This window comes from Anomalospiza imberbis, chromosome 1, assembly GCF_031753505.1.
Source record: "Anomalospiza imberbis isolate Cuckoo-Finch-1a 21T00152 chromosome 1, ASM3175350v1, whole genome shotgun sequence".
Taxonomy (NCBI): domain Eukaryota; kingdom Metazoa; phylum Chordata; class Aves; order Passeriformes; family Viduidae; genus Anomalospiza; species Anomalospiza imberbis.
The window spans coordinates 92803521-92875609 of record NC_089681.1 but is presented as its reverse complement, the minus strand read 5'-3'; the positions used below and the strand labels follow the sequence as shown (position 1 = coordinate 92875609).

General features: G+C 40.2%; 1 long non-coding RNA gene across 1 annotated transcript; it reads left to right on the top strand.

The window, feature by feature from the left end:
* The first annotated feature begins 19434 nt into the window (after positions 1-19434).
* Positions 19435-62125, top strand: LOC137479646 (uncharacterized). The gene is made up of 3 exons (XR_011002415.1): positions 19435-19735; positions 19957-20144; positions 61587-62125. It is a non-coding gene; the product is annotated as an uncharacterized lncRNA (long non-coding RNA).
* Positions 62126-72089: the final 9964 nt, after the last annotated feature.

The following is a 72089-nucleotide window of genomic DNA, read 5'->3' as shown; positions in this document are numbered from 1 at the left end:
ACAAGATACACTTTTTAAAAAGCTTATATTTACTAACCTGTGCCTGGATCTGGTGCAAGTGGTGAGACAGTTGGTGCATTGATTAATAAAGTCACTGTTAAACCTAATATAACAAACATTTGCTCAATATTGTCTGATTCAGTAATCCTTTGTAATGGCACAGAGCAAGTCAATATTTCACAAGTAATGGCATTACTATACAACGGATTCATGGCGTACAGACACCCAGTAAACTCCCAGCAAAATCAATCGCTCTGTTGTATTTTGTCAGAGTGAATAAACCAAACCCTGTGAAAAGAAAATTAAAGGAGTTAAACCAGGGTTTAAGCTGCAATGCTAAGATACTGATATCCTCCATTTAAACAATGCAAAATCTCTGAGCCTGCTCTCCCTTGTGCTGGTACCAACAACAATGATCAGGTAAGTGGCCAGGAGATACTTTTTTTTGTTAGCTGAGTCTCTTTGTGGGGAAACCGAAGCTGCCCTAGCTTCAGAATAAAAGATTGAGGAAATTGGATTCTAATTGCATTTTGGAAGTAGATATAGGATCCTGAAAATGATATCAGTGAGGCAAATTAATTCTTACTGTAATTACATTGACGTCAATGCATTTAGTCCAGGGATAAATTTGGCCCAGTGACTTCAAGTATTATTTGCACACAGGAGTCTAAACAACAACAAATCCAGAAAGATACCATGTTTGTTGGAGATTTTCCTGTTGAAATGGCCAAAGAAAAAAAAAAAATAAAGAAGGACCAAAACCTTCCAGTATTTGTATTTGATGTGAAAGTATAGTTACATGGTTTTATTTGCTGAACTATTAAATTACACAGTGTTTATATTTTGTTTCCTTAATACAAATTTCTTAAAATACTCTGCAAAAGGGCACTTTTCCTCTCTTTAGGGAGATTCTCTGAGTTTTGCCTAACAAAATCAGTGATGAAATTGGAAGCAGGAGACAACTATCTGTCTGTGAGAACAGGCTCCCACACTGCTGTCTGCATTAATCCCTTTGATGACTAACTAGGGAGTTGAAAACAACAGCTGATACAGGACACAGCAGCTATGCTTGTATCATGCATCATGATCCATAAGATCAGGACTCACCAAGCCAACATCACCAATCTCTGGAGCAAGCCAGTGGTGAAAATCTGGCCCTACCCTCCCCTTTAGAGCAGACCCCTGTGCATTGGTCTTGTTGTCCAGCTGCTTTCACGTTTCCCCACTCCCTTATCAACAATGTCCTGAGGCCTTTCTTGGGTGGACAAAGGACAAAGTGTCACAAAGTCTTTCCTTGTTCCTGCCTGCAAAGGTAGCAGGTATTTGCAAGGCAATGCAGATGCATGGAGCCAGCTCAGGGCTACATGCAAGATTTAAGCTTTCCAAGAAGGTCAGTTAAAGTGCAACAGAGAATGTTTTACATTTCCAGGTTTAACTTTGTCAAACCTGAATGCTTTGGTACAGTTTACAGGAGCGATCTGTATATTTTATCAGGCTCTTGGTAAAACTATAAGAAAAAAGACCTTGTTCCAATGGGGCAAATCTTTGGCTTCTTGATGCAACTTAATTTATTACCCATATATGATTGCTATGATAATACAAGCCTGCTGTGTAAACAGCATGTCACCTCTCCATGTAGACACTGATTTATATGTCTCATCACCCACTGAAGATAAAGCAGGGAACAGTCCAGCCAAAAAAGATAGCCAGCTTACTTCTTAGCCAGTAAAGCACATCTTTTGTTTGGTTGATCTGCTGTTTGGCTCAAAAAAAAAAAAAAAAAAGAAGAGATGTGCTAATAAAAAGGATTATCACATAAATTTCTTCAACTTGGTATAACTAAATGCAGTGCTGGAGCCAGCAGTTCCTAAATTAAATTCACCCTTCTGTTATGGAGTCAGTAGATTAGTGACTAGACCTTCAACTTTCCAAAATCTAAGTTAAATGATTGTATTCATACAAAAGAAGGTTTGGAAAGTCTTGCTTTTCACTTGCTAATTTATCCTGGTGAAGTAGAAGGAGTTTGGTCTGGTTTCTTTCCAGCAATATATGTGTCCTAATGTGTTAACCATTTATTAGGGAGGATAATTTTTATATAAAAGCTGGAAGGCAGATGGTTAAAGTGAAAACCCCACAGGCTGTCCATTCTAATATATAAACAATGGGATCTTTATGTTTTGCCTGTTCAACATTTCTTGAAAATTGTTCTTCAGCAAACTGCAGCACCTGCAGTAACCAGAGGCAGCTCTCTTTCAGTCACTCCTCTCTATAGCCAAGGTTCATAAGGTTCTGAGTGCCCAGTTTCCATAGCCCTTGCTTGCTTTATGTGCCTGCTGCTCTCAGAGGAATTAACAGGTGTTTGATAGGTGCTCTGACATGACGAGGTCTATGTCCCATGTTTGATAGCAAGACAATGAAAATAAGCATGTGCTTCAGACTTACTGAAAAGTAAATATCAGCTGAGCCTTCGAGAGCAAAGGGCTTTTAGGTGCTGAATTCTTTCTGAGATATAGCCCATCACAAGCTTGCAACTGGCTCATAATTTATAGACCCATTTTAAAATACATGGGAAGAAACTATGTAATAAACTTGCAGTCATAGAAGAAGGTAAAGGGGTAAAATGTGCATTGATCAGACTGAGCACATTAACACACAGTTAACAGTCCTGTTTCTGTTTAACTGGAATGGCAAAATGCTGCAAAGGAGGCAGTAAAACACAGAGCACCCATGTAAGTACCAAGTTCCAGAGGCTACCTGTGTTAGCTCTCTCCTGCTTGAGTATACTGAAAGCAATATGTTTGTTGAAACACTGCTTCTACTGCTACCATAGTGCACCCAAATCTTTTGCATTCCTGTAAGCTAGCTAATCAGCTTTTTGCAGACTAGGAAAAAAAAGAAAAGGAGAAAAAAAGCAAAGAAAAGCAAAGAAAAGCAAAGAAAAGCAAAGAAAAGCAAAGCAAAGGAAAGAAAAGAAAAGAAAAGAAAAGAAAAGAAAAGAAAAGAAAAGAAAAGAAAAGAAAAGAAAAGAAAAGAAAAAGAAAAAAGAAAAGAAAAGAAAAGAAAAGGAGGAAAAAAAAAGGAGGAATTCTTCCAGACAGTCCTATTGAGCCTAATTCTCTGAGTGTCATATGTCTATCACATATACTGTGTCCCTTGGAATAATAATAATTGAGCCAGGCAGCTGAGTCTTGCTGTGGGTATCTACAGGGAGGGGGGATGGGGGCCATGATAAAAGACTCATCAGTTTCAGCTTAGTTCAGTAGACATCTGTGCAGCAGGAGACCTCGTGATGATCCTGGCAGCAGCTCTTTTCATTTGGGTTAGGCTTTTTGTGCTTAATGCTTTTTGTACTGAGTCCCTGTACCAGCCTGTCTCAGCACTTTCAGAGCCAGAGCTTTTTCTCTTCATAAGCTCTAGGTTTTTTTACAGGCCACTGAGTCTGACTGGAGCTGTATCCAGAATTACAAAAAGCAGCAACCACCTGTCACCAGGACATGGTGCACAGTGAAGGGGGAGAGCAGTGGGCTGGGGGTGGGGAGATGGAGTGAGCCAGCTGATTGCAGGGGATTTCTGAGAAGCAGGACTCTTTGGTTATCCATTTGCAAACACAGGAAATTATGACAGTGGTTGGAAGCTTTGGAGACTGGGGGAAGGGGAAATAGAGAAGCCAGAAAGAAAAGGATTGGGGGCTAAAAGAGACCTTGTCCAGAAAAGACTGATAAATTCATCTTTTCAGATTCCTTGATCACTGGTAAGATTTGTTCTACATGTGATCCCCTCTTAGCTTGACAGAATCTTTATGCAGTCCACGGGTTTTTATTTGCATAATTTGGCAATAAATGGGCAACTTTTTCTTTTGACTCTTTGAAGACTGTGTTGCCTACTCCAGTAGTAGGGTGAGTATCAGTGAGGAAGAAAATACTCAATTGCATATGTCTCCTAATTCAGTCCATTAATTGCACTTCAGATTTTATGGTGATGCAGATTCAGTAGCCTTCTCACACAGAGGAATTAGCATTACTTTCTGACTTGTGGGGCCTCTGTTCTCACTTTTTCCTCTTGGAAGGCATTTACAATGGCTGGTCAGTTTATCTGAAATGCTCCTTTGAATGGTGCAACCCGTCTTATTAAACCAGAGCATACTAAATATATCATGCCATTTCTGTGGAGAATAATTTTATTTTCTAGCAAATAACAAAAGTGCATGGAAATTTACTTTGATAGCTTATTTTAAAGTAAAAACTGCATCCATGAAGATGCAGTTGAAGATATCAAGTCCTTATTGGGCAGAATAACATTCTATTCTATGAAGTATGGAGATCATTATGGTCCCACACTTACAGAAGTGTGTAATAACAACAGTCAGATAAAATTCTAATGTCTTTTGCCTGAAAAAAATTCCACTGGTAACAATAAAGCAGATTTTCATTGAACTGAAATGTATCCATCTGAACTACACTACCTGTTTTTCCCCTTGTATCTAATACAGAAAGTGTCATTCCAGAGATTAAACCTGAGATCAGTTATCTTAGAACAGGACTAATTTCCCTCTGAAGAAGATGATGGCTCTGCTTGGGTATTCTGTGCTCTCTAACACTGAACTCTAGTTAGGCACTTGACTTTTAGGTTACTGAAGTTAAATGAGGTGAATCCCAACCCAAAACACATGCTTTTGTCCCAGGATTGTTTTAAAAAATGCATGGCAGAACATTAGGCTGACATTTACTCTGTGTGTCATCATTTTCTGGATCTTCATCCTGTGTGTTTTGTAAATCTTTCTGATGTATTTCTTTCAAGTGCTGGAACAATGAGGCTTGCCCTGAAGTTACTGATCAGGGGGCACGGCTGTCACAAGAACCAAAGGAGAAGGGAGAAGTCTCACCCAGAGCAACTGGGTTACTTGTCAAAGGTATGTGTCCTTACAGCCCTGGACCTGCTCTCACTCCTGACATGTTCAGTGGGATGACTGGGACCCTTTTGACCTTAAAATGGAGGTGTGAACAAGAATGTAAAACAGTGTGCTGAGATTAATTTATTCCTCTCAAACTCAATAATCTTTTGAGTGATACAAATGAAAGGACATTCCCTGCTTAGCAAAAGCTTTTCCTGTGCTCTGATTGTTCTACTTTAGTTTTCATTGTTTCATTACCCAACTCCATACAAGACTTTAAGAGTGTGGAACAGAATAAGATACAGAAATATACTCAAAGTAGGAATGTAGTGAATCTCCCATATCAGGATAGCAGCATTTCTCTTAGTTACTCATAGGGACATAGATTCACAGTAATGAAGAATTGGGGTCAGTCCAAATTTATTCCTTCTCGTGAAGGAAAATACAAAATATGTATAATTACTATAAAACATTACGTTGCTTTCATGAAGATACAGAAGGTATAATCTGTTTATAACACAAGGAGTTATTTGTATCTTCATTGGGGACTTTATCATGCAAATGACTAATTCTTACCTTCACTGATGTCAGGCAACTGATGTAATTGTCATAAGGCTTGAATATAGCTTTTCTTTGGTGTGGTACTTAAGTATTAATGTCAAAAAATAGAAGAGGTAATGTAATATGTAGTGACTTGATTAATTTCAATTCCTGTTTTTACTTTTGGGTTTTTCAAAGATTCCAGAGAAATGGAATTGTAAATATATGCTGAGAAAATTGGAAAATAATAGCTGTGTCTCTAGTAACATGAGGCTCTTTTTATGTCAATGACCTTTCACTGCATACATTGTTACAGTTTCTGATTTACGACCAGTGTAACTGTGTCATACAACATAACGACATGCATGTGTTCCATAGTTCAACTACAGTTTTTTGATGGTTTTGGTAACTAATAAGCCCAAGAACCCAGGAAGGACTTGGAACTTAGTTTATTCCCTGTAGGAAAAAAAAATAATATTGCAAAAAGTATCAGAAGGAGAACAGTATTATTAAGAAGATTGTGGGGGCACGAACACACTATTTATGACTTACTTATCCACTGAGAACAACTTTTTTTTGAGAGGTGACCTCGTCCAAACCAACAATCTTCTTCCAAAAAAATTGCTTAATGCTGTGAAATATATCTCAGTATAGCACTTTCAGGTCTGTTAATGTTGCACGTTTGGCTTTAACTTCCAAGTTAGAGGGCACTGATGAGCTCACTCCCTTCCTTCCCTGCTATTTTCTATGTAAGTTGTACTAGGTCACACACTAAGTCAGAAGTTTGCCCTTGGTTTCCATCAAAATACATGGCAAGCATTACTCAAAATTTACTAAATTCATAAGTAAAGTCCCAGTTTTTACTTTATTTTAATCTTTGAAGAATCTCTCGCTGTGCCTTTGATTGCTAAAAATACTGAAATCATTCAAACTATCCCTAAAGCAAGAAGATGTTTCATTACTCATAAATCTTTGTTGATTTAAACAAGAGGAAAAGGGAGATGTAAGTGCATCAGGGTTAGCTGGTATTAGAAACTCCTATTTGTTGCTGGCACCTGCCCATGGCCAACTTACAGAGACACTGGAGGAAAGAAGATTCCTCCCTCTTTCTTAAGAAAGGCTTAAGGTATTCTTTAAATTGCTCACTTCTATTTAAAATGTAACTGGAATAATTTGAATAGCTAAAATTCCCTAAACTGTCCTGAATTGGAAGGGACCCACAAAAAAGCCCTCCTAGTCCTGCACCAGACCACCCCACAAATCACACCATGTGCCTGAAAGCATTATCCAAAGGATTCTTGAACTCTGGAAGGCTGGTGCTGTGAGCACTTTACCTTGACTCAAATTCACGGAATGACAGCAATTCAGTTTGGATTATTTACTGATATTTTTTCTCTTTCTTCTCAGAAATTATGGGAAAAAATTGGCATGATGGTCATGTAAAACTTCATGTTCTGAATTAACTTGGTGTGAAGTATTAAAACCAAATTTTGAGGTTCTACTCATTTCTCTGATAATTGTCTTTACAAACATATCTTAGATCAAGATATTTTTTCCAAGAATGGATGAAACTTACAACTTCTCAGGGAATTGGAAAATACTTGCCTTGAATATTAATATTTGGAATTCTTGTCCTCTTTCCATTAGATCTGTCTGCAACAAATAGAATTTCTGAAGCTTTTTTAGGGGGAAATAAACTGTATTGTTGCAGATATAGTAACAAATAAATTCAGAGTTTCAAAAATCCTGTTTTTCATTTGACAATAAAAATGGCACTATTTGAAGATGAAGATTTGTATATCTCCAAGATACATACCAACACTGTTGCAAAAGTAAATTGAGCTATCCTTCTGCTACAACAACTAAACTGTGGTTAAAAATGAGATTTCTGACTTGAGCATGTCACCACTCTCTTTCAGCACACACCCAGCAAAAGCCTAATGGCTTCAACAGCTCCCTTAATGTTAAGCTGAATTCATCTGGGTGGTGCTGAGCCTTTGTAGAAGACAGCATGTGACTATGATGAGCTTGCTGAGAGGAAGTTCTAGGGCTCAGGAGAAGCCAGGAACTGGTATGTCAAGCTGTTAATCCGAAAATTCTGGGCAACGATAGAAGATGATGCTAAAGACATTATGGGAGAAGCATAAAGGGGTAAAACTGGCTTTAAAAAATATCAAAGGAAGAGATTATAAACTATCTTAGATACTCTCCATCATTCTTCAATGCTTTGGTTGTTTCCTTGCAGGACACTATACCAAATTTTTATACTGCATCAGGCAGAGGTTTAGAGAATTCTTCAATATTGGCTGAAATGTGGCAGATGACAGCAAAGATCTGTCAGATGACTATACAGCACATGCAAATCACACCACAATAATTCAGCCACATTCTTGGTTCAGGAAATAACTGAATGTATATTCTGGGTCAGGGCAGTTTATGAATGGGACACAGTGTGTTCTCTGCATGTTTATACAGGACATACATTTCAGCAGCATCTGTTTCTTTCTGCTGCTTCTCTGAATCATAAAAAAGCAAAAATGTAGTGAGGGAAATTGTGTGCTTTGTTTTTAATTGGTTGGGGATGGAGGTTGTTTGGTGGTGTTTTTTTTGGTGGTTTTTTTTTTTTTTCTTGGTTAGTTGGTTGATTTTGGGTTTGTTTTGTTTTTTTTCCTATTGATATGTTACACATACACTTAGAAGATTGTTCTTTGCCGAAGACTTGAGTCTAGCCCAGACAAGATGGGGTTTGAAATAGATTAAGTTATGGCCTGTAGAAGTCGAGGTCTTGACTGACATAGTGAATTCTGAATTCTCAGCATGTCTCCAAAGCTGCTCCCATTTAAAAAATAGATACTACGTATCCTAAGAGCTCTTGTAAAGTAACATTTATGAACATGTAATTAAATGTATAATCAAAGAGCACTTAACAAATACAGGTAAGGATAGTTTCAGGTACTTCTTTCTGTTTCCTTTTTGCATCAGCTTAGAACCATCATCTCCCTTCTCCCCTTCCCTGGGGAAGCAAATTGTTGTAAGATGGCTGTACAGCTGCAGGATAGGCTCTGCTCTTAAGCTGTGGGAACACGGGTGTGCTGGATCCATGCTCAAGACACTGATCCACTTGTGGTCTCTCAGTAACTCCAGACTGGTCTGCCCAGCTAGATGCTCGCCTATCCTCTGTCATACCATATTTGTCCTGCTCCTTAACTCTTCTGTTTCGCCTTTTGCTGTGGAGCATGAATCCTAACAAGGGGGAAAAAATCCAAGAATTTATAACAAAACATGGGGTAAAAAGATCATCTTCACTGAAGTTAATAATCAGCAGGGTCCAAATTACCTCTTACTAGCATTTATTTTACAAAGTAGGCAGGGTATAATTTCATGGTAGATTCAGATTTGGAGAGGGACTATTAGCAGCTTCCTGAAGAGCTCTGCCTGAAGTACATGGCTGCTTACTTCTTTTCCAAATTGCACCGCTCTCTTTCCCCCTCTCGTGCTTACCCCTCCTGCCCCGTTCTCTTTCTTGATCTCTTTGAATAATGCAATCACTTTGAATAGCCTAGACAGGCCTGAAAATTAGGCAGCCTGTTTGTGGAGCAGGGGGCCAGCTGAATAGGCGCAGGAGGCTGGCTCCCCGGGAAAACAAGGCGCTGGGAACTAGGCCAACTGTGAAGAGCATGTGCTGGGAGGGACAGAATAGGCAAGCAGCCGTCCAGCCCATATGTCAGGCTGTGCCACAAAGACTTCTGTGCACATCTACCATGACAAACAGGATTACCGTAGACAATTAATCTGGCACGCTTTATCAAAATCAAGGGCTGACCCGCAACCTCTCCCCCCAGCATGCAGCAGATGCCACGCTCCAATTCAATGGAGCTCAAGTGTTCCCTTTTTCGCTGCTGAAAGGCATCCAAAGCCTGAATAAGGTTGGCGTGGACTAATTGCAAACACTGTCTGATGGTGACAGTCCTAATCAAATGAGATGAGCTCACCTTTTCTGTAAACTTCTAATGGGAAGGCTGGTGGCAACTCCCCATCAGCTGCTGTCAGAAATGTGTGGGGATGAAGGGTTTTCCCCCTCCTTTCTCCCCCTTCCTTCTCACTGCCTGATGGAGGAAGAGGACAGCCACACACATCCTTTCCTCTTGAGCATTTTGGGTGCTGCATCACAAGAGGGATGGAGAAGGGAAAGCATTGGAGCCACCTCTGTGCAGTAGCGTCTCTGCTCTGCAGATGCCACAGAGCGGCCAAAAGGCAGTGTGCTGACACTTACTGCCATGTTAGAAACCAGGCTCAACATCCAGGCTGAGCCCTCAGCTGATGTATGTGGAGCTGTATACATCCCCCTCAGTATCTGACCCTGCCTGTGGGATGTTCCCATTGGCTCTGTAGTACAGAGTATAAACTTACACTCATTAGGACCAGTCATTTCTTTTCATGTCCCTCCTTGTTTTATTTTATTTACATTTCAACATACAGGAGTTTCAGAAAAGCCTGCCCAGCTGACCTTAATAGAAAATAAAAAGTGAAGTTCAATAAGAAAGGGGGGGAAAGCAGTGAAAAACTAATAGTATTTTATCTTACTGCTTTTGTATTTACCTTACTGCTGTTCAAATAAGCAGCCCAGATTCTTGCTGCTCACCCTCGTATGCATAGGCATCTGTACTACAGAAATGCCTCATGGGCAGTCTTCTCCTCACAAAAACTGTCCTCTTAGTCTCACTCAGATTAGAGCCAAGTGCCTGTGTTTCTATATTGGCATCCTCTTGCTTGTTAGTGTGGATGGAGTGAAGGTTTGCATAGGCATGGATGAATGGTTCTTTCAAGTATTCTTTTCCCCAAGTATTCAAATGAAAGTTCTATTTGTTCAAGTAAAAATTTGGTAGAACCTCTTCAGTTTTATTAAGTTACAACCCACTCATAAATAATTAAAAAAAGGTAGTAGCAAGTTTTACAACACAGAACACATGTTTCAGGATAGTCTTTCATTTTCTAAAATTTGCACAAATGAAAATGCTAAAATGTTTGATTTAGGAAATACTGTAAAGGCATCTTATAATATTTTAATGCAACATTTTTTCATGCTGAAAAAGAAAAATATCTCTTTTCTTCCCATATGCACCTAAAACAAAAATTAGGCTTAAAATATTCTTTGCAACAATTTTTCTTTCATATGGACAGCATTTTGACCTGAATGGTAACTGTTATAATGCATTTCTTATCTGTTTTCTGTCAGAAAGTTGACATCTAGATGTTACTTCCCAACCTAGATTCATGGCTATCCCCGGCATAACACCTGATGATTCAGTGTTTTGAATGATTTTAACTTTTATCTTAAAGTAAGGGCAGTAAGGGACTGACACATTCCATGAGCAGAAAAGGCACTGAGGAGCAAGAGATTGTTGATTACCTTGACTTCTGAAAAGAGGCTGTTAGGGTTGGGAGCAAGGTGGTTCCCATTTTGGCTCTGACCATGAGATCATGTCCCTCTGCACACAAACCTGTGATGGTGGCTCCAGGTTCATACATATCCAGCAACGGCAGATGTCAGTGCTGAGTGGTGGTCACTGTGTGTCTAGTTTCTAGAAGCAATGGTAACTTTGATTTACATTTTTCCTAAGTATGAATTCTCAGCACAGTGTGTCCTCATTTAAAAAAAAACCCAAAACACCAGAGCTGAAATAACTATGTGGGCTGACACCTGCAGAAGCCATGGCTGTGGGAAGGAACCTCTCACTGGAGCAGCGCTTTCCCACCTCTAGCCGCAATATGCAAGGCATTCTTATCAGCAGTGCATTGCTAATGATGCCCCTCAAATCTGCCAATGTTTCTTCTTGCGTTGTGAGAATGGGATGTTTAAATGATAGTTGCAGATGGAGGAGCAGCTGATTTTGGTATTACAATGTTTACACTCTAGCAACATGTTCCAGGATTTGAGAAATGCAGCACCCAAAAAGGCTCCAAATGGGAAATAAGAAAAGAGAGCTAATATTGCTCAAGGCACTGAGCAAAGGCCGGCTGCAGATCACACAGCAGTTCATTGTTTTGGTACTCTGAAGTCCCATAGAACAACATCTTCCAGAAATCAAAGACCCGGTTGTGTTTTTATTTGGAGTGCTAAAGTTGATTTCTAAGAAATCTCTGGTAATGAAGTAATATATGGAGCTAGGAGAGAGCTAAACTGAAGGTAATTGCTGCTGTGCAATAAAGGTGAAGGAGTGAACTAAAATTACTAATTAAAAAAAAAAAAAAAAGGAATGAAAAAGCCCAACCACCCCAGAAAATTCACTACAGGCTAAAGTAGCAGCAGGTGAATGAAGTCACTAGGTATTGATCTGAACTACAGGTGAAGAGAACATATTTGTGTCTCCACATTGTGAAGAAAGGAACTGCCTGAAGGATGGGAACTCCTTTGTGGGGTCTTGCTGATGGGTGATGGGCAAAAAAAGCATCCCTGAGGCAGTCAGAGGCTGGCTGGCATCTGAGCTCAAAATGATCACAAAGCCCTGGTGATACCTCTCTTTCTGACTCACTCAGACTGATCACTGGTAAGGTAGAAAATAATTTATAACATGGCTAGATTAAAAAAGAGAAAGACTGTGATCATTTTGACTGTAGTTAATTAAAATATTTCTCTAAAACCCAGGGGTATTTCTTGCACAATTTTTGCACTAGTTTTGGAGCAACTCTGTAGGTCACAGCACCACATATTGCTGCCAGAAGTGGGAATTTCTCCCAGACATCAGCAGAAGGAGGAACTCACTCTTAAAAGAAAGACTCATGTCAAATTGTATTTTTTTTTAAATATGTCATCTGGTTTGCAGTGGAATATCCACCATTTTTCTAAAAAACACAGTTTGTACAATTGAAGTGTAATTCAGAAATTACTTAGTATTGACAAAGAAAGGGTCTCTCCTTCTCCACTAACCCCAAGGAATTGACATAGACTGCAGAGAGCAGTAGAAATCTTGACCTACTTTATCATGCCTATTCATTGCTGTCAAGATGTTTCTTATATCTGTGAAACAGTAATCACTGACTTTTAGTTTGAACACATAATTACACAGTGATTTGGATCAGGATGCAGAAGTTCCTACATTTTCTAGTTCTCATACGATGATAAGATCAAATTTTTTGAAGTTCAAGTAAATATGCCTCACTTATTTTCTTTCATCTTTTTCTCTGAAGGCACTCAAACAGGTGCCTTCATTTCAGGTGACACAATGTCTCTTAGAATGCATCAGAGAGTTTTTCTTCCTCTCTAATTCTCTGTAGCTGCTGTCAGGTCTCCTGCTTAGTTCTTGCTGAAAGCTTTCCTCCAGGCTAGAATATGGAGTCTAATTCAGGTAATTCACATGTAGAAAAATAATTCTATGTTGCACTGCCATTAAATGTGGAGTTTTGGTCACTGTGGTGTACTTTTACACTTGGCCAAAGAAATAGAGCAAATACATGAAGTTTCGTTGTCTTGTTTTGCTCATGATTCTGTTAATACCTCACTACTCAGGAAAATGAACCACAAGTGGCTTGAAGAAAGGATCCGTTTTATCCAGTAGAGTAGTGAAATGAATTATAGCATCACTGAGTAATATTTATGGTAGAAGAAAGAAAGTGTTCAATGGCTGGAGGAGTGAATTGTTCATGTATGAATGCATAAAGACACCCTGGCAGAGTTTGGCACTGTGAGCTTTGTTTAACTCACATTAAATATTTTTTTCTCCACCAGAAACACTTTCCAACATGAAATGAAGCTGAACTTTCTTGTCTTAAATATCAAAGTGATTGGCATCTATCATAATAAGTAGCTCAGGCCAGTAATCTGCCACTCCTTTTGATTTATGGGCCCCTAAATATAGAGGTGTAGATCCTGCCTAAGTAACTTAAGCCAAATGACATGGCACTTGCCCTCCTCTTTGGGTTTGACAAACCTCTTAGCAGCAGCTTAAGGAACACTACAAGCCCACATTCCAGTTTCTGGTTTAGCCCCTTGTCCCCAGCACACAGCTTTCAGGCACCATGCTGCTTGTGGCACCTCTTGACTTTATCCTTGGCCATGTTACACCAACCAGAGAGGGCACACTATGGTGTTGCTCCCATTATGTTACTTACTTTGGTGTTTTCTGGGTTTGGGGATGTTTTACCTTGAAGCCACTAATTGCTGATAGTTTCTGGCTAAGGTACTTTTGAGTGCTCAGTAGGAAACAATGTATTTCTTTGATTCAGCTGGAGTTTCAGAAAACAAAAATAAGATGATGATTTCAGCTTAACAGAAAAAAAAAACTTTCTGAAGTTTTAACAGTCTTTGAAAACTAAGATTAGCAAATAAATGTGGATTGGCAAATCAAAGCCTTAGGTTTAGAAAATGCCCAAAATATTCTGATTACTATAACAATTATTTTAATTATGAAGCCAGAATAATTTGATGAAATTTACAAGAGTTTGCAAAACAGCCTAGTTGACTCAAATCCTTATCTCCTAAATAACACATTTCAGCTAGAAAAGTTTACTTAGTTGCAAGTACTTGATGACATATATAAGCAGAAGGATCTTTTTCTTAATTTTCAGATTTGAGAATGGTCTTAGGACAGTTGTGGCATTGCAACCAGAGGTGATTTATGGTCTACAGAAATAGAGTGGTGGAAAATATATTCTAGTCTCCTAAGCATAAAGCTGCAAACAAGGAGTAAGTGAGAATGATGCTTTGTTGAGATGGGGCTCTGAATTGTATCACTGCAGCAGTCATGCAACTATTGATTTTGTATCTTCTAAAGAGGTTCAGAGAGCAGGACACAGGCCTTTCAGAGAGGCAGATGGGAAACTCAGATCTATTCCTCACTGGTTCAGTTTTGAAGCCACTGCCTTGAAGATCCCACACAAGCTATCTCTGAGAAGATACAACCATAGGTGGATTTTTGAAGACATAAGATCTTGACCACAAATGACAAAAACTAAATGTGATCTACACCTATGTTAATTATCAGCCCAATGATATGTGTGTGCTCTGAAATGCATTTTGGAGCAAGTACAGAATGGATCTAAAATTCACAGAAAAAGTAATTCCACATTTCTGTAGTTGGAACAAAACAGGTTTTCCTTTTATTTCTTTTTATCTCCTATCTTTTTAATCTTTAAATTGTTATAACACCAAGTGAACATTGAGATAAACTGCTGTTCAGATAATTAACTGTCAAAAATATTGAGCATACTTTAGTTGGATGGCAGCAGTAATGGTCTTTTCAAGTGCCACTGCACAAAAGCTGAGCCCATCAAGATTTTTTGGCAGGCACTGCGTTTAACTTGTCATGTTATATATTGCAGCAATGCAGTTGAAGATCAGTATAAATCAACTTACGAGTCTGGAGGAAATGGGGAAATGTGCTTCTGCAGCCCACTGGCAGCTCAAGTGTCTATCAGAAGGTGGCAGCATCTCAACATCGTTCAGTCCAGTAGGGGGAAAAAAAACCCCAAAAAAACCCCACCAAAAAAAAAAAAACAACAACAACAACAACAAAAAAAAAAAAAAAAAACGAACAAAAAACCCCCCTCAATCTACATGTCCAGAAAGCTGAAAGCTCTTTACATTCAGACAGGATGTACACACTGCTGCCTTAAATGTATGCGTTTAATGAATTTATGTGGTTATGGACAGGCAGGAAGGTGAAGTTTTGATAACTCTTCAGTCTTCTTAATGTAAAAGTGGGAAACAGGCTAAGTAGGTGCTAGAAGGAAGGGAAGTGAAAAATAAATGAGAAAATATGGCTGCCCAAAGGGTCAGAAACAGCTCACCCCCAACTAGAGGGGAATATTGTGGTAGCTGTGTTAGAAATATTGAGCAACAAAATATGTAGTCCCTAATAAATTTTTGGGATTTCATCTCCTACCAGTGTGACAGAGAATAACTTCCTTTTTTCACAGCTATCACACCCTGTATTTTCAGATGTCATGATGTCATCACAGGCGTTGTGGCATTTATTGTTTTTTTTTTTTTTTAAACCCAGCCTTTGAAACTGGGCAACTGGATAGGATTCCCAGTTTTCACGTAACCACCACTATAAACAAAAATAGCATGATTTGAACCCTTGTGGTTACTGGGAAAGTCAAAAAACATGTGCAAAATGCTCTCATGATGTTCAAAAACCAGAAGGCAGAGTGGAAAAAATAACAGAATTTAAAGTAGAAAAAATAAAAATAACATTTCATAAGGTTAACAAAAAGTCATACATCAGAATTCACTGATTGACAATAGAGTGTTGCTGATGGGAAGCCTGGACCCAGCACATAAAGCCAGGCATGTCAGTGTGTACTCTGATAGGGGTGGAATCAAGTGCCTGGCTTAGTGTGTAGCACATGAGCACAAAATGGTGTTGTTCACTTCAGTGAGATTATTTGCTGATTTACAGCTCAAATCATTGCTGAACTGAGCTCTTAACTTGTTTAAGGATTAATCCAGTGCTCAGTGCAGTTTGATGGTAAAAATCTCAAAATGGGGTCATCAGTGTCCTTGTACAATGTTTTGGATTTCTTTAAACGTGGAACTGCCTCAGTTAGCACTTCATCTACCCTGTAAGGGTATGGAGTACAATAATAAATATTGTACTAATGGTCACCGCAAGGACTCCACATGTTGCCAGAAATTACTACCCTAATACTCAGAGAACCATGGCATGTTATTTTCAATCTATTTGTGGTGGGTTGATCCTGGCTGAACAGCAGGTGCCCACCACCACCACATTGTCACTCCCCTCTCCACTGGGCAAGGGAGAGAAATTAAAATTAAAATCTTGTGGGTCGAAATAAGGTCAGGGGGAGATCACTCACCAATTACTGATAATTACTGTCATAGGCGAAGGATAATTGACCGGGGGAAAATTAATTTAATTTATTACCAATCAAATCAGAGTAGGATTAAGGTAACTAAAACCAAATCTAAAAAGGCTTTTCCTGCACCCCTTCCTTCTTCCCAAGCACAGCTTCACTCCCAAATTTTCTTCCTCCTCTGGCAGCCGGTTCATCACATCGTCTGTGCTGCTCACTCTCTCTCAGGGCAGGACTCCTCACATTCCTCCATTGCTCCAGCATGGGGTCCCTCCCACAGGAATCAGTCCTTCCCAAACTTCTCCAACAGGCTGCAGTTCTTCATGAACTGCTCCAGTGTGGGTTCCTTCTACAGGGTGTAGTCTCTCTGGAACAGGATGCTCCAGTGTGAGTTCCACACAGAGTCGCAAGGGGAACTTCCAGTGGCTTCTCACAGAAGCCCCCCCTGTAGCACCCCTCCTGCTACCAAAATCTTGCTACAAAAACCCAGTTACTTTACTCCAATGAGCTTGTCTATGAAATCAAGTAAAAAGTGACAAAACATCTCTGTGCAGTTTAATGTGGAGCAATTTTAATTTCCAGGTTTTACATATGAAAGAGAAATGCTAATTTTGAAGATACCTCCCATTGTATTCACCTTGGATGCACAGCTGCAGTGCAATTGAAGCAGTGGGTAGATTACCAGGTGGTGACCAATTATGAGCAGGGGACTTCATCTTCAGAGAGGATATGAAACCTTGCAGAAATTGAGATTTTGAGGGCTTAGCACAGATAACTCTGGGCCCAGGCACAGTCATACTGTCAAAAATGGCATCAGAGATTGAGCCCCAGAAAGACTGAATGTCTTTCTGGACATGCCAGTGAGCTGATAGCAAAAATGAGGATAGGATTGTGGCACCTTCCATTCTCAGATGCAGGGAGAATTTTGTCATACCACAATTTCACATCTCATACTGAACACTCAGCTACTGTACTCGGTAGACTTGGCCAAATACACACAGGTCAGGAAGAGAGCTGGCAAGCAGAGTATACTGATTTAATTTTGTTTGGCTTTTGATGTGCCTTCCTGGTGTTCCTATTTGCTGTGCTGTGGGTTAAATACTTAAACAGGAAATCAGCTCAGAGGACTGGCTGACTATTTCAACCTTGTGGAAACATTTGTCCTAGCCTGCTTCCCAGAACAATTCAAAGAATGCCTTGTTTCTGATACACACAGCCAAAGTAAAAAATCTGTGGAGAATAATTTATGGACAGAATGATTCAGTGGGGTGACAGCACTCATTCAAAGACCATGGAGTAAAGATCAGTACAGATAGCTCCACACCTAAAGGCAGGAAGTTCTGCCTAATTTTATTTTGTGCTGTAGACAGTCCTCTGAGTGAGTATTGTGCCTGAATGGTTATATGAATCTATTAGCTAATCATCCATTAGAGTGATGCTCTCAAGCTAAATCTAGCCAAAACTTGACATAAATGATCTAGAATGACAATTATAAAAAACACTTTACAAAAGAATGATCTTTAACAGAAGAAAAAGCAAATTTAGACTAAATTGATTAAAATTAAAAACAGGCTATCAAGGAGGGATATTTTTCTTCTTGTTGTTGCAATAAAATTATTGCAATGCCATAGTTCCTTCAGGCTTACAAATGCCATGTTTCCTATTTTTGCCAAGGTTTTTAATTATTTCTGCTGTTACTCCATGCATAAGGAATAAAACTTTATGCATGACTTCTAATGCCATTCTTAAGATCTTTATTAAAATGCATTCCAGCATAGCAGATGCATTTTAATTGCCACTTCTTTCAGCTGTGCAGCACTGTTTAAATTGCTTTAAATTAAACTCCTTCCCACTAATGGTAAGATCTGTTAGTCCTCTAAAAGGCAATGCATGAAAAATATCAGGATTTGTGAATCAGATGGAAAAAAAATCAGAACTCAACAAAGGCAAAAGTATTTCATCAGGCCTTGAAGAGGTGGTTTATTTCATGCCCCCATATTTTAAAAGTCAAATAATTTTGGTTAAAATTTCTAGTGATTTCAGGATAGACATTTATCTGAGAAAGGACTCTGTGATCCCTTCAGGATTTTGTCTTACATGAAAATAATTGCCTCAATGAGTGCTAGACATTTCCCTCCAAATTTAACTATCAGGAACCGGACCTGCACCGAGTTAAATCTGCATTTTTGTTGCTTGCAGGTGTCAATTGCTGTAGCTGTACATGTGCTAAATCATGGCACTGAGGACAAGCGTTTGGTGGGGCAACCCTCATTTCAAACATCATGGTCCTCTGTATGTTTTCTGAAAGGCTTGCAAAATTTCTGTCAGGTGTCTATGGCTGATGCCAAGGAAAGACCCTGTAGGAAAAAAGGCCTCTGGTGATTTGTCCTCATGGGTCTAGAGTGAATTTGTATATTTTGTTTTTTTGTTTATTTTTCAAATACTTGATGCTTTCCCCAGGAGCTCTGAGGACTTCACTTATTATCCTAGCTTTTGCACTTCCCTTGGCAGCCAATTTGAGTTTCATAATCCAGATCATTTTAAATGAGGTGTGACTTGGGTAGACTTTCCTGACAGAATACACAAAGAGCCATTTCTCTGTCACTGGAGGAAAGAACAAAAACATCACCCTCCTCTTTGAGCATAGGCCTTTTAGCTCTCATGTACTCTGTTGACACAAGAGAAGCAAATTGTTGCATTTTACTTGCTCTATGAGTTGATTTATTTAGCTCTAAGTCAAAAGCAAATATTTAAAAGTTACAGGCCTATTTTGAAAAATGGAACTCCTCAGACTTGCACAGAAAGCTGGGGTGTGAAGATCATAGTTTTATGGCCTGGAAGAGGTAAAAGCACAGGCAGTGCACATTAGTGCGAGCAGAACCATCCCATCTGCTAATCAGACTCATACTCAGGGAATGGATAATGCTGCAGCAAGCACAAACATTTTTGACAATTTTAGTACATATTTTTGAAAATCTGATTCTAAGGTCTGACAAATATTGCAAAGGTCATTGCTAGTCAGTGGCAGGGGGAATAAAAAAGAAATGTTCATCAAGAGGTACAGGGAAGAAAGACTCTCAAAGGAGTGCTTCTCAAGCCTGTGTGGGTTTTGTTTGGTTTTAAATGCATGCATTATGTGCCTATGGATCTATCACAGGATATGCGCTCTTGGATCCCCAGTGACTGTTAGAGTGCCTGTGCAAGAGCACCAGTACATGATCCTACTTAATGAGCGCCATAAAACTCACAGAATTTAGTTTAGGGCCATGAAGGCTGAACTCAGCATCACCAAAGGCCGTGGCAGAATGTTCTGGATGGTGTGGAAGAGAAGGATTTGAATGTGAATGCTGAACAGTTGCATTATCTATGTCCTTTAGTGGTGCACTGAAATGATAGCAAGCCTAGGTCTCCTCCAGGGTGCCCTGGTGGGCAGCTTTGAGGGAGCTGGCTTTGCACAACCTTCCTCAGCTTCTGTCATAGCTGCTGCAGGTGAGGGGTTGTTTTATTTCACTTCATTTGGGGTTTAAAAAGAGGGCTTCCATACACTCTGAAATGTAGCCAGAAATGACAGCAAGGTGTGTCTTTCCTCAAGAGCTTGGCAAGCCCTCAAAAGGGGCTGTGGTGCCAAGAGCACCATGCTGTTTGCTGACAGCTGTGCCCCTGGGCTGCAGGAAAGATTGCTTGAAGGCTCATCTTCAATATCATTGCAGGTTGTAACTTTGACAAAGTCCTTCATTTTGAATCAATGTATACAACAATGACCTTCATTATCCTTCATCTCTGGATAGAAATGTGACTAACATCTACCAGGACAACTTATCTCCAAAAAGCTATTCTTGTTCTCCAACTATTTATTGACAAATCTAATTTTGAAGCTATTTTCTGCATGCCTAATCTTGTAAGTATATTAATATTCTGCCTAATGTGTTGTTTATAAGCAAACAAATCAATTTTTTTTCAGAAGGGCATGAGAGTGGTAAATCTATAAACTGAGGATGCCATTTTAATCTGGGCAGTAATACTTCTTAAAGCTTCCCAGAAGTTTCTTTTCTACTGATCCTGGTTGTAGCAAGCAGAGGCCCTGCAAGGCCTCCCTGGTGGCCACTCGCCTAAGATAAGAAATGCCTAGTCATGATGAGTGGACCAAAGTAGCCCCTCTTCCGCCCTCGGACCCTTGTTATCTCTCTGTGAGGCTATAGGTCATATTCTCCTCAACCCTGGCCATTGGACAATTTCCAACACCCTGGTACCCTATATCAACCCCCATCTCTGCCCAGTTAAGCAGAAGAGCTGTGTCTGCATCCCTTGACAGGAGCTGAAATTAAAGGACACTGCTGTGGAACCACATACAGGCCTTCTTTCTCTGTCTCTCTCTCTCTCTCTCTATCCCTATGTGTCTGGTGAGGCACTTGCAAGCACAGAGCGAAATCACTAAGAGCTGAACTCACAGAGCTGAAATCACTCCAGAGTTGCTCACTAAGTTGCCTGCAGCTGGGACCCGAGCCTGAGGGACCCAGACAGGCTGAGCCTATTCATCCCAGTGCTATTCGGGACACCTACAGCAGCGGCAGCCGGGGGTCGGACGGACCCCTGAGCCCAGGCCACATTACCTGGTTTTCTCTCGGATAAAGCTATTTTTTGGCAGAGCTGTGGCTAGTATTCATGAGGACAAGTAAAATGCAATGAACACCTACTGTGTTCACTGGATGGAATTGATAAACAGTAAGAAAGACTTTGGAAGGAAATAAGTAAATTTAACTTTTCTAGGCTGCATGCCTTAGCACAAGAAGTGCAGGAGGGATACAGGATAGCTTCATTCAACAGCCAGCTTTGCCTTACTTGGGTTGGCCCTTGGCTAGAGATGTCCAAGAGTTGTTCCTCCAGTCTAACTCACTAGCTAATATGAGAGTAAACCTCCTTATTTCCATTTGCAAAGTGCTGCTGAATGATAAATTTAACTCAAGCAAGGTGAGTTCCCCACATTGTAGCCCCATCTGCACTGCAAAGGTGTAATGATTCACTGGTTTCAGGTAGGAGTAAGGTTTTGGTAGCTCTGTGTATTCTCTGATTAAAAGTGACTGGGTAGAGCTGCTGGCAAATATGCAAGGCTTTCTGCCTGCTGGTTCAGGAGAAGTCAGAGGCCATCCACAGCCAAAGAGCAGCCCCCCCAGAAAGGGCAGTGTAAGCTTCAGCACATAATTCCATTTGCATACATTGAGACAGCTGGCAGATTTCCTATAGCATGGGAGGTATTACTGTAAGCACAGTGTTTCCCACCCACTGGGAGAAAGATCATGAAATATGGGGGACTGAAAAGCCAACAGTTTCTTTACAGAAGTTGGAGTCTGTCTGTAACAATACTGGTGGGATTTACTCGAATTTATTTTTAAAAGTTCATGTTCAATCAGCTCAATATTTCCACTAGAAGAACACAAAGCAGTATAAATCTGATTTTTTTTTCTTTCTTTTGGCAGTGGATCCATACACTCATTATAATTTAGTAGGCAGGGATTTTATTTCCCATATAGATAAGTGGGCTACTCACCCCTCTTTTCCAAATTCCATGTCTGCTGTGTTTTTTGCTAGGTAGTACACCTCTGTGAGCTGAGAGGATAAAAGTAATAACTCAGAGAAGTGGGCAGCAGCAATGTGGTTAGAGCCACAGATATTCCCCTTCCTTGAGAGGAAATAGTCCCTCTTGATCTGTCTGAGATACAGAAGAACCAAGTGTCTGTAACAGTAAACTGTAAGGAAAGGTGATATATACATATAGTATGTGTATATACTTTATATACACACTGTGCTATATTACATGTATATATATCTGTATTAATTGAGGCAACTGAGCAAAGCCAGGACTCTAGAGTGGTTTCTGTCTTACAACAAGTTAACTATAACAGCAATCAACGCACTGCCCAGTGCCTTACAAAAATCCTAAGCTGGATCATACAAATCTCAACTAAACTGTTTGTGAGCAATCCTGTGGAGCTCTCTGAGGTACAAAAATACAGGGTGACAGACTTGGATAAGAACTTTGGTTGTCCCATCACAGCTGCCCATTTCAGTGGGCTGCAAGAGAGAGTGAGGCATGTCTTTCTCCGGGCACATGGCGAGTGGCTCGGCACCATGCTCCAAAATTGCCTGGATTTTATTTGAGAAGTGATGTTTTGTGGATGAATGAAACCGTTGGTGTGGAGAATATAGCATCCTGTAAGGGGAGAAAAAGGAGCTTTATTCTCGCTTAAGTAGCAGTGGTTTCAGGGTGCCTGGGGACATCTGGAGGATAGGCTTCAGACAGAGCTTGAGAGATCATTGCAGATGTAAATTTGCAAACAGAAAGAAGAAGGTAACCATAACAATGTTTTTGTTATCAATTAATAGATGGAATAACTTTCAGAATCAATGTTTGGGTTAGGCACTTTGGCTAGGAGGGGTTGCACATCAGTTCTGGTCTACTTGAAGGAGGCCAGAATAGCTGGAGAAGTGGTGTATAACACCTGGAAAGCTGTTGTCTCTTCATGACCAAGGCACAAAGTACAACATACTGTCAGTGCTCTCTCCTTCTGGGCTCTAGTTCTGCCTTCTCTGAGTCACTCTCGAGGCTGTATGTATTTCTTGTAAGTCATCTTTGTCCTTCATGTCTTATAAATGTTGTTTTTATAATCTGGAAAGGCTCCATGCAAGATTTCTGGATGACAGCCCCCTTGCAATAATTATGTTTTATTTACAACCACTCCCAAGAGTGGGAATAGTTTTAAACAGGCTACATACCTCACAACAAACACCAGCTCGTTATGTTTTAATAGCAGCAAATCAATGTCCTAAGAATAAGCTTTCAAGGAGTTCCTTGAAGAAGATATTAGCAGCTGTCAGAAAGCACTTTAACCTTTTGAAAGTTAAGATGCAGCTTAAAGTCTCTCCCAGGAGTAGAGAAAGGATTTGCTGAGGGGAAACACCAAATCACCACATGAAATGTTTTCCCAAATGAAGGCCTGGTTTTTGTGGGCTCTCAGACCTCACAACATCATTGTGAAGGTCATAAGGTCTGAGCAGTTGTGTTTTATGCTCAGTCCTCTTCACACATGCAGATGAGTTTGGGGGAAAGGGTAAACTGCCCAAACTAAGACCACAAGACAGTAGCTTTCATCCAACAGATTAAGGTTTCTGCTTACACCTTTCCTCCTTCACATTTTATTAATTCAACACAAAATGCTGTATCTTCAGGATGCCTAAAGCACAGTACATTTGAACACATGATTAGATGTTAAGGTGCTTCATATCACCGGCATTCAGAAAATGAAAACTTATGTCTAAAGGGATTAAAACTATTCCCATAGATTATTTTCTGAGTGAACTCAGGAAATAAGTTCTTATAAGAGATTTGTCTCTGCGTGGGTCAGATCTTACACATTGGAAATGCTAATGTAAATGTTAGAAATGGTGTTTCTGCTCATTTTACCTATTTCTCCACAATCACTGATGCCACAGGGCTCAATACTGACCCTCTGTCCTGTTGTACTCCCTCTGTTTTCAAAGCCACATGACACTGCTTGTTATGGGCATCGCACACTGAGCAGCAGCAATGTTGATCCGATGGCATGACTGGCTTTAGTTCAGTCTTTTTGTGGTCCTGCTGTGTACATTCCTATTCATGTGCTCTTTCTCTGTCAGACTGTACTTTTCATGGTCATAGCCAAGTCTCCAAGCAAGGAGATATTGCACAAGTCTGATTTCAGCAGCACAAGCTAAACAAGATTTTTCTCTTTTCTTCAGTTGTCTATCTCTTCACCAGCAGTAACAGCAGACTATTATTTTCTGATCAGTTGTTGCATTCCTGACAGTTTCTTTCCTCTTGATTAACTGGAGCAAATATCTCAAGTTACTGTGGAATAAACAGTTACCATTTGTCATAAGGACTGTCATAATGGGTCCTGTGTGTCATGATGACTTAAGCTGATGCATTTTACCTTGCAACAGAGGCAGATTAACTGTATGGGCTGGAAAACTTTACCAGGTCTGTTAATGACCAAACTTTGTTAAGCTGCTGTAACTGAGATAGAGCTCAGTCATGTGGCAAGGTCAACTCCCGTGCAAGTGTCCAGAGATGTGTGGTTAGTGAAATGAATAGGGTTAATGCCTTTATTAATGTTAAGCTCTTTATTAAAAAGATCAGCTGGGCAGGGGGCCCAAATGGAGCTCGCCCCTGTTGTTGTAGCTTTCCCTGGTGGCTGAAAGGAAGGAAGTGTGCAGGGTCTGTCACTGAAGTCCAGAGCTGCAGCTGTCCCTTCTTCTTCCCTGTGGCACAACCGGTGGCCAAGGGATGAGGAGTCGGCCAAGAGATGAGGAGGTGTGGAGTGCAGAGTCTGTTGCTGAGGTCCATTACAACAGCTGTCCCCTCTCCTTCCCTGGTGGCAGCCCCAGGGGTCTGTGTCTCTTCTGTCTCCACTTGCTACAGCCTATTCTAGAGGTGATGGTGACAGACAAAAGTCGATCAGGGGCTGTGTTTCCCCTCTTCCTCAGCTAGGGCATTTGTCTATCCCCCTCTACTGTGTTTAGTTTTTTATTTAGGGGTGTCTTTATCCCCAAAAAATACTCCCATGATCCCAGGGGGTTTTCTTATTTGCATCTTAGTCCCAGAATGTCAGTGTGGTGGGGGGAGGCAGGTTACCTTTGGGTAGTTTAGAGAAAACAAACAGAGCAATTAACTAATTAACATTTCAATATCGTTAGCCAGCAGTCATTCCAGTGTTGCCATGGGAACTAGGAAGGCCCTGCCCGCCTCTTTGAGGGGCACCTGGAAGCTTTGTTCATTACAGTTAGCAGCAGATAACTTTGTTCAGAGAAAGCATCTCTCTGTATATGTGTGTGGATGCTGTAGCTTTTCCACGAAGTTAATATAGAAAGAAGAGGGTTGAAATACTATTATTATTATTGTTGTTGTTGTTGTTGTTGTTGTTATTTTAACTGGATTGGGGAGAGGGTGAAGACTGACAATAAGGAAGAAAAGTAACAAAAGTAGAAGCAGTAAAATAATTATGCACCTGCCAATTCTTTTCTTTCTTGTTAAAGACTCACCCATCTTTTTGTCTGTGAAAAGTTCATTTAAATATGTCTTTTCCTATGCAATAGGAAAAAAAAACAGTTCATTCAACAGTATAATAAAAATCCCAAAATGTTTTCAAATTTCCCTCTTTTTTGTGTTTTAAGACTGACAGCTATGTAATTAAGCATAACAAAGAGAGAAAGGATTTACAAGATTTTGCACAACTTGAACTACTTGGGGCAGCAGAGAGAAGGAAAGTCAACGGCAGATGCTAAATGAATCTGTGGAGTCACTCATAAGAGGTGTTCAGACACAGTTTGAAGCACTATTTTAAGAAAGAAAATGGTCACAGCTATATGAAAAAAGCTGAAAAAAGCACGACCAGCAATGAGGTGCTCATGACAAGATCCAAAAAGTGATAGTGAGTGGAGGAGTCAGCCTGGTTGTTTTATGTAACAGGTATAATTCGCGCCATTTTTTTTTGCATGATATATATATAATATTGTCGCCTTGATTTCTTACGATTTTCTAAAGCCTTCTGAATTTACATTCTTGTAGGGAACTTTCTCACGCAACTTTCTGTAAACAACCTATTGTTTTGCATTCTTTCACAGAGGCAGAGAAATTTGATAGACTGGTAGTTTGTCCAGTGTCGGAGAGGTGGCACGTTCACCTTCCAATCCACTGGCACCTTTTGAGAACAATAAATGATTGGAGTCAGAAAAAATAAATTAATCTCTTCATGGTGACCAAAGCTGTGGTGCGTCGTTTTTCCTTGTGTCCTCTGGTGACATAATATTAAATAGTTGTTAGAATGTACCCTTTGGCATTAGAAGCCTCCCCTTCTCAGGCAAAATTAGGTGTGTGTTGAAACCTGATTTACAAGCAAGGAGATGTGGCTCCCCAGGAGATGGGCCTTATCTGAGGCGATATGGAGACACCCAGGCACTGATCATCGCGTGAATGACCCGAGATGGACATCAGGAACATCCCCCCCCGGGCCGATACATGTGAATACTCTGTTCCCGTAAATTTCATCAAGAGTTTCAATGACACCGGACTTCGAATTTTTCTGCCTTGTCGCGGAGAAGGAAATCTCATCAACTTATGGGACTTTGAATGAAACAAAAGATTGAATGCAGAAATCCTGGCTTCAGGCAAAATTTTCCCTATAAAAATCGCTTGTACCAGGATGATGGTGTGGGGGCATCGAGTGAAACCTCTGCTGAGGCTGATCTCTATGTCTTGCACCCAGTGCTGATCCCGGGCTCGGCACTGTCCTTTTCCTCGTGGCTGGCTAAGTTAGATCTCTATTGCTAAAATAAATTATTTTTATTTTTTTAATTTGGCTGGATCAGTTTTCATTTATAACAATCTTGGTGACCCCGATGTGATCCGGTTTGGGGTATCCAGGGGATTCCCTATCCTCGATCCGGGTGGCGCCTTGCTGAGTTCAGCAGCCTGACGGGGAGGAGGAATCCCACGGAACCAACCGGATTACGAAAAGCCGCAAAAGCCACGGAAAGGAAAAAAAAAGGTGGGCCCAGAGCTCTCGGAATTCGGAGCCTAAGTCTCCGAGGCTGCAGCAGAAATTTTTTCACTCATAAAATCAACGTGCACGAAGAACCCACGCGGGAAAAGGAGCCATAAGTATCGCGTGGTTGAGTGAGGCGTGAGTGGGTGTGTGTGTGAGACGTGACCTTGTCACGGGATGAGAGCGGACCCCAATAAACCGCAGTTTCACTATCCCGCGAGGGAAGTGGTCGACTACAGGGGAAGAGAAAGAACTCGGGTACACTCACAACACGCATATGACCTGAAACTCGGGGGAGTTACGGGGATCCACTCACGGACAGGTCGGGGGAGGGAAGGTACGTTCTCGTGGGTTCGAGAAATTGGTAAACCTCACTGACTTCTGGACTCGGGGAGTCCAGGGAAACAGGTAAAAGAGAGCTCACCCTTCTTCCAACTGAAAACCCACAGAGTGGTTCACTGTGCGGCTACTAAGTTGGCAAGGCTCGGTTGGGGACAGACCGGTTTAAACATTTGGTAAGACTCGGTCTGGGACAGGACTGGAGTTAAGACTCAGTCTGGGACAGGACTGGAGTATACATTTAGCATGCGAGTTACTGACTTCTTGGAACGGCTTACGGACACCGACTCGGAAACACGGTAAGGAAAAACTTCAAACATGGGATAAAGGAACAGTAAAGTCCAGGGGAGAACTCAAGAGAAGAGTTCTAAATCCGTAAAAGGTAAGAACTTAAAATCAGGGAAAAATAAATCGGGAGGAGGGAGGACAGGTTGCCCGAGGTTCCGAGGGAGGGTCCCCTGGGATGGATGTTGGAGCGCTGGGAGGGCTGATCCTTGGCGTGGGGAAGGTCCAGAAAGGAAATGATGCACTACTGTCTAGAGGTATGGGGAAACTGGGAAGTTGAAGGATTCCTATACTGGCCCATTTTTGGTACATTTGAGGGTGGGTTTTGCCAAGCACTCTCTGAGCACTTGCATGAAGAAGGGGAGTGGGATGATGAAGGGGTGGGGTATGCCAGGCTGTGGGAATATGCTAGCGCGCGGCTGTTCCCTATTAAGACCTCCGGCAGCAAGGTAAGTTCAGGTAAAACTTGGGAACCCCTGGAAAACCTACCACCCCCATACCAAGTTCCTCCATCACAAGCACAGGTCCCGGCCGCCCCACCAACAGCACCTCCAGCTCAGTGTGCATCGCCACCTAATGCCCAAATACTGGCTGCAGACACACCGGGACCTTCTCAAAACCCCTCCTGACCCCTCCCCTCCCCTTCTCCCCCCCCCGTCGCCCCCCCCACAACACGGGGACACACACACACAGCCGCTTCACACTGGGAAAAAGTCATCTCTTCCCGCCAGTGGAACTCAGCGTAAAGCAAGAAGAGAAAATATGGAGGACAGTGATGATGAAAGGGACAGACCTAATCTATACCCTTTAAGGAAAGTCCCAACCGCCCCCGGAGTCATCGGATTTGTAAACGTTCCCATCAATACAGGGGATGTAAGGGCTTTTAAAAGGGAGATGGGGAAACTAATAGATGACCCGTTGGGGGTGGCGGAGAGGTTAGACGAATTCTTGGGAAATAGTATATGCTCATACGATGATATCTCAGCCATATTAAGATCCTTGTTTAATGCAGAAGAACGAGATATGATAAGGCAGGCTGCCATCAAGGATTGGGAATTCAGAAACCCCCAGGGAGGGAGTGGGGCGGAGAAGTGGCCAGAACAAAACCATCATGGAACGCTCAGGCAGAGGAGGATCAGGCCAAAATGATTGGACTAAGAAACATGGTAATACAAGGTATCCGGGGAGCAGTCCCCAAAAGACAAAATATTAGTAAAGCACTAGGGGACCTACACAAAAGAAAGACAAACAGGTAAGTACCCCTGAATGCTTTTACAGAAAAAAAAAAAAAAAAAAAAGAGGACACCTCAAGAGGGACTGTAAAAAAAGGATGAAAGTTGAAATGATTTTTCAGGAGGATTAGAGGTGTCAGGGGCTCTATAATTTGGGGTCGCGAACATCTGGAGAGCCCTTGATAAAATTAAAAGTTCGACCCCAAAAGCAGGAGTTGATTTTTTAGTTGATTCAGGAGCAGAAAGAACCACAGTCCAGCAACTACCTCCCGGGTGCACAAAAGGTAAGGATTCTATGACCATAATTGGGGCAAAAGGGGAACCCTTTCAAGTCCCTGTCTTGAAAGATGTAGAAATAGAATCTGAGAATAAAATCTGTGTGTGGGAACAACTTAGCTGACAAAGAGGCAAAAAGTGCAGCTTTGTTAAAGGTAAGTATCCTGGAGGTTGAAAGGGAGGAAACCCAGGAACTGCCCCCCCAACCCTCCAAAAAGGAGATAGAAGATTATCAGAAGATTGGGGGGCGTCTGAAAAGAGGTAAGTGGAAGTTGCCAGATGGGAGGGAATTATTATCGAAAGAATAGACTAGGAAGATTCTAAGGAGATAGCACCAACAAACACACTGGGGGGCCCAAGCACTAGCCAAGCAATTCCTGAGATTCTTTGGCTATAAAGGGATATATGAACTGGCTAAGCAAGAGGTACACGGGTGCATAATCTGCAAAAAAAAAAAAAAAGAAAAAAAAAAAAAAAAAAAAAAGGGCAAACTCTTGGAAATTAATACTGGGGAGTCACCCAGCAGCTTACTGACCTTTTAAAAGAATCCAGGTAGATTTCACTGATCTACCTAAGGTTGGGAGATACAAATTTTTACTAGTCATAGTTGACAAACTAACCCATTGAGTGGAGGCTTTTCCAAGCTCCAGGGCTACAGCCCAGACAGTATCAAGGTTCTTATTGGAGGAAATTATACCTCGATACGGGTTAGCAAGCTACATTGATTCGGACCAAGGAACACATTTTACTTCAAAAATTATTAAACAATTGGCAGATACCTTAGGTATCAGATGGGATTATCACACCCCGTGGCACCCTCAGAGTTCTGGGCAAGTGGAAAGGATGAATCAAACATTAAAGGCCCAACTAGCCAAACTAATGTTAGAAACAAAAATGTCATGGATAAAATGTCTCCCATTGGCCTTATTAAACATAAGAACTATGCCTCATTCCGAAACGGGGCTTTCACCTTTTGAAATGTTATATGGGATGCCTTATACTCATAGTATGCCTGTAGGGCATCCAAAATTAGAGGATGGACAAATACAACCATACCTGATAATATTAAATAAGAATCTCGAGGAATTGCAAAAGCAGGGTGTAATCATGCAGCACAGCCCCCTTGGCTTCTCAATACATAAGATACAGCCTGGGGACAGGGTTCTCATAAAAACATGGAAGGAAGTTCCACTATCCTCTCATTGGGAGGGACTCTGTATCGTTCTTCTAACTACAGACACTGCTATACGCACTGCAGAGAAGGGGTGGACACGCGCGTCAAAGAGGAAGGAAATTGACCTTCAGGACCGAGCCCTGGAGTGGAAAGTCACCTCCTCCCCTGGAGATTTGAAGATAACTTTGCGCCGGCCTAGTAAATGACCGAGAGTAACTTGGTCAGATGTTCTGTACCAGATTGTAACTGTTACCCCTTTTGCATATTTCCTTTGCAAATACTGTTATAAGTGGGTTGTTCACTGTCGGAAAGGGATAAGACCTAGTGGGCTGTGTGCAAAGTGCTTTAAACAAGAACAAAACCTGACTAGCCATTTTCTTGTACTGGCCACCAGGCTGAGACTGATTCAGTTGGATTCAATAATTTGGTTTCATCTATATCAGAACGGATTGAGGGAGAAATTACAAACAAAAGCTAAAATCATTACTGTTGAGTGCCGTAGGTTGAACAAGGTACCCTGCAGTGCAGATCCTGTTAAATTACGCTGGTGGGGCACCTTTGAGTGAAGGTATGCAGCTCGGTCTTAGTACGAAACCACTGATGAAGATTCCTGCTTGCCAAGAAGATGGTCTACCCCGCTGCTGGAGGCACCCCAGTGGGCGCAGGGAACGGCAGAGGAATCCTAGCAGTGGGAGTAATCCTGATGAGCCTGAGTCTAGCCACATGCCTCAGTAACCTTCCTAACCCTGAAACAGGGGAATCCGGTGGCAGGTACCCAGGAGGCCCAGTGCCCCTGACCCCATGGAACTGCAGTAAGGGTAAGCCTAATAAACCTTGTTCTAAAATTAACACTCAACAGGGGGCATATAAATTCAATGAAAAATTAAAATACTTCGAAAATGGACAGTCAGCACATAAATTGCACTGAAGGAGCCCAGGGGAAATTTCCATCCCAGCCTGTAGTAAATGTAATCGTACTGTATGGATTGGTGGGAAGCAAGAGTCAGTTTTTGTTGCTTACTTTCAAGGTAATTCACTGTGTTATAACTCCGATGAACTAGGTATGTGTGTGATGGGAAGAAAAACCTACTGGGTGGGAAATAACCTGAAATATGAAAATAGGATACCTCTAAAAACTGAGCCAATTATCCTGGACCTTTTAGAGGACCAGGACAACAGGGTTTTTTTACAGTATGACAAGGTATTCTGCTTCACAAAAGACAAAGAGGGAATGGACCTAGAAGACGGGATGAAACAGGTAATGCAAGAAGTAAAAAGACAGGAGGCTGGAATAAGAAAAAAGAGGGTGGAACAGGAAAGATTGAAAACTCTAAGTGAGCAATATGACCAATTGGAAAAACAATACACAAAATGGGGATTACCTGCTTCAGATCAGAATCTATTTGTGGATGTGATGCAGGAAATTGCCACGGAACTAGGGTTGTCGAATTGCTGGATCTGTGGGGGGCTAAAATCTGCTGAGAAATAGCCTTGGAAGGGCGAGGGTTTGACCCCTGAACAGCTACTGAAGTGGAAGGCCGACTGGACCCCCAAACTAATTACAAGACCAGAGGGGTGGGTGCTGGATAAACAGGTAATTGGAACTTTCTGTCTCAGCAGAGAAGGTAGAGAATACTCAGAAGTTGTAGGCTACACTCCGTGCATATCCACTTTAACCATTAACTCTACCAGCAAAATTAAGACCTGGCAGCCTGAAAACCCTACTGGGTATTGGAGCCAGGAAAAAAAGGATAAGTGCAAATGGAGTGATAAAATCGGGCTTTGCTGGAACAAAGGCCCCAGAGCCAACCCATACCGTCAATCAATGAGTTAAGTAAATACTGGGATGAACCGGAGAACATAAAGAATAGATGGAAAGCACCAAATGGGTTGTACTGGATCTGTGAGAAAAAGGCCTACAGCGAGTTACCTCAACGCTGGAAAGGATCCTGCACGGTAGGACTAATCAGACCTGTTTTCTTCACTTTACCCAAGTCAGAAAGCAACTCACTGGGGGCCCCCTTGTATTCTAAATCAGGAGAGGAGAAGCTTAAAGGAAAAATTCCCTCTCATTGGTGGGGGACAAACATGGGGGGAAGATGAACGGCCCGCTGAAAGAATTATTGAATACTATGGTCCAGCAACGTGAGCACAGGATGGGTCATGGGGATATAAGACCCCCATCTATTTGCTGAACCGCCTAATAAGACTGCAAGCTGTGGTAGAGATTGTATCCAATCACACCTCAGATGCCCTCGAATTATTATCCAAACAACACTCTCAGATGAGGGCCTTTGTATACCAAAACAGGATAGCCCTCGATTACTTACTAGTCGAAGAAGGGGGTGTCTGTGGGAAATTTAACGAATCTCAGTGTTGTGTAGAGATAGACAATTATGGGGAAACTATTAGAGACCTGGCCACAGAGATTAAACGAGTGGCCCATGTCCCGGTACAAAAGTGGAACTCCCTGCTCCAGTCATCGGGGTGGGACCATCTGTTCAACAGGGCCTGGTGGAAAAAGGTAATTTTCTTCATTTCATGCTCTGTGGCAGGGGTCATATTCCTACTCCGTCTCATCCCCTGTTTCATAAGGTTCATACACTCAGTAGTACAAGGGATGCAGATGGCAGCATTACCCACAGATCCAGAATCTGCTCTAGGAAAAACGAACCAGGTATCCAAACTGATGACACTAGAAGAGGAGACCCCACATAGCAGGGCAGCTGAAGCCCTAGCCAGATTCAAAAAACAAATAAAGGGAAGAGAACAGATACACAAATACTAACACAAAATTCCGGGAGAGGACTTGAACATGGGGAAGTAAGGAAAGAATATATAACAAACTCGTTGTAGGCTCTGTAACTGTAAGACAAAATACAAACTATAGAAACTAGTAGAAATAATAAGTAGGGCACGAATTAATGGGTTAATTCGCGCCATTTTCTTGCTTCATATATATATAATACTTAATAGTTGTTAGAATGTACCTCTTGGCATTAGAAGCCCCCCCCTTCTCAGGCAAAACTAGGTGTGTGTTGAAACCTGATTTACAAGCAAGGAGATGTGGCTCCCCAGGAGATGGGCCTTATCTGAGGCGATATGGAGACACCCAGGCGCTGATCATCGCGTGAATGACCCGAGATGGACATCAGGAACATCCCCCCCCCCCCGGGCCGATACATGTGAATACTCTGTTCCTGTAAATTTCATCAAGAGTTTCAATGACACCAGACTTTGAATTTCTCTACCTTGTCTCGGAGAAGGAAATCTCATCAACTTATGGGACTTTGAATGAAACAAAGGACTGAATGCCAAAATCCTGGCTTCAGGCAAAATTTTCCCTATAAAAATCGCTTGTACCAGGATGGTGGTGTGGGGGCATAGAGTGAAACCTCTGCTGAGGCTGATCTCTGTGTCTTGCACCCAGTGCCGATCCCAGGCTCGGCACTGTCCTTTTCCTCGTGGCTGGCTAAGTTAGATCTCTATTGCTAAAATAAATTATTTTTATTTTTTTAATTTGGCTGGATCAGTTTTCATTTATAACACTTTCTCATTCCTTTCACATCTCTGCCCTCCTAACTTTGTATTATTATATTTTTTGATGTTCTTCCTACATATCTCAGAATCAGACACCTATTTAATCCTCCTTACAACTGCTGCTACAAAAATTCTGTGTGCTGCCAGGATGAATGGGCTGTAGACATAGAATTGTCATCCCATGCTGTCCTTGGGAGCTCTCCATGTGGTATGATAGCATTGGCTTCTAGCCAATGCTCAGCCAACCTTACAAAGCAGGTTGCTCTTTCTCTCTTTCTTTAGGATATTTTACTCTCGCCACTTTTGCCATTCTTCTTGGGACTTAAACAATGATGGGACAGCTCTGCTCTCACATGGTTACACTGCTCTGAGGCTGCAGCTGCTTTGGTCTCAGGTAAGAGAAAGCAGCTATTCCTGTGGCATAACTTCATTCCTCACCTACCAAAGGTGCTGCAGTGAAATGACTGAAGGAAAAGCTGGCTCCACTGGCTTTGCACCAGGAATGCTGAATCCAAGCAGCTGCAAATGGATTTGAAACCTTTTTCTACAATGACTCTGTTACTGGGCCTATTACATACAACTTGTTATATATGTATAATTTTTGCAGTTGGGGGTGAATGTAATAAACTGTAGTTATAAATGTTATACATTGTAGCCATAAAATGTTTTAGAGTTACTGTAAAAAAACCAGGGCGAAGGGAACTCGCAGATTAAGTTGCCGGGCACCTAATTAGCATTTAAAAAGCCCTAGCCAGCAGAAAACAATAACCGAAAAGCTGGCTATTAGGTCACGCCCAAGCGAATCACGAGCAGGTGGCATCGAAGTCGGAACCTAGACTCAACATCAGGAGGAAAGACAAGGAAGAGGACATCTGGGCTCATCACTAGCTGATTATCTGCTGTTCAGAAGACATCAGCGGCCAAAATGCCTTCTCTGTGAGAGAAGACTGCATGAATATGCAGTTTGCCACAATGACTTATAGAGAAGGCAGAATAAAAAGTATAAAAATCCTCTGCAGAAATACAATGGTGTGCAAAATTGAGGGAGGCACTGACTCTGTCGGTTTGCACCCAGAGCTGCTCTGTAGACTGTGGGCAAATTTGAACTCTAAATTGTTACGCAATCGCAAATAAATTTAGTTATTAATTATTAATCCAGATTGGCTTGTCTCTATTTATAACAAACTGATGTAGGCAGACATCTCCAGGAGCTTCTTGGCTTTATCATTTAACTTGATTATGAAGTTAATTTTGCAAATTTACATTAAAAAACATTAATGAAAATTAACATTTTACAACCATGCTTTATTAAGATCATTATATCCTATAGCAGGCCAAATACTCCATTAAAAAAGAAAATCCTTTTCAAATGACCTAATGAATTCCTCAACATAATTAATGTTTCATTTGAGGCTAGCCCAAAATATTTCCAATACTTAACATTTCCATATGTCAAAAAAAAGGAAAAAGAAAAATTAAAAAAAAAAAAACAAGAAGAAAATTGATCCATGTAGCCACAATTGCCAAGCACTGAACTATCTGTAAGGATCTTAACTTGAAGACTTCATTTGGCCATGGTTTGTGAATAAATAAAGATTGGGAAACTTACAGAATTTCTCAGAGGAAAGCTTCACTTATGGTGGTTAAATATCAGCCTCATTGCTTTTTCAATTTGACTTTGGCTGCAAAGTCCCAGGCACATTTGATAAAGTTCTTATGATCTATTCTTCAGAACTTCAGAAATTATTTCTTTAGGAGGAAAAAAAAAGTGATACTGGAACGAGATGTTGGTTACCTTGCTAAAACCGAGGCCTTTGTGTACTTTGCAATGCCAGATTTGCTCTAAATTAAATGTGTATTACTTTCTTCAGTTCCAGCTATGAGTTGCAGTCCAGCTGCTTGGGTAATCCAAAATATCATTATTTTATACACAGCTATATTGCTGCAAAGGAATGCCCCACAGCTGCCAGGTCTGGCTGCTGGCGATTATATCTGAAATAGTAGAATTGAGTCAGTCATAGCTGATAATTGATATCATAGTCAGCTCCTTAATCAAACAGCATGTCTACACAAAATTCTTGTTGACCCTCAACAAATCCACATCATTCTCCTAAAATTCAAACAGTTCTCTGTACCAGTTCTCTGTACTCTGTCACTAGAATTAGAGTTTTATCATCTCGGTGTGGAAATGGGTAGCTATCTGTCTTTGGCAGAGCAGAGGAAAGACAATCTATGGGTTTACAGACGGTGTGTGTACCATGTACAGTAGCATGCATATGTTGTAGAAAGTTCTAGAATCCAAGAATGACTCATGAAGAGTACCAATACAAACCTAATTAATGCAGAAGGAAGAATCTTCAATCTCAGTAGCAGATAGTGTGTTCTTTGATGCCAGTAAGACTATCTGTTTTCTGCTGTATTTGAGCCTCAGCATAAACTGTCATCCTGAGAGCAGGCAGTAGCCTCATTCCTCATGATTCTGAGAGGGCCTGGAAAATGTCCTACAACTTGAAGAATGATGGATTTGTCAAGAGCATTGGAATATGAGGAGCTTTTAAACATAGTACCATCATGCCAGTAGTATTGTGATATATAGTAAAAAAAACACAGACAAAGCAAAACAAGCAAAGAACAAAAAAAAAAATTTAAAACTCCATACTTGCAAACACACAGTGACCAGTGCCCAAGCTGGTAAGCCAAACAGTCCTCATGGCAAAACAGTCATTTTATTGTAACTAAATTTTCAAACTTTTACTTTATGGTCTGAAAAGTTCCATGTTCAGTGGATCCAAAAATCTATTATTATCTCTTCTTATGATTATTGTTGTCATAGAATGCGGAGGCATTTCCTAGAACAGGGCTAGGGTGAAATCTGTTGTGTGGTCTGCTTTGCCCATGTGTTCCTTTAAACAATTGTTACGGTATGGAGCAGAATTTTGAGTTAATCTGCCTTTCATCACCTCCATGTAAGGCTATCCTGAAACTATGCCTTTAGAAATTTAGTGAGTATAAATGAAACAGGCTTTTCTGGGTACTTACTGCAAATTAATTCTGTTGAAGTTTTCCCCCACATTAATTATAATCCAATGGTAGCTGTGGGTGACTGGCATTTATCTCATGACCATAGTGCTATAATGTGCTAAAAATGCTGGAACGGGCAGAAGCTGGGAGGTGGAGCAAGGGAAAGGTTAGCAAGAACCACTACAATTTTAATCTGTGTAATTTTGTTATCCTGGGAAAAGAAATGGACAGTTACCCAGAGGCTAAAGGCATCTGATCTGAGAGAGTCTTGCAGTATGAGGTATGAAAAGTATTCTAAGAAGCAAATTGGGGAGAGGAGAAGGCAAAAGATACCATAAAATTTGAGAGGAAGAAGAGTAGAGCTAGGACTGAAGGGGATAGGACCTGTAGGCCAGGAACAATTGTGTCAATAATGGGAGGTTAAAAGGAATGAAAAGCAACCTGGTGAGCAAGGACCATGAGACTGGGATGTCTGAAGACCAGACAATTGTCTTGGCCAAGTACAAGAGGGGTGGAACAGAGAGCAGAAGGCAGAGTGTGGGAAAACCATTACAAAGACAGAGAGAAAGCAGGAAAGACTGCTATCTCCTGTGGGAGGGTAGCACTCTAACATCTGGGCAGAAATTGGTGGGTGCCAGAGGAGGAAAAGGCTGTTTGGAAGGGTCTGTGAGGTTGTAACATTCTTTCCTTCACAGTCCTTGAGGTTTGGAAGTAAATACCGCATTTTTCATTCAAAATGTATCTTCATTTTTTCCCAGATAGAAGTAATGTATGCATTTATATGTATACATACTTGCCTTCCAGAGAATGGAATATCTGAAATGCTGTAATCATCTGGTGTTTCACCTGCTTACCTGGCAGGAAATTTGAATCAGGAATTTCTAAGATCAACTTGACTCTGGCATTTCCCGAAATGCAGCCTGATGTACTTCAGTGTTGGTTTTATGCCGGTATGCACATATGCATCCTAGTTACCAGCCCAAATGCACCTCAAGACATTTATCAGTTCCATAGTGCCATGCCTCAGCAAAATCCTACTGATTTTTATCCATGTATGATTTCTACACTAATTTATATTAATGAATGTACATTACATGAATTACATGAATGAAGTACATTACTACATACATCAGAATGAAGTGAAGTCCAGGAATTTTTTTGATGAACATAATTTAGTGGTAGGTTTGTCATGATACAGATACTTACTTAGTTTCTTATATTGTCATCTGTTTCTGAATCACTAGTCTCCAAATAGACCGAACTATCTTTTCTTGGCAATCAGCAGATTTGTTATAAGTCTATAAAAATATTATTTAAAATTGGGAAAGTCTTATAGTTTCATAAACTGAGAGATGGATTCCTGTATTTGAGAAATCAATGTTTTAGCAGCAACTAATGGCCTTTTAAAATACATGCTTATACCACAGCAGTTCTTATAACAACACAGAAACAAAAGGTTTTCTTTAGCCACTGTGGTTAATAAATTGCATGTGATTATGGGAAGAGTGAGTTTTATTACTGTTTCTGCATCCAAAATCCTGATTAGAATTGTATCATCTAGGTTATTGCTTTCTGGATATTCCTGAAGCTCTTTTACCCAGGATTGTGGCCAACATAGTAGGTTAGATATTAGTCGTTCATTTTCCAGTATCCTTGGCTTCAGCAAGATTTATTTTAGCAGGAGCTTCACTACCATTTTCTTTCCAGCCTTGGAAACATCCACTTCCCAGCAAAAACTTAACCACACTGGATTGTGAAAAGATGAGATTCTGAATGGAAATTTGTTTGGCAAGAATCCACAGGACAGGTGGTGGGATGAAGCTGGGTAATGAACTTGGACATTGTTAAACTTGAAACTGAATTGGATGGTGCTGCCTTAGGAAAAAGGAAGAATTTATTATATGTTAGCCTGGTAACAGCCTGTATGAACAGCATAATATATTTAAAGGAGGTGTGTTGTCACTCTGCTAGAATAGCACTACCCGTGTTCCCTGCCTTTCTAAGTCCTACTTAACACCGGTGCTTCAGCAGTGTGTTATCCAACAGCCGTGGGAAAGAGGTGGCGGGAGTAAACATTTAAGTGAGGTTTGTTGCCTCCCCATGGCTTCCTTGCTATATTGCCAGGCAGTGCAGATTGCATTTGCAGTGCTGTTTCTGTGAGACTATTTCTATAGAAGCTGAGCTAAACTCTTTCCATAGACGTCTGTGAATTGCCATCAGGTATTGCATATTAGGAACCATTTTTGAACAGAGTGTATTGAAAGTAATAACTAAAATGTAATATAATGTCTGGTTAGCAATTGGGCATCGGCTGTTAAATGTATTTTGCATCTTTCTGTTTTTATTAATAGTCTGTGAAAATATCAGTGTTCCTATATTTATTTCAAATAATTCTAAGTAAGAGCAGATATCTGTGAATCACATTCTTTTTCTTAATATTTGAAGTTGAAATACTAATTCCCAGGCTTAGTGATGATTCAGTGTACAACCTTGTTCCTGGTCAGAATAAATGAATATTCCTATATCCAAAGCATATGGAACAAATTCTCATGTGAACAAATACAGAATTGGATTTCTTTGACCAGTTTGCCAATACTTGTTTAAAATGAATCATATTCATGAACTTGCCACAAAACACATTCACTGTGACAAGGGTGTATGGCCTGGGCTTGATCCATCTTCCCCCTTTACAGCATCAGGCTTTCTATAATATGCAGCAGATTGGGAGCCACTGTATTACAATATTAGTGGAAAATAAACACAAGCTAAGTGAATTCATTAAAACATTAAACAAATATTTACACAAAATCTTCTGCAGTGTTTGCCTACCTATTATTCAAATCACTGACCTAGAAGAAAATGCTCAAAGCCAAATGAGACTTGAAATAATTTGCATCATTGCTCTTGTACTAATAACCTTGTGGATTTATTACTTTTGTAGCATTTTATTATTTGCACACTACCTGAGGCTTTTCAAACTTATTATAGTTGTTGTTATTCTATATTCCTGTATGAGAAATGTTCATGTGCTTTTCTGGTAATCTTGCAACATTTCTTATAATATTTCCCTATATCCTATATTCTGCAGCTTGTATTAGAAATTAATGATATAAATAATAAGCAGTAAACTTATTGTCATTCATTTGTGTGAATAGCAACTATTCTGTATTTGGAAATGCACAAAAAAGTGCTAATAATCACTTGTACAAGCCAGACATTGGGTTTTGTTAGTCTCCTTTGTCACAGAAGACATCCTCATTTGCATTTTTATCTTCCTTCTTTGCTGCCTGCACAAAGAGTATTGCAGACCCTATGATTACCACAACTTTCAGTCCTACTGGAGGCCTGGAAGCTTCTCAGATTCCCTCGTGTCAAATGGCTTTGAAGGCAAAAGGGCACTCAGGGCTCACAAGGGGCAGATACCTTCTGGTTAGCACAGGACTCTTCAGGTTTACCTTCTTTTTAGGCTGTGGTGCCATCCTTGGGCATGACATAAGTGCGATGCCAGAAGCTTGCACAGCAAAATAGCTTAGGAGAAGCATCTTACCAGGAATTGCTGGGCTGTGCTTCGGCCAACCTGAAACCATTACAGGGCCAGGGTTTACATTACCAAGCCCTCTATTGATGCAGTGTGGCTGGCAGATCTGCAGTTGGATGTTTTGGGACAGATCATCTATTTATGAGAGCAGAGAGAGAACAAAGGGACAGATTTTCCTGATTCCCTTATGTAAGAAATACTCCTGAACCAAACTTATTTTGCTCTGTGAGGATAGAGGCACCCACAACTGAAGTGTCAGCTAAGACACCATGTGAGGGAACCAACACTTTACACAATCATTTAGCAGCAATTTCTTTGGAGAAATAAACAGTCTGAATTACCATGCTATAGGTAGGTATGAAAGTATAAGTAAGGAGCAAGGAGAGCAACCTCTCCTGTAGCAGAGACTTTTGCACACTTTCAGCAGGGTTATTATAGATGTGGATTTTTTTTTTTGTTTTTCCCCTCCATAGAAAATGTTAAGACATTGCTGAGAAAATTATTTTGTTTCTAGAAAACATTCATTTAAGAGCCACTTATTTTCTACAGACCTGAATAAAGCTTTCCATAATGGGTATGAGTTGATACATACCATGGGACATGTTGGACACTTTCTGCTGGCTGATATTTGGCCCCATTTAGTAAATAAGAAAGCAATGGTATTTGCAGGAGGGAGAATTAAAAAGAGAATGTCTTTTACATCAGAAGGAAATTACTTTTCAGACAGATTCAGTCTTGGACATCCTGCCTCTAGCCTGAGACTGGAAATATTCTGCAATTGTTTCTTTTTTCCTTAGCAAAGGTTTGCTAACATTGGCTATAAAGCATGCTGGCTTTAGCATTGAAAGATAGTTGGTAAAGATAGCCAAGCTGCTATGTGTCTTGCTAAAATCCCAGTATAGGACACCAACTTCCTTTGACTGCTGCTTCAAGAGGTGATGAAGAAAAAGCTTGTACACTTATGGAATTTTGCTTGTACTCCAATAGCCTTGTTGAAAGACAAGCTGGCTTAGTACCGTTGTCCTTATTTCAAAGGACAGAATGTCACAGAAAAGCTGCAGAAGCAAAAGACCTTAGGATGTCATCCAGTCTGACCTTGCTGCACTCGGCAGGGTCAAATACTGCAGGTTGCTCAGTACCACATCAACTCGGGCTTTGAATATCTCCAAGGATGAAGACTCCACAGACTCTCCAGGATACCTCTTCCAGTGTTTGACCATCCTTATAGGAAAACAAAGTTTTATTTTACATTTAAGTGGACTTCTTTGTATTTCAGCTCATGTCCACCTCCTCTTGTCCTATAAATAGGGACTACTTAGATTCCACCTTCTTTACTGACTATCCTCCCCTTCAGATATTTATACTCTTTGATAAAATTCCCTCTTTTCTCCAGACTGGAGAGTCCCAGCTCTCTCAGCCCGCTCTTGTTTATGTAAAATACTTCAACCCCTTAATTATCATTGAGGTTGTTTTGCTGGATCCACTCCAGTATGTTGAGTTCTCTCTTCAAGCCTAGAACTAGACCTAGCACCCAAAGTATATCTCAGCAGGGCAGGGCAGAGGGGAAGGATCTATTCCCTCAACCTATTGGCTATGCTTTTTCTAAAGCAGGCTAGGTTGCTTTTGATGGTGTGTACTTAAAATATATGGAGAGCAATGTACAGTCCCCTCTCATCAATGCTATTTGACAGAATTTGGGCACCCATCTCTGGGCTGTGCTCAATTCCTCCTGCACCTTCTGCTCATTCCTCCTTTTCTAGTACAGTCCCATAAGTACCATTGTTCTGATGGTAGTTAACGTCACTAAGGATTAAGAGTCTGTTCCTGGGGAATGACTGAACAAGTAGCTTATAGTCAGGAATGCTGGAGAGGTCAGGAGCTATGGTGTCCATGAGATACTTTGTGGTGGGCACTCTGGAACATGCTACAGCATAGGGTGGCATCGTTCATAGCAAGAGGAGTCTCTGTCCACGTGTCTGCACATGTTGCTAGCATGCTGAGGGAAGGCTCAGTAATGATTCCATGAGGGAATTCTCCAGAAAGCTACTTTTCCACTCATATCTGATGAGTTTTTCTTGGTGTGTGTACTACAATGCTATTGTCTGGCAAAGCCTAAACTCTCATCAGCTGTCTCCATGATTCCAGGCCTGCATGAAACATACGTGATCTCCTTTGCAAGGAACCCTGCTGCTTGTCAGGGTAAAACCCACTGCCAAAATTCCTTCCACCAAGTCTCATACCCTTCATCTCCCTCTTTTTTTCCCTTTTGCTCCCTGTCCCAAAATCTGACTTACATTAACAGCTGGAAGAGTTCATCTTCTAGAGTAGGATCTGTGTCTTTCCACCAGCAGTTTAATTTACTGTGCTGGCAAGCTGAGAGCACTTGCAAACAAGGGCCTAGGAAGAACAGGCATATTCTCCCACAGTCTGCCACAAATGAATTCATAGAGCAGTACACGAAGTAATGCAGCGTGACAAACCATAAGCCAACCTGCTGAAATCCATACTGGTGCAGAACTAATCCAGCAGTAGGACTTAGCTCTAAGGCCTGCTTTTCCTGCCCCAGAAAAGTCTCGATTGATTGTACAATTAAAATATACTTACAGGAAATGCTGTGGAGTCAGTCTCAGGGACTGGCATCTGCTCTGAGGACTTGGGTTGGCTATGATCAAATATGTGACTTCAGCAAAATTCAACCTGTTCCTGCATCCTCCCTATTCTGCTTTTTCTGCCTGTCTCATGCATGAGATGGCATCAGTCTCTGCTGGGTTTTTCTGCCATCATTCCCAGCAGGGCTGTCTCTTCATTGGTGGGAGTTGTGGAGGGCAGTCAGAAACCAAGAGTTTTCTGCCAGCCTCCTCATTGCTCGGTGGATAGCTTTCAGACTAAACTAGAGTACAACAGAAGCTTTTAGCCTGTACTGCCAGTCTTGCATGTAAATGAACAACAAAGTATGTGTTGAGAGTGCTGTGATGAAATTATGTCTAGAATAGTCCAAAAAGTGCATCTTATTCAATTTTAGTCATGTTTGGATAATGCCAGCTTTTCTTCTAATATTAAAAAAATAAAATGCAATGTTTCTATCAACATATAGCATTAATGATTATGGCTTTTAGGCCACAACGCACAACCACGCACATTCATAGACTCAAAATTATTTGGCCTTTGTGGACCCTGATTAGCAGCTTCTCACATGGACATACTTGCAAATATTGTGGTGAATGAAAATTAAGGACTATAGTCAGTCCTCAGAGTACTATGGCATGACTGATACAGGTTTATAAACCCGAAGCAACAAATGTTCCCAAATAGTTTTCATGTGTTTGTTAGCCAGGATTGCTTCAGACAACCTGGATGAGCTTTAAAAGTCTCTTAATAGCAGATGTACTGTGAATGAAGAGTGGAATAGCAGTGAAAGACCAACAAACTGCCTCTTTCAACAGCTATGAGCTGGTATGTCTTTATGATATTCTTAAATCCATTTGCAATTAAGCGATTGTTTTTTTTTCCCTAGAAGGAAAACCCTTATTTTTTATCTGTCTGAAGATCAGGTTTAGTGACGGGTAAGGCTGATGATTACTCTGGGGCTGGCGATGTCCTGGACACAACCACCAGGAACATTTGAGCTCTGCTGGGACAGCAGTCCCACATCTGATCTACCGTTTTCTTTTGTTGCCTGCCTGAAGTGGGGTGTAGTGCAGGTGGAATAGAATAAAGTCCCATTCAGGAGGCATTTTCAGCTATAACTTTAAGCAAACCAGCCTTATCATGGCTGTGGATCAGTCCCAACCATTTATCTCCTGGGTCAGCTGAGTAGAATGGAGTTTACAGGATGTGGCTTGTTAGAGATTTAAAATTGGACATCCTGTTTGCTTTGCATGGATGTCAGTCTGTGGTAGCACTTAAAGGCAGAGCTTTCTCAAGGGTCCCTGGCTAAACCATTGTCTTTCCCCTGTGCCCATGCACATTCATTGCTTTGGGTGGCAAAATGCCAGATTACATCAGCTGAGAATCAGGCCCAGGCCCACTTTTTCCAGTGAGGAAAAAGAAGTGAAAATGGCAGTCAGTCCTCCTCAAGAGAAGTTAAATATAAATTTAGACTTTTTCTCTCACATGCACAGAAATGCTGAAATTGCATACAAGGTTTTTTCATACCATCTGTTAGAGAATAAAAAGCACCTGGCCCCATTCATTGTCTCCGTTAGATCCCCTTGCTTGGTTTAGCAGACCAAGCGTGCCTGTTTCACCTTCTGCCATGTGTGCTAGGCAAACAAACATGACTGGAGACTTGCAGCACTGTGGTCTTCCTGTGTCACTGTTTTGTACCTGTCCCTTTGCATGGTTCTTAAGTTTTGGGGGTGTTGTGCTCTGGATAGCTGTCAGGTAACTTCCTGCTAGCAGAAACATTAAAAAAGTGTGGGCACACTTGGTTGGCATTATCCCTCGGTAACCAAAATAAAACTAAAAAAAGATCTTCAAAAGGCCAATGACAGTGTCAGAAAACCTGTTTTTCAGTGACATCCTGAAAATCTGAATTGGAGAGAGTGCAGGGAGACTATTTTGTCTAGAAGACCATCTAACATCATTTCTGTGCTTCAGAAGTGCAGTATCATTAGTGGCATTTTGTGCAAGCATGCTGGTGGCTCACACTAGCACTGACTGTTCTACAAATTTGTCAGTGAGATCTGTGACTCATACAATAAAAGATCATTAAGTGGACTTGCTAAAAATCTGTGAGGTATTTTGCATGGTGCCGTGTCTGTCTGCTGCCCAAAGGCGCTTACCAACTGTAGTGTCATTTCTGAGTGCTAAATGTCAGTAATACCATACACTTAGTCCTCACATAAAGGCTTTTAAACCCATGCCACAAAGCCAGCATCTGTTTCTTTCTCTTTGCTCTCATCCATCCCCTCTTTTCTTCTTTCCCCCTTTTCCCCACATTTTCTTTTCTTTTTTCTGGCCACTTATGCTTTCCATTTGAACCACATCTTCATGTTTCACTCTGTCTTGTGCAGCAAAATTTCTCTTTAGCCTCTGCACAGAGCTGGCAAGGGGACAGACTAATGCAATGAGCTGTCTTGGGTAGAAAATGTCTGCTTGCAAGGATCAAAGTTCTTCAACGAGACAGAAAGTCCATGCTGTGTAATGTCTGAGTTCCTGGTGATCTTGGCAGAGATTTGGGAAGAAGGATGAGCTCGTGATTATGAGGCTAGTCTGAGGATTTAGTGGTTCTGGTTCAAGTGCCCTCTCCAGTGCACAGTTCCTCTCAACAAGTACCTTATAATCCTCTGTATTTTAGGACAGGTATGCAGATGGGAGACTTTTGAAAAGTAGATGATGAATTATGAAAATCTGACAAGGAATCATCTGGCTTGTTTAGCAGCAAAATGGTCTTCAACTGGTGGATGTTTTCTTCTCCTGGTTCCTCCATTCCTTTCTGAAAAACAATGATTTCATGCCTTGTAGATGAGACAAAAATATTTTTGGTGTTGGAGCTGTGCAGACAGTACTGCACTATATGGGTGCCGTAAGATGAGAGAATGTTTTGCTATATTTGGCACTAGGGTATGGAGACACTTATGCATAACTTATTTAAGACCTAGTCTCATGAGCCCCCACTGAAATAAATGAATGGCCCTTGTATGTGAAAAATTAACATTATGTAGATATGTTTAAAATGAATAGATTCTTTTTTAGTGATGAGAAAAGAATATATATTAAAATACCCAGGCAGAAACACTTTTTAATATTTTTTGGCACCAGTGAGTTCTTTTTTTAGTTGATTTTGTCAGCCACATTTCCTTTCTGAACAGAGGTTACTTACAACAATTGGATGAACAATTGTTGAAAATTCTCAGGGGGGCATTCTTGAAGACATGCCTGCATGAGATCATGTTATGAGTGTGGCTTGGCTGTGCTTTTATTCAGTAGGTGATCTCATTCATTTAGACTACTAATAATTTTAACAGGGAATAACTGCAGCTATCCAAAAGTATAGCAAAAAAGTGATGTTGCAAGATTTCCTGTGAGTTTTGCACAGAAATATCCATTTCTTTGCTAGTTGATTTGACACAAGCTGGATATTGCTGGTCAGATGACAAAAGTAAGTTTAATACAAGCAAATAAGATTATTCACTACAGTGACCATTTTACCAGGTTTATTGTTTTTCTCTAAATATGCTTTTTATAGGCTTCTTTTAGATTGTTAGTGTTGTGGTTTGACATGGAAGTGATTTTTTCAGGAAGTTGGGTCAAACCAATCAGTGGTCAAGTTTAGATATTGGCACCTGAAGTGACCACTGAAGATAGGGATACGCCTCTGAGAACACAGGGGGTTAAAAGCAGGAACTCCCAAGAGCTCGCTCTCTTTGGTTCCGGTCAGGGTGCTGTGCAGACCTCCCCTGCCCAGCCATGGGGCTGGGTGGGGGAGGGGAAGCCATGAGGCCTGGTTGAGGTGAGCCGAGGGGTAGAAGGACTGGAACCGAGCCAGCTCCTGTGGACGGAAGGGTAGAGAGAAGCGGAGATGTCTTTGTCATTCCACCCCCAGAGGGAAGAGACAGAGAGTCCGGACGGCACCTGTAACTTTGCCGGTGCGGAGGAGAAGGAGGGGGCGGAAGGCGCCCAGCCTTGGCCTTGGGAATCAGCTGCTGGGCAGAGATATCAGCTGTCCAGGGAGTCTGAGCTTTTAACCCTTTCCTGAGAAATGAAGGCTTTGTAAAATATTACTCCTCCTTGATTTGAAGTAGAAGAGAGACGGTCTGGGATCCGAAATGATGGAAGAAGAAATTCTTGAGTTGGAAGGAGATGATGGAGTGGCTTGTGGCTGGACTTTTCTTGTTAGCCATAGACTGAACCAAATTCTCCTAACAGAAGCTGCACTTAGGGGGATGCATTGGTGTGACAGGAGACCTGTTTCAGTGATTACCAGCAGAGGAGTAGAGAGAACAGAGGAGAGTTGAAGAAGGTGTGGAGAAGCCCTCTATCTTCAAGGAAGAAGAAGAGGAGAAGAAGACCTCTGTTCTTGGACTCTCAGCCCCAGGGGAAAATGGGGGGGACTGTAGTCCCAAAATGAGAAACTGAACTGTTTTCTCTTTCGGTCCATGGCAAAACATCCTTAAAGGAGCCCTATGAGCAGTCTGTCCATGCACGGTGGTGAGAGCACTGTGACATGGAAAGGAGAGTGTCACCATGGCAGATTTTCTCCGGGCGGTTGCCATGTGTGACATGGAAACACAAGGGTGGCAATTGTGTTTCCTGGGGAGTCTGTGGCACAGGAGAGACTCCTGTCTCCCTTGAAAGATTGAGTATTTGAATATCTGAAGGGTAGCAACTTGATCAGGATCCTGGGTGGTGTCTCACTGTTGAGTTTGCTTGGAAATTAGGTGGGAGGAGGAGGGGTGTTTTGGAAAGTCTTCATCCAGGATTTAGTGTTTGTAGTTTTTATAGTAGTAGTAGTTTAATAAAGTTCTTTTCTTTGTTACTAAGCTTGGGCCTGCTCTGCTCTGTTCCTGATCACATCTCACAGCAATTATTTAGAAAAGTACATTTTCATGGGGGGTGCTGGCATCACGCCAGTGTCAAACCATGACAGTTAGCTTTTGGGAAAGAGATCATGTAAACATCTGCATTTCTAAAATTTCTAGCTCACTGGGGGTCCTGCTGGGGCCTCTTCATGCTATCATGATAAAAATATGGAATATGATCTAACAGATTAAGTATCCTGGGACAGGTTAGCCTATGATTACCCTTGAAATGCCTACAGAGCATTTTATCCAGTGTTCCTCAAGAAATCCCTGACTGGACCAATTATTTTCAAGTTCAAGAAGCAGTACAGGCTCCTGGCTAGAAAACTTAGTTGGGCACAATCAGTTAAAAACTTTGAACTCTCTCTCAGAGTAAAAAAAAATAAAAACGTTTACAGCCAGAAATAGCAAGGCTGGGAAGTTAAATTAGAAGCAGAGACTGAGAAAGATTTTGGTTAATTCTGGTTTCAATCAGTGACTGCATCAGTCATCAGAAGCAGGCACTGCTGTGGGTTTGAGAATAATGACTTTATTTTAAGTAGACAGAAGTTGTTGGCTTGACCCAGTTGCTGACAACCAGTCTCCCCTAAACACCCTACATGGGGCCAGATCCTGAAGTACTCCTGTGGTTTTTATCCAAGCCTATTCTCACTGCAATAAAAACTTGAGCAGACACACTCAGTATTTGGCCTACACCTATTGCAGACTCTTTTTGGTCACAAAACCACCACAGAAAATTAAATCCCAGTGTCCAGTTTTAATTTTCAAGTTTCAAAACTCTCCTGCACTGTTGGCCTGTTTTTATTGCAGTGAGTTGAGAGTAGGATATAAATTACAAGTCTCTCCACTGTTAACTTCTTGCATCTCCTGCACTCAAATTTCAACAGAATAACAGATTATCAACCTTGACTTAATGCAGTAGGAGCAACACATTGTATATGGGTTGAACCTGCCAGGGGTGGAGCAGCTTGGGAATATGCAAGGTCTCCTTCACTGAAAGCTATGAAACTAGATGCTACTCAGCTTCTTGGAAGAGGAGATCATGCTGCCTTCCCTTGGGCAATCTTCCCAGTCTGGCTTTCCCAGTGCTTAGGACCAAGGCGTGCAGGCAACCAGCATAATGTTAACATGGAGGTACGCAGCTGAAAGGGGAAGAAGCCTCAGAGGAGAGAGGCTACCAAATCCATGCACACACCCATCAGAATACAAAAAACAAAAATAACCAACACAAGGAAAGTTGAAATTGCTGCTTGGCATCAAGAGGAAAGATTGTATAATCTGTATGATTCAGCCTGAATTTCTAGTCATAGCATGGAGGAGAGTCAATCTGATTTAGGGCACTAGGCTGGAATTTGAAAGGTTTGAGTTAATCAGCTTTTGTTTAATGGTTTTCTAGCTTTTTGTCCTCTGTTAGAGCATCTCATCTCAAGATGCCTCAGATTCACCTTTGCTTAGATACATCCATAGGGAGCCTATTTCCTACTAGAGAGGCTGGATGTCCTAGATGCTAGTGAAATATGAATAGCCTCTGTCATGTGGTGTTTAATGTCTCCAAGTAACTCAGTGGAAATGAATGATTCTTTTTTCTTTAATAATGACTTCTCAGCAAACACAGAATGATTCTGAATTTTCAATTCCCACCTGATTGCTCTATGTTATTTTAATAATTTACATTTGAGCTTCATTAGGTATCACAGTGTGATATCTCTCCTAAACAGCAGTCAAGAAAATATTAGGTTTGTACAGTAAGTAGAAGTATTTTAAGACAAACTTTAATTTGAACCACTCTGGCTTCTCTTTCCGTTGGATTGAACTAGTTCATTTAGAGAAAGTAATAATCTATTGTTAAGCACAGATCTATCCTTGTGAAACCTCCTCACTTCTCTGAAAGTGACATTCCACAATGGTAATACATCTGCCTGTCCAAATACAAAGAAAATCTTTGTCAAATCTTGAAAACAAATTTCAGTGTTAAATGAAATTTGCCTGAGTGCCCCCACAGATGATGTTTGCAACATATTCAGCTGTATGCTTCTAAAATCCTTCAATGGATTTAGGAGCCTGAGTGTAATGGAACTGTATTGAGCTGTAGGTGAAGGAGTTTAAAAGCAAAATAGACTGAGCTGTTGGAACAAGTACTAGGGGATCTTTTAAAGAGGTATTACTGCTAGCTTGATTCCAAATTATTGCAGAATGAGTCCCTGTGCACATTCCTTTTCAAAGGAGTAATAATTAAAGCTGGTTTTGGCTTGTTCACCCACCCCCATCTGTTTCTCTTGGTAAATGAAAATATCATAGGGCAAATTTATTTGCTTTCCACAGCAGTGCCCAGAACAGCTTTTTTTTCACATCCACCCCTCTCTTTGGACCAAGCTAACCTCCACCTGAGGCTGTGGTGGAAGTGGTCTGGCCTTGTTCAGTTCAATTGGCTTTTATGATCACCAACAGCATGAGAATGTGCTGTTATCCCAGAGCTGCCAACAACTTCAGGGCTCTGCAGGTGGCACCACCCCCTTCTCCCTGGCTTCCTCAGCACCTGACCAGACATCCTTGGAAAGCCAGGTTGTGAGGTCTGACTGTGCTCACAAGCTCCTTCTTTGGCAGCAGAAGAAGTCAGAGTGCTGCTGTTCTGGCACAAGTGCTGGGTGCCACCAAAACCATCCCAAATAGGAGAAAGTAGCTCCAAGAGAGGAGCTCTGCTGCTTTTAAATTTTTCTTTGGAAGTGTGACCCTGGGTAATTTCTGCCACTGCCAGCCTCAGAGGATAATGTGTAATCTTTTCACCTCTATACCGCAAAATGAAAGACATCAATCGAGTTTGGCAATTGCTTTTAAAACAGTTTGGCAAATCAAGGGAAATGGACAAATAAAACAAATGTCTGCATGTTCTGAGTACTGTGTGCTCATGCAGTTTCATGTGCAGTGTGCTCATGCAGCTTCTCTGAATGCCTTCTGAAGTATTACTACCAAGGAAAGGAGAATAATTAAATATTAATAGCTATTAAATATAATAAATATAAAAGCTATTAATATCTCAGGGAGACTCCTTGTCTCAAACGTACTTTTATCTTATAAATGGAAGGTCAATCTTAAGAGTGAAAATACATTAAAATTAATGCTACAGAGAACCCTTGTCCCTTGCCACTACTGCAGCTGTGTTTGAAAGGTAGCACTTATTTTCTTTAATAACAGAGCTTCAAAAGAAGCATAATCAAATGAAAAGCTATGGAAATACATGGAATATTAAGGTCTAACCTGAATAATTACCATTACTTTCAGTGAGATTTCCATCATGCCAAAGGTGATTCTTGTAAAATAAACATTTGCATTATTTTAGAAAGAGAGAAAAATTCTGATTCCACTAGCAGTGTCTTTAATCATCCACCTAATATTAAAAAAATATTATTTTTGAAACTTCAAATGTGCCTTTGAGGATGCCATACAAAGCAGGGAAGCAAAGAAATGAAAACTGATTTTCTATGACTGTTATGTTAAATGTCTTAGCTCGAAGGAATTTTATAAATTATTTTTCTTCAGTGTTTTAAAATATTAAATTTTTTTATTTCTCTGTGTCTTTGAAGTGACTTTTGGAGTCTAGAAAGAAAAGCTGACTGCTATACTGATTTGTTGTCCTTTTGCTTTTCATTCACAAATCCTCTATTCATCTTCCTGCTTAAATAAATCTGGAATCAACTCAACCAATTCCAGGCATCTAATTAAGACACCTAAATTCTGATTATGGCTTGTCCACTTATCTTCTACTGCTAGCTGACACAGACAGACACTTTCTGAGTGTGATCTCAAGCCACTTTAATGCTTATGTGTCCTCTGGAGGTATCCTGTCTCTCTGTCTTGACAACAGAGGGTACCCAAATTGGCATTGGGCATAAACTGTGTCTCATTTATGTACCTAAAATTAGCCAGAATTAATCTAGACCTGAGAGGCTTTAGAGTTTAATTTGCTATTCCATAGTGTATTGATTGATTGTTGGCAAGGAAATATATTCCTTTATTTTCTTAAAAAAAATAAAACCCAAACAAACCAACAATAAAAACAAGAAAAAAAACCAAAAAAAACCCAAAAAACCCCTAAAAATAAAATATTTTAAAATTTAAAAAAATCCCCAGGAGTGTATGAGATGTGAGTATATATTTATATATCTAACACACAGCTGCAGAAATAGAGCTGAAAGGACATGCATCCCCCTGAACCTGCCTCAGTGAAGCAGAATGGCTGGAGGGTCTGTTGATATCCCCCTTGACAGTGTAGCCTGCTGTCTTTGTCCTCCATTAATATCTTTTTGCCCTATAGCATCTTCTCACCTTCATTCACTTGTATTTTCCAGTGCAAAGCACCTGCCAGTTACACAAACTTATAATAATAATAATAAAAAAAACCCCTAGTTCTCATTTTATTTCATTCTCTAATACAGAAATTACTGAAAAATCCCTTAAAATCCTAGACTGTAGAAATTTTGTAGCAGTAGTAGTAGTAGTAGCTTAAACTCCTGCAGGACTCTATGTGCAAACCTTCACTCCATGGTTTTAAATCACTTACCAAGAAAAAGTCATTTTATTAATTAACCTATATTCATTTCTATGTAGAGAAAGTATGGATTACCTACTCAAGTCTCTCTCTGCACTCTCAGTGATATTGGCACAGCTGCTTAAGAGATGATGCTGTTAAGGCATCCCAGGTCTGAGTAGCTCACATCCCCGGTGGCCCTGGCTTTGGCAGATAGGTATCATGCTAAATGGTCTTGCCTTGAGAAAGAGGGAGAAATGGATTTTGAAGAGGAAGTTGTCATCTAGACCATGATGCCAATCCCTGTGACTCCCTGGAGTCCTGCCCCTGGGTTGCATACACTTCCACCTAGGCTGCCTTCTACAGCATCTAGATCACGAGATCCTGGTGTAAAACCCAGCTTCACTGATAGCAGCACAGACTCTGGTTGTACTGAGCATCTGACCACAGAAATGACTGGGTCTGATAGAGGTAATCAAAGACAGAGATGATGGGTGATGCTACTGTTAACTGGCATGGACAGAATAACTGGTCACTTGAACAGAAACAAGAATGCCCCTCTATTTCCCCATAAATTTTCCTAGGAGAAAAATACAGCTGATTCTATGTGGAAATGCTGGAAAACAGTGTAATAATTTATTGGCAAGAACCCTACCTAACACCCATATTACTGGTTTTGTATATCTGTGAAGTGTACATCTTCTGTACAGCAAATATAAAACTTCTAGAAATATAAGTTTCTCTTTTCTTGGCTACTTTTTCCTAACCCTTAGAAGTGGCCCCTCCAAAGGCAGAAACTATTGGCCTAGGTACATGGAAAAATAAGTTTCTTAAAGCTTTACTTAAACCTTTTAATGTATTGTAGTATATTATCACTTGGATGAAAACAGAACCGAAATCGAGATGGATTATTTTAGATAGCTAAGCACGTTTTAAATAATGAATTGCTTTATTTGGTAATGAACAGTTAATAAATACTTCATAATGACCATAGAATTTTCAAATGTGATTATATAGTTTGGATTTCAAAATCATATGCTTAGACTTCGATTTGGCAGTTGGGAGCTTAAATATATTTTAAATATGATGGTGTTTATTTCCCTCATGTCTGTGTCACTTTGCAATGTGAATGCACTCTATATATCTTACATCATCTTGGATTATCACACTCTGTTTTAACCATAATGGGTCCAGAATTAGGAATTCAGAAACCAGAACTCTCCAGGGCTGGAAAACTTAATGATCTGAAAGAAAACAAGCTGTATAGCTCAGATTCCTTTCCAGCAGTATCATGTGTACTCCACTGTGGGGATTTTGTATAGTTTCATCACTGACTCTGCTCCTGCTGGCACACAATCCTTTCTTAGAGGAGTTTTCAGAATTCCCACCCTTAACTTGTCTTACCATGCATCCAACAGGCGGGGAAGGTCTTCTTTTGACGCTATTTTAGTATTCTTTAGGTTCTGTAGGAATGGTAGAAAAGTGGGCAAGTGTTCTCCAGAGTGATATATTATACTCTGCTGCAGTCTGGTAGGGGAACCCTGGCATGATACCTATCAGGTATATGCACAGCTATACCTGAAGAAATTTTGACAGCGCTGCTTTTTTGTCATGGTCCAGGGGCACCACCAGTGTTGACAATCTCTACCCAGCCCTCTGGGAGTGTTCCCACTCTGTCCATGGCTCAGAACCCCATTCCAGCCCTCTAGGTCCATCAGTCCCTGAAGATGTGGTGCTGCAGCAATGCCAGTTTTCATCTCCCCTCAGCCTTGCCTGGCCATGGGTTCCATTGACAGAGGCCCAGCCATGGGCTGATGTCCCAGTCCATCCCCAGGGAGGTGACTCATGGTTGGGATTAGTGGCTGAGCCTGACTGCAGTCTCTGGGTCTGTCCCTCTCCTTTGCTGGAGGACTGTGGGGCTGGGCCCTTGCAATCAGGTTGGGAGAGCCTCCAAATCAGCAATAAGCATTTAACTTTCCACACTCAGTACAGTCTCAGCACCTACATGTGATGCATCATCTGGTGTTTGCCTTTTGTATTTCTCTTCTCTTTTAATCAAAATGCTCACTGGCAAAGTAAGGTTTAACATCTTTCATGATTCACCAGCTTGTTAAGGCTTAAGTTGTTTGGAGTAGACTCTTTTCTGTTTATTATTCTCTTCTTGAGACACTTAGTGCAGCACACAACATATTAGGGTATGGTTTTGGAAAAGTTAAACCACCAGCTAAACTAGAGTTTTTCTTATGGTCTGGATAAGAAGGTTAAAAAATATCTGGTGCATTTGTTACCTTCTTTGCAGTAATATCAAAATGGAATTTGACCCATAGAGACAATTTTCCTAAGTTTGCAGTAGCAATAATATCCTTTTAGTAAATCAGTAATAAAATATATGCTATTTATGCGAGTTATCTCCATGGGGGCTTTTGTCATGTAAGTCTTTACAGGAAGATGTCTTAGAAATGTAGTCCATATCAATAATAAAAGCCAGGCCATCAGGCCATTTTATTCCAACTCATTATTGCATTATCAAAATACTCTATGGAAGTTGTCCTTGTTGACAAGGCTATTCCCTGGCCTCCTTGTTTTATCAAGGCTTACCAGCACAGCATTGCCAAGAAGTATATTTTGACTCCAGTGCAAAGCAGGGCTTCATTGCAGACAAAACTTCCCAGAAGGATTCCCTAAAATGTGGTGTCTCTCTGTGTCAGACAAATTGGTTGAACAAAGGGGTTAGTATGGGATGAATAAAGACACATCTTGAATTTTAGAAATTTAAGGAACTTTTCCAGCATGATAAAGAGTAGCTCTACTGGTGTTCATAGGTATGTATGCCTTATGTTACCAATAGATGTCAAAATCAGTAGGTATCAATATTGATAGTTACTGATACATATAGATATTGAAATCAACATTGAAACCAGTAAGTATGGATGTCTAAAAATATCCATTAATATGGATAGGTGTCAATACCTATTGATATCTATCCTCATCATTACCTATCATTGATAGGAATCAAAATTGATAAGTGTTGAGTGTCTGTTGATGACTATTGATTTCAAAATATATTGATATTTGTAGGCATTGATGCCTATTGATATCAAAATCAGTATTAAAATTATAGATATTAGACAGTTATGCTTATCAATACAGGTAGGTATTGATGAAAAAAACTATCAGTAATGGGTGGCCTAGGTGACTATCAACAATTATTGATACTGAATGGTAATGATAGGTAGCCATACCCATTGATATGCTACTCGCTGATAGCTATCCAAATACATGGGTATTGATACTTATTCATTGTTTACAATAGCAGAAGGTATCAATGAGTACCAGTGGCTACAAATATAAATAGATATTGTTGCTACTGATATTGATACACTTCAATTGCTCACTGTTTTGAATCTTCTTCATGAACATTATCAAAGGGTACTGCTCTTGATATTTAATAGTGCATATTGAGACCCAAATCCATATCCAGTACAATAGACATAGATACCCATCACGATAGATAGATGTCAAATTGAACAGGTTGACTAAGTTGATGTCTATCAACAGGTATGGATATTTGGACATATAAATTTGTATCAATACCTACTCATATCAGTAACCACCAATAGGTATCCAAACCAATAGTTATTGAGGCCTATCATATTGCTCTAAAAAGGGATCTATGTTGGTAGGTACCAATGCCTATTGACAGAAAAATGTACCAATGCTTATTGAGAGAGATTACTATTATCAGTGACTAGTGATAGGTATTAATATCATAGATATAAATATTCATAGATATTGGTACCCATTAATATAGGTATTGTTAAGAATTAAGGTCTTAATACCAAAAGATATTGATGTCTACAGGTATCAATACCTATCAATAGATATTCAAATCCATAGGCAGTACTAGTAATCAAGTCAATAGGCATTCATGCCTATTGATATCAATATGCAGCTCAAAAAGGATCAGTAGATCTGTTTGCATGGATAAGAACATCTATGAACACACATTGGTATTGAAACTTATTGTGAGCTCTGAATATACATATTCCTACATATGCCTATTTATATTGAGATATATAGATATATTTTTATATCTATAAATACATATATAAACACATATCAATCTAGATATCAACATGGATAGATATAGGTACAGACCACTGTATAACTACATTGACATATAGATGTATATAAATGCATATAAGACAAAGAAAACAGTACTTCCTCTCAATTGCTTTAGTTAGAGTTGACACGGGGGAAAGAAAGAGGGGATTCCTTTTTGCAATAACCAACATATGAGTTGCATAAAAAAGCTGTGTGTGGCCTCCAAGCAAGTTTAAAAGATATTGCTTTGTTTCAGCTTTTGTGGCATTAAATTCCTGATAGTATATCTTGTGCTTCACATCTGTGGGAAAAATCATAAGCATTTATGTTTTTGAGAGCCATCTTAGATTGTGGGAAAGAAACACAAAATCAAGGACAAAAGACCAAGATTTCCTTGTCCTTCCTCAAAAATATTATACAACGGGGACTCCATTATTGAATGCCAGTTCATTCTATATGACAAATGCAAACTCAGTCAAGAACTTCCATGGTATCTGGGTTATAGAAAATATTTGAATTTTGTAGTTGCAGGCAGCAAGTAAGTTGACCAGTTCACCAAAGCCATGTGATCGCTAATTTTATAAAACAAACTAATGGCTAAAATGTAAAGAATTTCTCTCATGCTGATAGCTCAAGGAAATCAAATAGATCTGCAAGCACATGATATTTATATGTATTAACTTAAAAAATAGACCTGAGAATCTTGTTGTTTTGACATGAGTCTGGGGGTGGGAGAGGAGTTGAAGGTGTGGAGTGAAGGGGGGAAAAGTGATCTAGATAATTGTGTATGTATAAAAGGCCAAATCTTTAGGCCATAAACCAGGCACACACCCAATTATGTCAATGTATTTGGCTTACAGGGGAAATAAAGCAACATTTTATTACATGCAAAGTGAGAATCTTTTCTTGATCAGAATGAGGGAAAAGTGCAAACAGGTGCTGGCTCAGCAGGAATGGAAACTTAAGAATAATAGCAGCTTTTCCTCAGGCTCATAAGTATCCTGAAAGACTACATTTCTGTCAGTACCTTAATAAAGAATTATCTACTACCCAATCCACCTATGTCTGGGTTTGAGGCTATCTGCAGAAGCTTCTGATTCTGAAGCTGCTTAATGTTATTTCTCTATCCCTGCCTTTGCTTGTGCACAAGCTCTTGCAGAAGCAACCCCCTTCAGTCAAGGAAGCTGGGGCCCCAATCTCCTCCAGATTGTGGGGAAAGAAAGGAGTCATTATTGACACATGCAAGTGATTTGAGAAGAGACTGTCTACCCCAATAGAAAAAGACTTAGTTGTCTGGTGAATCAGGAAATGTCAGACTTTCTGAAAGGTTAATGGGAGGCTTTAGAAACACATTAAATCTAATCTTACTGCATGAATGCTGATGACTTTATGTTGAGATCCTAGAAATAAAAAAGGGCAAGAAAGAATATTTTAGGTGAAATTAAATTTTGACTGAGGAGCCAGGAGAGAGCTTTATTGCAATGTATTGCTGAATTTCTCCTTCCATATAGGGCTGGCAATCTGCCTGGTACCATATGCTAAAAAAGGATATAATATGAGACCATTTGAACTGAAAGAAATTTTTTTTTACACTTGTTGAAGTTTAATTAAATGAATGACCTGGTCAACTCTAGAAGGGAACCAAATTGATTTCTTTCAGAGTTATCTAAATAGGTTGCATAAAACTTCAGTCACTGCAGGGACTAGTAGGGGCCTATATAGTGCTGTTAGCATAACCTTCCAGTCAGTCAGAATCCTTCCATAACAGTCAGAATCATCTGTGCCTCTTCTGTTTTAGCTGAAGAATCATTGAATATGGAATTCATAAATAAGCACACTTTGCATGCTGTCTTTCCCCCTGCATTTTACAATCTCATATGCATTAACAGAAGTAGTAGCATAGGATATGGGGGAACAATGGATGTTGTCAGTTGGGTTTAGTTGCATAATTCACACTTTTGTACCATTAGCTTTTTAAGCAATATTTTCTGTGGTATCTTCAGGTTAGAATTTTACTTTTAGGTCATTAGTCTTTTGTTTGTGACTTTCTTTCATTGACCAGCTGCTTTGGGGAGATTTGCCTTTGGTAGTCATTAGCAGGTTTTTACAACGTGGGCACAATTGTTTAATCCCATAATAGAAACCTGCTGTGCAGAGAGTGCTATTTTTACTGTACATACCGTATCTCATAGCACAAGGCATTTTTAGAAGGCAATACAGCTGCCATTAAATCTATACATCTCAAGGAGAGTTCCTTGTGTAAGGACGTGTCCTGCGGTTCTATTATCCCAGCTCAGGCTCTGAGTAACACTTTTCTTTAGCAAATCAATATCCTTACCTCTCCTTTTTTGAGTCTTTTTGCTTCTTTCACTACATCCATTGTTCCTGAAAAGAAATAGTGCCTGTGTCTCTGCTGACCTGTGGGCACATGTGCCTAACTGAAATGCCAGCAGGAACACTGTGGGGCTCCATTTTTCCAGGGAAGCCAGGGTGCCAAGGGAAGAGATAAGGTGCAGGGCAGAGGTCCATGCTGCTGCAAAGCTGGTGTCTGAACAACCTCCAGGTTAAAAGTAGCCACTGTGAATTAGGGATTTTACTGCTGTCAGAGTAAGCAGCCAAACACCCTGGATGAGTCTGCACATTATGGCTGAGCCTCATGTGGCACAGGTTGCCTGGCAGGATGTCTGTGCTGCAGCCTCTCTCTTTACAGCCCAGAAATGGATGTGTCCTGGTTCTCCCTCATCCCTCTTCAGTAGCTCCTGCTGTAAGGGGCACTTTAGGAACACGTTGTGTGCACAAATGTGCGTGAACTTTGTGGGGTGGAGGGGCAACAACACGTGCTCCGCAGGTTGCTCATTTGGTGCAAAATCTGTCCATGTAGCTCTGCCAAATGCAAGGGTTTCTACCTCACATTTTCAGAGCCACTCAGATCTTAGTGCCACTGAGGTGCTAGGGTTTTGCTCCTACTGTTCTTCTCCCAACACAACATAATTGCAATTAGATTAAACAAAACATGAGAAAATGTGCTTATGGACTAGATTTATAAATGTCTGCTCTGTTCCCACATCAGTTTGACGAATACTGGGCTCTAGTCCATATGTTACTTTTAAAATTAAAGAGGCAAATACATAAAACAGTGGTCTTAAACAAGAGCTACATTTGTTAATATATCCTGAAAAATACACTTTTTTTAAGAGACTGGATATCTATATCAAAGTATACTCTCTCAGCAGCAAACATCCAAGTATCATTTGCCTACAAAAACCTTGGCACATCTGTGCATTTATCAAGTCATAAACAAATCTTTAAGGCGGCTGTCATGTTTCCCATGAATTATCCCAACCTGCATGCACCTCAACCTGAACCCTCTGGGAGAAGGCTAAGGTGACTGCTGTTGATTTATGGAGGCAGACAGCTTGGAGTCCCTGCCAGGGAGTTAGTAAATCGTGGTGACTGTGTGATAAAAGGGATAAAGCACAGTCATTTTCAAATGCTCATTCATGCAATCCTTCTAGAAGAGATCTGCAGAAAGTAATGAGGAGGTTTATATTCACTCCTACTGACCTACACTTCTATTGAAAAAAGTTCCAAGGTTCCTAAGTATATGAAGACCGAAAACACCTTCAACTCCAGCTGGGTCATGGGGATGTGCCCAGATTTTTCTGTGTTAGCGCCACAAGGAAGACCAGAAGTTTTCCATATTCTCACACACACATGCACACACACGTGCAGGAGTCACTTTGTTAGGATTAAAAACTAGAAACCAGGAAAATTTAAATTAACAAAAAAACTAGTGTCAAGGACTGAAAATTGATTTATTTTTTGAAGAGATGTCCCTGATGCTCCCCCTGGGTGCTGTACCATTTGGTGATGGGTTGCTGCTCCTAAGTGCGGCAAGGCAGCAAATTTAATTAATATTTAATGCAATATTAATACAAAATTACCACCCAGCTGTATCCACTGGGACCACTAGCAATTCTATGTTTCATGCATTACTGTCTCAATGTATGTCAGTGCGTTTTGTTCAGCATTCTCTGTAGTAACAACATTATTTCTCCTTTTGAGTCAGGGTCTTGGTATCATATTCAAAACTATCTACCGAAGAGATTGTAATTAAATTCAGCGATTGGATCCAATGTGTTCTATGTCCACTAACTAATGCCTCCACCTCCCCCCTCCAAGTATATACATGTAAATATATTTATGCATGTGTGCCTCATGTGCCTCTCTAGACTTATGTATGTGTGTGTTTGCTTGTTCAGGCAATCACTGTACATGCAGTAAACCTTCTTTGGTAATTATAAGTCATAGTTCAATATAATATCTATGATTATAAAATCTCCACTCAGTAGATAAAGTCATGAAAATCTTATAATAATGTAAACTTTTCAAAGATAGCCTGAGAAACTAGAAAAGTAGATGATGGTGAGCATGAAGATTCTCAGTTATACTGGAGCTCCCCATGCCTAATTTAAACCCCATTATTTTGTCATAAAATCATAGTTTTGATAAGGCTCTTTTAAAATCAGATTCTTTAAAAACAATAATTATGCAATAAAAACTGAGGAAGTTTTCAACACTAGAATTATGTCTATATTTTTTATATTGAGGTATGTGGGGTTTTCCCAGATATAAATGTGTTTGCCAGCTGAGTTGTCTCAAATCTCTCCATGTGTAATCAAAGGCCTTGAAATATTTTTTCAAGTAGTTGAAGGATGGAAAATATAATAATTTAAAAATATAAAAGTCGGTTAGAAAGCAGACCTGGGTCTGTTCCTGCATTCTGAGCTAAGCCATCATCACTGTACTTTTTTCTCCATAGATTTCAAATCCTGCTTTCAAACTGTCCTATCATTTAGTCATTATTTACATGCTAAGGTCTATTCAGACTGTATCCCTACTCTAACTCTTAGTTAGAGTCATAAAGGAAAATGAGGTGACAGTATTTCACAGTGGATCAAGTTGGCTTTTTTAATGTCATCAATGAATTTTGATTTAGCCGCCCCTAACACTAAAACAAAGCTTTAGTTTCATTTTGGGGGTTGTGGAGATACTCAGTAGGGTGGTGATGTGTGAGCAGATTTTCCCTCCCCCTTTTTATTCTGTTATTACTTTCTAGTATCTCCAGGCTGCACAATATTCCTTGAAAGCAAGCACTTTATGCAAAGCAGCTGTCTAACAAAGTTACTTTTACTTTCCCTTGCAGGGTGGCCTATTGAACATGATTAACTTGACTCTGATGGAAAGAGAAAAATAACCTGGAAACATCTGGCAAATTGTAAAACAATGCCTAACATTTTTTTCCCTGTAGGATTTAATTCAGAAATGGATCCCTATTTACCTAAAGTACTAAATGTTTTTATGCAGGGGTTTGAGGGATTTGGGTTTGGTTTCTCTCACCCCACTAGCTGTGGCTCTGTAATATTTTATCTCATACTTCTGAATCCATTAGAAAAAATGTGCAATCATAAGGTGGGCATTGTGCTATGTTGAAAAGGTGTTTACTGTTCCAGGCTGTTTTGTTGTGTTTTGTATGCACATTTGAGTCTTGAAATATGTGAAAATTAATTTTCTGTATTCCATGTGGCTGAAATGACAATTGAAACATAATTTAGGGACTCAAACAAGTAGAAATGGTCAAATAATTTTTAAAAATTAAAGGAATGCTGGTAAAATTTTTAGAGGATTTAATTCAATTCACCAGGTTAAAAAAAATTGTGAAATGTCATGTGTAAAAAGGCATTCTTACTTTACTGGGTTTTTTTTAAATTGAAATATTATTTTAAAAAGCAGAGAGAAAAGCATTGTGTTCACTTTAAATATGTATTTTTATTCAGACATTTTGTCACATAATCCATGGAAAGAATGCACTCTATGTAATTGAGTATTTTTTGTTCACTGTCTCTTACATATAATTTCTCAAATGGTGTTATTTTGTGGAAAAAGAACAGAGGAAATTGGAGGAATGCATAACCACTGCAAACAAGTGTCAGCTTTGTCTTCTTTCTGGAGACTTCTTCAAAATTTCATACAGGACCATAAAAAAAGTTTTTAAAAAGTAAATTAAAATTCTTTCACAATTGTGTAAAAGACATATAATTTGATCAGTGGTCAAAATTCAACCCCCCCAAATTATGTTGACCTGATGTGAAACATTTTTATAGCGGCTTATCAAACTTGTAAATTTTAGACTTTTGAAAAAAGACTTCATATCCAAAATCTTAAACATTTTAAAATGAAAGTTCACTGTGATCTGAATATCTAATAACAAAACAGCTCACATTAACTAAATTTAATTTAATGATACAATATCTGTTCTAATTTTAGCAAGCAGCAAAATAAGCCCATATGTGGATTTCTTTGGCAAAAATTTGTGAAAAAAAAAAGTTTTCAGATCTAATTCTATCAACAGTCCCTGAAAAACAAGAAATGTGTCACCTTATGGATTGCTATGATCTACACAGGTCATACAGGCAATGTGTTTTTAAAGCATGTTTCTTCTTTGGCACCAACAGGCTAAAGGTAGCACCCACAGACATGTCCATGGATTTGTGGCCCTCATGATATGCAGCAACCCCTCTTATGCAGCTGGAGTGTTAAAATTGCCCGATGTTTTCATATTTTAAGCACAGGGCTTTACTAGAACCTACAAAAAAAGAACCTCTGCATATCTACTGGCTTTTCTCCAGAGGTTTCATTTGTGTTCTTCTGAATGCCTTGGAGGACTAAAGGGTATGTGACCACTTCTTCAACATGTGTCACAACTCCAATTTGCAGTGCTCTGAGCCATTTGCAGCAAGTCCATTTCAGCTCTCTCCCTCACCATTTTCAGGCATTGCATGAATTATTAGTAAGATTACAGGGATATGATCTCCAGATGCACTCTGTGGTTGCTCACACTCTGTACAGAACAGAAGCAAGAATATCAGCAGCACAGAATATCAGTGAATTTGTGACATCTTCTGATAAAGCATCAGACTGAATTGAAGGTTGAACTGACAGTGCAGAGTCACTTCCACCATTTATCCTGAAGTGTCTGAATGACTTTCCCTCAGCCTCTAACCCAAAAAACCTGTTGATTTGAAACATTTCTCCCTTTCTGATCTCACTTTTCATCTTGATTGAAGTAAGAAGTAGGCCTTTCCAGATCAAGGATCCTAATTGTAGCATTCCTTCTCTAAGGGTATCTGTAATACTGATTTTATGGCTGCATTGAATGAGAGGCCTTTCTGTCCGTATCTGTGACTTCTCTCTCTTTAACCCCTTCTTTGCATATTTTTCTTAATTTTGCTTAGGATTTTTGTTTGCTAACATCCTCATTTCATTCGTTTATTTGTTTTTGGTTTTTTTGGGGGTTTTTTTTGGTTTTTTTTTTTTTTTTTTTTTTTTTTTTTTTTTTTTTTTTTCTGTATTTTACAAGGAATCCAAACATTTGTAATGGCAGATGCTTTTTGGCAAATTTACGTAAGTTGAGCAAACGCTCCACATGCTATTGTCTCCAATTAAGTTCTCTGAATTTTATCTGTCCTTCAAGCAATAAACTGCTCACCCCTTTCTTAGAGATAAAAATGTGATCCTTCCTGTATTTGTCAACTTGTGTCCATTATTAAATTGTTATAGGTATCAAGGCAAAGAAATAATGGAATCTGTGAATCATGGAACATGTAAATTACATTTGAGAAGAGTTGTATGGGGAATTTCTGACAGTATACATTAGATAACAGTATTCAGGTCAAGTGACTGATGACTGCTAGAGATGTAGCTGGAATGGAAACATTTTAAGTCACAGTCTCTCTGCTGTTCAAGTGCTGACATCTAGCTTGGCGCTACACAGAAGGTCCTAGCCTCAAGTAACAGATACCCTTGAATCAGGCCAAAAGGGTCTACACAATTCATATCAAATTACCAAGGCTCTCTCACAGTATAGATCAGAAATTACTTTTATATATAGCCATTTGTTTATATGTTTATCTAATGTAAGAAAATGGAGACCAAAGCCAGTAGCCAGCAGTGGTGATGAGAATGGAGATGTAGTAAAAATCTGTGTGAAGGAATATTTCTGCCCTGCTGAGTTTCACTCAGTTTTAGGAAGGAGGAAAATGCAGTCCAGCACCTGTGTCTACATTGCACTAAGAGTAGAGATCATGTGCAGCATCGCTGTAACACTACCACGTAAACCCTAGAAGCATTTCCTTGATTTTCCAGAGGTGTAACCCAAACCTAGGGGCACACCTTTGCCTTCCTGAGGTGTTACTACAGATTTCAGCCTTTCTTGCATGAACTGGATATGTAATGCTGAGTGTGCTCACTTTTGCTCTAAAAATATATACAATAACATAAAATCATTTTTGGGGCTTTAAAGTAGTTTTAAGAATAAAATTAAATGTTTGTAGGACTTATTTGATTGTCTTTTTAAACCCTCTGCTTATTTGAAATTTCTACTAGTGTGCAAAGGGTAAGCAACACTTCTTTCTGAACGTTTTCATTGTCTCAAATGGCATTGCAATTTAGACAATGACATGCCTAACACATGACTAATGAAGCTGTGCACTCAGGACAGGACATCTGTGGGATCACACAGAGATTTGTGTACATATTACTGCATGTTCAAGAAACTCCACAAACTGATAATTTGTTAAATTAATTGACCTTCCCTGTGTAATGTTAATGTAACCTTTAGTTTGAAAAGTACACAGATTTGCTAGCAAGGAAAACAGGCAGGTAGTCAAATCCCTAGAGGATTACTTAGTTTTGCAGCTCACCACTTTGTCCTTTAAAAAGGATATTAATATTTCTCAGGAGTTCTTAAAGGAAACTAATCTTGAAAAGAAAAATCAATTTTTTAGGCCATTTACAACTGAGTAAAATACAGAAAATGTCTAGCATAAGTGTCACAGCAATAATGATATCTGCTCTGTAAGGAGATACACAGAAATTGGGAATAGTCCAGAGAAGAGTGTTTTCTCTGATCCAGCCAATGAGAAGCACAGAAAAAAAGTTAGAATCATTCTCAAGTCAGTGATTTCTAAAGAAAATTCAAATTTATCTTTGCTAGTATCTCTGAGCCATTGAACTAGAACTAGAAAAGTTGTAGACCTGAGCATACCTGGCTGAACTTTGACCCTTACCACTAACTAAAAAGGGAGTGTCCTGTCCTAAAAGACGGGTAAAGAACATTTTACATAAAATATAGGTCAAGTGAGATTAGGCTGACAAGTTGCCATGACTGCAGAGGTGTTACCCTTTTTACACCAAAGTGAATGAATTGCTTTGCAGGGTGAGAAGAGAAGGATCTCTCTAATGAAGGAAAACACAGAGGCTATTATTCCAAGTTGAGACAAAAGAGAATGTAGTGCACCTGACTGGTGACTAACCTGACTTAGTTCTGTCTTCCAAAACTATAAAGGGTCAGAGCTCTTACCTTCTTGACACCATATCTAAATCAAAGCTTTAAGGTAGTGTATATAAGTTAGGGCCTACCTAAAACCACATTAAATAGGAAAATGTGCTCTTCAGTTTGAATCAGAGGGAGAAATTATGGCGTTCAGCAGTTCCAGTGACTGCTCATATTTGATAACTGAGACTGATTTTATATATATATATATATATATATATATATATATATATATATATATGTATAGTTAATCAGGAGTACATTTTTAATAAATTTGTGGGAAGAAGAAGGTAACAGAGTGATGGTTTAGTGTAGACTGCACAAGTTTTCAAGTTTTCTTTGCTTGAGGCATGGGGATGGAGTCAGAATTATGGCATAGGACTTGGACTTGTTTAGCTCTGAGTACCTTAGAGCACTTCTGTTATTGCATAATGATGGCTACCTAGCTCTTTTTTTCACTCATTTGGTCAGATCACATAATTGCACTTTAATGTTTTGGTTATCATAACTAATTAATGTAGAATTTAGGATAACTAGAATTATTATCTGTTGCTTTTAAAGGACGATACATGCAAGTTACTCAACAGGGGAAGAATCAATGAAAACCAATTTTCCTTGCAGTAGATGCAATCCTCTTCTTGCATGCACTCAAAATCCAAAGATTAACCCCTGCTTCAATCCATCAGTGCCACAGGCTCTCTCTGTGAAACCAGTTATGGGTGCAGAGAATTTCCAGTGGGTAGAATCTATTAATTTGTATTTGCCTAGCAAAAAAGTGTAAAATAAAAAGTGTGGCATCTTCTGGTTTACAGCTCTGGATCGGCTCCATTTGGGAGGAATTTCTTCAAAACATGACCAAAACTGGGTTTTAATGGATGTCATCAACACACTTGATCTTTTCAAAGATGGTGGATGCATGAAAATGTTACAAGGCTTGGAGAACTGATGAAAAAACATTCAAGACTCATTCAATTTCAGCAAGGCCTAACTTTGGGGCATGTAGTCAGTGTCATCTTTGACCTTGACACTTCATCTCTGCAACCATTGCAGGCCTGCAGATCACAATCTTATACAGAGCCATAGGAAGCCATCAGAAAATACATCTGGTTTCCCTAAGAATATAAATTTTTAGTGAGTTCTTACACTGTGTATTGAAACATATATATGATATACACAAAATCTGGAAACTGCTACAGTGGGAGAATCACGAGGCCACACTGGTACACTGTACACTGAAGAAAAAAAGTATGTTACCTAATGAAAATGTGCACCTCTCATAAAAATCAGCAGGATATACTGAAATATTTATTAAGCCACCACATATTTGGTGTATTATATTCTGGAATCCACTGTGTACCTGATTATGAAATGTCTTTGTCAAAATAGTTCAACATACAAGGAATACAATGCCATATATCTGGCTTCCTTTACCATGAGATGAAGCTTTTACATGGTGTGGTTTTAACACTTATCAGTCAATTATCATTCCAAATCTCTCTTCTGCTTTTCCTTTTGTGCTGAGACATTGCAAGTTACTTGACAACTTTACACAGTACTTCTGTTTTTCATCTAAGTCTGTTGGTAATACTTTAAGAACTAAAATTTACTATAAATATAAACAAATCAGAGGTAATTATTTGCTACTGTTGCACACTTATGAAAACATTTCCTTCACCTCTGAAAGAGTTTCATAGGTTTTAATACACTGAAGACAAAGACAGAACTTTCATTATAAACCAGAGCCAAGTAAATGAAACTAAAGAAATAAAAATCCCAAAAGGTCAGCAGTTTTTAAAATAACTGGGGTAATTTGACAGCAAAACTAAGTTATAAAAAAGACTGGTGGCTAGATTGTGTCCAAATTAGATCCTTCTTAATTGCCTCCTGGTGGGTAGCTAGGGTCAATAACCACTTCTGAATATCTTGGTCAAACACCTTGTGGGCAAATCAGAAAAGACTAGGACAAAATTGTAATTGTCCATGACTCAACTAACGTAATGAGAAATGACTGAAGTTAGTGCATTTCACATTTTACTGATGTTGAAACAGTTTCCCAATTTGTTTTGGAAAGGGTAAACACATTTTTTAAAGTGATTTGATAACAACTTTTGCACTAGCAATGGAATGATGACAATTGCAGAAAAGAAAGGAAAAAAAACCAAAAACAAAACAACACTTCCCTGAAAAAGAAACATTTATTGAAAATCTATCAATGCATCAATTCATGGAGACCTAATTCATTACCAAAGATAGAATTCAAATAGAATGTGTATGTTGAGATAATATGTGATAGAATTCTAGGATTCCTGCTTACATTTTATTTTTCTCCTATAAAAATTAATTAATTTTATAAAGATTTTTAGATATGCTGAGGAGCTGTCTCTTTTATCACTTAAACAAGGACTTCATATTATTCGTGTCTTTATCGACAAAAGACCCACTTCTCTTTTTATTCAGTGAGATAACATAGCTTTTTTATGCATAAATTAGAAAGAAGATTCTTTTCAGTTAGGTATAATGTGGTGGCTAAGAGCTACTTAAACATTTTGTCTTGGTTTGATATGCTTTCATTGTTAACCAGCACAATCAGGTTTTTTAGTGAATTGAATGGAAGAGAAAAGGAAAATCTTCATTGCTTGTCAGGAAAGCTGAACAGCAAGCATTATTGTCAAAAGAAAAAGCACTTTTGGTAAGATTTGTTTGTGCTTGGTAGAAAAAGTACATTTCAGAGACAGGCATAAAATGAACCTTGTTTCTCAGGGCTTTTCTTCAAGATCAGAACATGATTTGGGGCAACTGGGCAAAGTGCAGAAAAGCTGGGATGGGCTTGGGCTCAAATGAAAATGACAGACCATGGATGACATAAGTAAGATGAGTGATACAGCACATTTTAGTGGAAGCCAGTAAACTTTCAGATGTAATGAGTGCATTTAAGTATGTCATATTTTACAGAATACAATGCAGAGAGTTCAGGGAAATATTAATATTTCAGTGCACATCTTTTTATATGAAATATACATCTTGTGCATGCAAAGTACATTTTCAGGAGCTCACAGAATTCTAAGACTAAGATATAAATGTCTCAGCATTAAGCTTGAATATTTCATTACATCATAAATATAATATGTTTCAGTATATAATGGACGACATATAACTAAATATTTGATTTTGTGCCAGTCATAGTGAGCCTTCATATGAAGTGCTGTTTTCCTCATCGTGACCCAATTGCGAGTACCATGAAAAATTCGACAATAATGTCAAGATTCATTAAGAGGTATTCTTATATTTTGGATATTCAAGATCATTTTCCACTGAGTGGCTTTCCAGCCACTCTGCCCCCAGCCTGTAATACCTCTTGGAGTTGTCATGACCCAAGGCAGACGCGGCACTTGGCCTTGTTGAACCTCGTACAACTGGCCTCAGTCAATTGATTCAGTCTGTCACATTCCTTCCTCCATCAAATCAACACTCCTGTCCAATTTGGTGTTGTCTGTGAACTGAGGGTGACCTTGATTTCCTCATCCAAGCCATCAATGAAGATATTAAATAGGACTGGCTTTAGTACTGAGCCTTGGGAAACGCCACTTGTGACCAGCCATCATCTGGATTTAACTCCATTCCCCACTACTCTTGGGGCCTGGCCATCCAGCCATTTTTTCCACACAATAAAGGGTACACCCACACACACCGTAGGAAGCCAGTTTCTCCAGGACAACACTGTGGGATGTAGCAGCGCGTTCAAGAGGGGGGACCCCCTGGGGGTGTCCCTGGGGGGGCCCCCCAAGGCTGTGAGTTCGCTGGTAGCAGCAGGCAGGCAAGGAGACTCCACACGGCTTCTGAGGGTGCTCATTAGATGAGGGTTTATTGGGGGTCCTACCCCCGGGAGGCAGCATGGTTTCTGAGGGAGAGGGAGGGAAGGGGAGTGAGGGGGGAAAGGGGAGGGGGAGAGAGGGGCTGAGCAGGCACCGGCCAGGAGAGCTGGCGAAGAGAGAGAGCCCTGTCCCCCCGGCACACTTAACTGGGGAGATTCAAAGTGGGCGCAGAACAGATTGGGCCAGTGGGATTACAGGCACAGGATACTGCAAGGGAGGATAACAGGCTTGGAATAAACCATACATTTTCCAGGGGTGAGACAGAGCATACCATTCAACTAAAATATAACACCACAGTGGGAGACAATGTCAAAAGCTTTACTGAATTCTAGTAATAGTCTTTTTCTCACCCTCTAAGTCACAGAAGGAGATCAAGTCACAGAAGGAGATTAGGTGAGTGTTGTGGTTTAACCCCAGCCAGTAGCCAAGCCCCATGCAGCTGCTCACTCACTTCCACTAGAGGGATCAGGTAAGGAATTGGTAAGGTAAAGGAAACTAGTGGGTTGAGAAAAAGACAGTTTAATAGGAAAAGCAAAAGCCTTGCACCACAGAAAAGAAAACTGAAGAATTCATTCACTCCTTCCCATGGGCAGGAAGGTATTTAGCCATTCAGGAGAGCAGGGCCCTATCACGTGTAATGGTTACTTGGGTTGACAAATACCATTACTCCAAGTGTCCTCCCTTTCTTCCTTCTTCCTCCCACTTTACATACTGAGCATAATGTCACATGGCTTTGGTTAGTTGGGGTCACCTCTGTCTCCTCCCAGCTTCCCAAGCATCCCCATGTTCCTTGCCAGCACGGCAGTACGGAAAGCAGAAAAGGCTTTTGCTGTTTGTAAGCCCTACACAGCAAAAACAAAAATATCGCTACATTATCAACAATCTTACCAATGAATTTGTTCAGCACAAATCCAAACCACAACCCCATGCCAGCCACAGTAAAGAAAATTAACCTTACCCCAGCCAAAACCTGCACATCTGGCCAAGTAGAACCTGACTCTCATAAACCCATGCTGGCTAGGCCTGATCCCTTGGTTGTCGTTTAAGTGCTGTGTGGCGGTACTCAAGATGATCTGCTCTATGACCTTCCCTGGCATCAAGGTCAGGCTGACAGGGCTATAACTCTCTGGATCCTCCTTAGGGCCCTTCCTCTAGATAGCAGGTCTGCTGATAAATGATGGAAAGTGGCTCAGTGAGCACTTCTGCCAGGTCCCTCAGTACCCTGGGGTGAATCCCATCTGGCTGCATAGACTTGAATATGTCTAAGTGATGTCGTAGATCACTGAGTGTTTACCATTGAATTTGGGGGCTTCTTTCTGCTCCCTCTTCCTGTCTTCCAGCTCAGGGGACTGGTTACCCAGAGAACAACTAGTGTCTATATTAGAGTCTGAGGCAAAGAAGGCATTGAGTACCTTGGCCTTTTGCTCATCTCTATGATCTGCATTTTTCTCTGCATCCCCTAAAAGATGAAGATTCTCCTTTGCCCTTTTTTTGTTGCTGAGGTATTTATAGAAACATATTTTATAAACTTTTATGACATAGTGAGATTAAGTTCTGTCTGGGCTTTGGCCCTTTTAATTTTCTCCCTTCATAACCTCACAAAAACCTTGTAGTCCTCCTGAGTGGCCTGCCCCTCTTCCAAAAGTCATAATCTTTTCTTTTTTCTCCTGAGTTCCAGACAAAGTTCTCTGTTCAGTCAGGCTGGTCTTTTCCCACTCTGTCTCAACTTTTGGCCTATGGGGGCCTGCTCCTTTGCCTTTAGGATTTCCTTCTTGAAGAATGTCCAGAATTCCTGGACTCCTTTGCCCTGCAGGACTGCCTCACAAGGGACTCTCTCAACCAGTCCCCTGAACAGACCAAAGTCTACCCTCTGGACATCAAAGCAGAATGGAGTTTTAAACCTTTATCCATTAAGAGATCCACAGGCTTTAGCCTGGACTGGCACTTCATTCCTCTGCAGGAAGAGAGAAACACAGGCTCTGTTCCCTGGGACATGGGTCAGTGCTGTCAGAAAAAAGGATGAGCACGAGTATCTCTCTCATACACATTTGGGCAACTGACAATGGCCTGAAATGATGAGGTCAGGTTAAACGAGCCAGAGCTAGCACAATTTCCCAAAGCACTATATATTTATTTGTGTCTGAGTACAAATACACAAGGCTAATTTTAGTTCCTGTTTTTGAAAATGTTGGCCCTAATCTACATAGACCATCATTTATTCCCTGCCCTGTCCCCTCCACTCCCTCCCATTTTTAACAGATGGAAATTTCTTTTTCCAGAGCTAGTTTTTTCCAGGTGGAATGCCTCCAAACTATAAAAGTAAATTTCTCACAATCATCCATGGACAGAATTAAAACCAGGACTTTAAATGAACTGGATTTTGCTGTCAGAAAATTCCAGTTAGGGACATTTAGCTTTGTTGTTGTTGTTATTCAGAAAGCTC